The sequence below is a fragment of the Staurois parvus genome, unplaced genomic scaffold (assembly GCF_062004578.1).
Source record: "Staurois parvus isolate SC_StPar_1 unplaced genomic scaffold, SC_StPar_1.0 ptg001435l, whole genome shotgun sequence".
Lineage (NCBI taxonomy): Eukaryota > Metazoa > Chordata > Amphibia > Anura > Ranidae > Staurois > Staurois parvus.
This window is the reverse complement of record NW_028319231.1, coordinates 94,886-166,974: the sequence shown is the minus strand read 5'-3', so window position 1 is coordinate 166,974 and position 72,089 is coordinate 94,886. Positions and strand designations below refer to the sequence as shown.

The 72,089-nt window shown below is 45.3% G+C and overlaps 2 protein-coding genes across 2 annotated transcripts; both read left to right on the top strand.

The window, feature by feature from the left end:
• Window positions 1-3,261: 3,261 nt before the first annotated feature.
• LOC149435977 (interferon-induced very large GTPase 1-like) lies at window positions 3,262-12,956 on the top strand. The gene is given in 3 exon segments (XM_089662182.1): window positions 3,262-3,558; window positions 8,178-9,766; window positions 9,769-12,956. Coding segments are annotated over 3 exon segments (5,031 nt in total). The 5' UTR covers window positions 3,262-3,277; the 3' UTR covers window positions 12,930-12,956.
• A 24,769-nt stretch (window positions 12,957-37,725) lies between these two features.
• Window positions 37,726-48,303, top strand: LOC149435976 (interferon-induced very large GTPase 1-like). Its single transcript, XM_089662181.1, is given in 2 exon segments — window positions 37,726-38,028; window positions 43,546-48,303. Coding segments are annotated over 2 exon segments (5,037 nt in total). The 5' UTR covers window positions 37,726-37,736; the 3' UTR covers window positions 48,291-48,303.
• The last annotated feature ends 23,786 nt before the right edge of the window (window positions 48,304-72,089 follow it).

Here is a 72,089-nt window from a genome sequence, read left to right as displayed (position 1 = left end):
ATAAAATTCCTAAGAGGCGTTTTTTTCACCTTTATCTGGTGAGTGCATTTGATATTGGTTTTCACGGGTGGAAGGTGGAAGTTCCTCTATATTAGAAGAAGAATTTGAAAATATTTTTTCTTTTTTTCTTTTTCTTTTTTGCACTAATATTTTTTGAACTTTGGTTTATTTTGATGGACTTTACCACTGATTAATTTTTCACTTATGTTTGCACTTTGTAATATTGATTTCATGTAAAGGTCTATGTTTGCGCTGTTTTTTCCTTTTTTTCAATGATATGAAGAGAGCTGGGACCACAGTTTCACAGGTCACTGTCGGTAGAACACTACGCCGTCATGGTTTCCAATCATGCATTGGACGGAAGGTTCCCCTGCTCAAGCCATCACATGTCCAGGCCAGTCTGAAGTTTGCCAATGACCATCTGGATGATCCAGAGGAGGCATGGGAGAAAGTCATGTGGTCAGATGAGACCAAAGTAGAACTTTTTGGTCTAATCTTCACTCGTCATGTTTGGAGGAAAAAGAAGGATGAGTTGCATCCCAAGAACACCATCCCTACTGTAAAGCATGGGGGTGGTAACATCATGCTTTGGGGGTGCTTTTCTGTGAAGGGGACACGACGACTGCACTGTATTAAGGAGAGGATGAATGGGGCCCTTTATTGTGAGATTTTGAGCAACAACCTCCTTCCCTCAGTCAGAGCATTGAAGATGGGTCGTGGCTGGGTCTTCCAACATGACAACGACCCGAAGCACACAGCCAGGATAACCAAGGAGTGGCTCCGTAAGAAGCATATCAAGGTTCTGGAGTGGCCTAGCCAGTCTCCAGACCTAACTCCAATAGAACATCTTTGGAGGGAGCTGAAACTCCGTGTAGCTCAGCGACAGCCCCGAGGAGATCTGTGTGGAGGAGTCGGCCAAAATCCCTGTTGCAGTGCAAACCTGGTCAGGAACTACAGGAAACGTTTGACCTCTGTAATTGCAAACAAAGGCTTCTGTACCAAATATTAACACGGATCTTCTCAGGTGTTCAAATACTTCTGTTCAGCAGTGCAAGACAAATACATTCTTTACAAATCATACAATGTGATTTCCTGATTTTTTTTTTAAATTCTGTCTCTCAGAGTGGGAATGCACCTACAATGTGAATGTCAGACCCCTCCATGATTTCTAAGTGGGAGAACTTGTAAAATCACAGGGTGTTCAAATACTTCTGTTCCTCACTGTAAGTGGAACTTTACTCTCCCAGTCTACACTGATTAGAAGTTATACATTTCTTATCTGAAAACAGAGCTATCAGATAGAAACCGAGAAGCTCGTTATGGTTCAATAAAGTTAAAGTTCATATAGTGTACTTTGTCAGTCTACATAAACCGAGCAAAGAAGGAAGACAACACCCTCATTTCACTCACCGAGTGGAACACTGTGGTCTTAGAGTGCAGTCCAACTGAATCTCAAAGCTACTTTAGCCGGGTAAGAGCCACTATCTATTAATTATAAACAAAAACATGTTTGTTGTATATTGCTTTATTCATATTCACATTGTATTATCTGTAATACTGTTGTTGCTCCATTGAGAGACCGCTGTTCTGAAATTTCATTTAGCACCATAAAACGGAATTGCAATGCTGACTTGCCAAAACGTAGTTCTGTAGTCCAAATCTTTAGTGATTGGAAGGTGATCATGTAAAACCTTTGAGTACCTTTGAACAGGCTGTCAAACAGAAGTGAACCTCTACTGAATTTTTACCATACATCTTTGTGTATATAGACAGTGGAATTATTAGGATCTCTTAATCAATCCAATAATTACATAAACATGTTTAAAAAAATATGTAATGTATTAAATCGAATTCCTAAAACATGCTTGCTCCTACTATAAAAGAATAGGACCTATTATTGTCTCCACAATATCGCTACAGATACTTCCTTCTTTTTGTAGTTTCTTGGGCTTGGTCCGGTTTTGTGGTTTCTTTGTTAAAGGGGCTGGAGTGACTTTATGCATTCCGTGATTCTTGTCCACTCCTTCATGAGGATGCAGAAGAGAATTATCTACAATTATGTACAATATTATCATTATTATACACGATTTATATGGCGCCAACAGTTTGCGCAGCGCTTTACAAAATGAAGACAGACATGACAGTTCCAATACAATTTGGTACAAGAGGAAACAGAGGGCCCGGCTCTTAGAGCTTACAATCTAGGAGATATGCAACAGTATTAATAACATAAGCATGGCTTCACTCATATTTATGTCTCTTATTAAATTGCCACTTACAGGTGTATTATCCTGTGCTTGGTCCAAATATCAAGTCTAAAAATATCTCCATAGGGCAACACAGTGAAAGAGGTCCCTATTTTTGGGTGGGATAGCCACAGAGGATACAGGCTAAGGATCCCTCGTCCCAATCATATGGTGCAGGTAAGCTGTGAAAGATATACAGTATTTGGAAATAATGGTCTTTGTGACAAATAACCCTGCCTGTCCTTCAGATAATTGAGTCCCCTACACCAGTATCCCAGTATTATGCAATTGGACATATTTAGTAGGATGTATTAACTCAGGACTAGCATCTCTAATCCTTTTTTCTCTAGCCCACCTTCTAACTGTAACCCAGTTTACCTACCTCTGACCCCTCTCCCTTATATCTCCACCCTCCCCTATTCTGGCCTCTGCCAGCATCTGATAAGTGAGCTCTAAATTCTTCTCCAAATTGTTATGCTTTGCAATGTTGCCAGCTGATTCTTGAGTCTTCATGCACACGGGACGTTTTTACAGCGGCTGTTTTTGGCTTTTGACATTTTTTTCTACAGCCAGTAAACCCCCCAGCATGTTATCCTATGTGTCCATACACACATAGACTGGAAGCACTTTTTTTGGCAGGCCGCATTTTTTTGGCTGGAAAAAAACTCAGGACTAGTGAATTTCTGGAGGAATGTTTTAGCTGTAAAATCGCTCAAACACTGAAAAATGTGGAAAATCCTGGAAAACTGGCGATTTTGGATATTTTTTTGATTGGCTACAGATGATCAGCAGGTCTCATTTATAAACCATTGGCCAGGACCTGCTGACAAAAATCCTACTGTGGCCATCCTACTGTGGCCATGAAGTACATGTCTGTGATCCAGCCTGCCCATGCCACATGCCTGCAGTAAATGCACCGTGGGCAGCCAGGAACTGGTCAAAAATAAAACTCACCCCAAATCATCATTGTTTCACTTTAATGTCAATAGTAACATAATGTACTTTTTTTCAGGAGATAAAATCCAGACATCATGACCTGCCCCATGAAGGCATCAGCGATGATTAAGCATCTAAAAGGAAAACTAACACAAGTGTTTGCGGAGAATGTGGACGGCTTATATGATGAAGTGGGATCTCTCTGCATCCTAACCCATCAGGAGTATATAGATCTGTACACGATTCCGGAACATGGAGAGAGAACGGAGAGACTGATAGACCTCATTCTACAGAAGGGAGAGCCGGCCTGTGAGAAGTTCCGAGATCATCTCGAGAACATGATTTCCAGGTTTCCAGACTTGCGTGGTGTGTCTACAGTTTTGAGTGAGTTATCTTCTTTCATTTCAATAATTCAGAACCGTCATAATGTTTGAACATTTCCTGTCTTTCCCGTATTCAATACAATCAGTGAACATTCTTTACTCCCTTATGGTTAAACCCCAGTAACTCAAAGGACCGGATTTAGTAAAAGCAAATGTAAAATTGTAATCTAGACTTGTGTTGCTGGTTAATTTTAACACCTTTGCTCACCCAGCAAGCAGGATCCCTTAACTTATCTGTCAAAGCCGAAACTTCAGGACATATGTAGCACTACCCCCGTAGGAGCCGCTCAAGAATATTTAATGTGTGTCCCTCTATAGTCCTGCGTTACCAGCTCTTCAGCACTCCCACACCGCAAACATTCACAGTCAGGAATCCAGTCACGAAATGTTGGTCTTGATGATTTTATTGGGAATATCAACGTGGATGGGGTATAGGGGTGTAAAGGATGCCTCATGGACTGAATCTCGAAAACAACTTTCCTGAACTATATACAACTTTCTCTTTAAAGCCTCAACAAACTTGGTTGGAGTGCTAGCCAACAACCCCAAATGAGAAAGTCACTGATGTCCTGAGCAGGGGACCCAGATCCTGTGTCCTTCAAAAAGAAGACAGTCACTGGCAAGGGGGCAAATCTGGTTTCCCACCAGAGTGTTCCTTCCCCAATCCACCCAGGGGTTTCAAGTTTATTCTCTCAGGGTGCTCTCCTGCACAGCATGTGAAAGGCTGCAGTTACCAGGCTTGTAAGCTGGATGCCTCCCTCCTGCTCCACAGGTGATCCTCCTTGAAGGAACCAGCTTGCAGGCAGGCTCCGACTCAGTGAGCCCCATGGCTGCCTCCCAGCACTCTCCTCCTGACCATCACCTCTCACACCTCCTCCTTCCTCCTACTCCTCCTGACTAAGCAAGCTCCCTGCCCTTTTAAGGAGTCTGTCCCCTTCCAGCCTCCTGTTCAGGATTGGCCAAAGTCCCTAAAGAGCTATTCCTTCTGAGCTTCCTAACAGCTCCTGACAAACCATTATTGGGATCTGACCCCCCAGTGTAACTAGGAAGGTGTTACACATACATTACATTAACTGTGTGCATGGACCACCCCTTAGACCCCTTTAAAGCCCCCATTGTCCCACAATGTGCTACAGCCAGCTACAGTCCAAGATATCATGATCACATCATGGTGAAGCAAAAAGACAGAACACTTTATTGTCACCAACCAAAAGTGATGTTTGGAGGCCACAAAGGGCCTCTTCCTCAAGCAGCAGCCAGATACAGAGCCCCCATCACCCCCAGTGCTCCTATCACAGCTCCATCAAGCTCTGGGGATTCCCTGTTTCCACCGCATTCCTGCTCTCTCTGCACTGCTACAGCCCAGAATTTCCTTGTTCCTCTTCTGATAGTTCAGTCCTAGTTTTCTCCTGCACTTGCTTGTTCCAGCTCTGTTCAGGTATTGCTTTCTTTCCAGCCTGGTTCCAGCCCTCTCTACTCTGCTACACCCTGGGATTTCCTTGTGACTCTTCTTACAGTTCAGTCCTTATTTTTCCTGGTTTTCAAACCACACTAATGATCCTGGGAGTGGCCTGGAGGGTATTTAAGTCTTTAAAAAGGCTCTTCTCACCAGCTACCTGAGACTTCTAATACTGCAGCCTGCTATTGCCTGATTGTTGCTGATGTGGACTGCCCAACTACTCTCACTGCCTGCCTCAGCCTCACCATTGTCCTTAACCCCCCTGGAAAACAGTGAACTCCGGCTTTATCCCCCCCCCCCCCCGCTATAACCAGCTCCTGGTCTGTCTTGCTCACCCCACTATGATCTTCTCCTATTGCCTGCTCCTTGACCATGGTCACTTTCTGGCCTGCCTCCCATACACTATAAGATCTTCCCTGCACCCCCCCCATGCTCAGATCTTGCTCTGCCACTAACCACTTCCCTCTGCTCATTCCAATCATGATCCCCCTAATCTGCGACACTGTCCTCCCTGGTGATAATAACCTTCTCGTGTGCTTCCTTACCTGCCAACCACAACCAGTTCCCAATCTACATTTCTTTCTTCTCCCCAATCACAAAGGTCCAGGTTCAGCCTTCAAACCTCAAAGTTTCTACTCTGTCGCTCATATTCCCGGTACACAATCAGTTTAGACTGTGTCCTATGTGTCCTCCTCTCCAAGTCACAATTAAAGTGATATTACAAGCAGATTATTATTATTATTTTAAATAAACATGACTATACTTCCCTCCTCTGTGTACTGGTTTTGCACAGAGCAACCCCTTTCCTTCTCTTCTCAGGTCACCCACAGCTTGCTATGGGGGCACCTGAGCAGGCTCGCTCCTGAGCTGCTGCTCTGTGTGACCATTCACACACAGAGCATGACTCGACCCATTCTCTCCTGATTGGCTCACTGGCTGTGATTGCTGTCTCAGCCAACGAGGAGGGAGAGATCCAGGAGGGACAAGGCTTTTGTGCACATCGCTGGATCCAGATGGGGCTCAGGTAAGTGTAGGGGGGCTAAAGAGATCTGAATGGAGTTGGGTTTTGAGGGATTGTGTTCTGTATACCCTCCCTTAGGGCCCGTTCACACTAGAATGCAGTGCAGGAGAGCTGCGTTCCTATTGCAATCTGCTGTGGGGGTCAGTTCAAAGTTGACAACACCCCAAATGCAGGTTGCAAATGTCCGCACCGGCCCACACAGGATCACATGGTACAAAAGTACCAAGTACCAAGTACGTTTCAAAAAGGAGTGCATGCATTACTTTTGGTGTGGTGCGATTTCACCCCTTTCAAAATGAATGGGGCTGAAATCTCACTGCACAGAACTGCATGTGAATTGGACAGGAACCTCACAGCATTCCTGTGCGATTTCACATGCAGTTTCTAGTGTGGATGGGCCCTTAAACCTTGACATCATAATCATGAATTGGAATACATTTTGTAAAGAGCTATGAGAGCTGGGGCTTACCCAATGCTTCAGTGCAGAAATCCTAAAAATGTATTTTAGAATATTGGTGTGTATAGAAATCACAGAACCCCATAGGGAAATATTGACATTACATCAATCCAGGGGCATACCTACAAGGATCACAGGGGTAACAATAGTGATTTGGCCCCATGATCTAAGGGGCCCATGCAGCTCCCCTGTATACCTGGATAGGAGGGGAGGTGGGGGTGACATGTAGAGGAAACGATCCCCTCCATTTTTCTCCTGCAACCATTGAAAGCCTGCTTCTCCTTCTCTCCCTCTCACAGGCATTCAGTGTCTGCAAGAAGAAAGTGAAGGGGATTGATTCCTTTATATGCCACCCCCGCCTCTCCTCCTATCCAAGTCCTGCTGCCCCCTGGGCCCTTGGGTACTCCCTGGCTCCTCCTCACTGCCAGAATCCTACTTTCCCTCTCCCACCAGCTGCTGTGGGGGATGAGTCAGGATGGACAGTAGGGAAGAGGCCAGTAAATATGTAGTTTACCAGCCCCTTCCTTTTCTGAATGGACAGTCAGTGACTGGTACCGATCAAACTGTGTTTACTATGCTTCAGTTTGTGAATGAACTGGAAGCTCTGTACAAGGCTATTCCTGTTCATTCATTCTGTGCAGTTGAAGATACAGAGATGGAGGTGGAGAGCTGTGTCCTCAATCTCCTTTCTCTGTCTCAAAGGTGGAACATCAGAGGTCTGTTTAGACCCCTGATATTTCAACAAAGTCCAACAGGGTTCCTAAAAAATTTTTAAAAATTTAAAAAAACTGTAAAAAAAGAATAAATAAAATATAATGGTAAAAAATAATAAAAAACAAATAACTACCAACCCCAGTGGCAGAACTACCAGGGCGTAAAGGTCACACTGGGCCCTGACATTCCACCACCATGGGGAGCCCCAAGACAGCATGAAGAAGGCCTGCTGCAGAACATATGAAAGGGTCCCATGATGGGAGTAAAGGGCCCCAGAATCAGTGGAAAGGGCAATTGTCCCAAAGGGAGGAGCCCCAGCCAGGGGTCAGGAGGACCCTTCTTGGTTTCTTGCACCGGGGCCCTGAGGGTTCTAGTTACTCCTCTGACAAGATCTATAATGTACCCCAATTGAAACTACTTAAACACTGAGGGTCTGAGGTAGGCAGACTATAATGCATTCATAGATCCCCAATTAGAAGCTTTACCATGCGTGACTTGAGTAGTCTGAACACAAGCTGTAGACATTCAGTCTGAAGGTGTCACTCCATGGACTTCAGGTGGAGGCAGGACTACTTTGTGGTTCAACTTTCACTTTGAAACATGGTGCTCTATGGAGTCTGTGCTGTGTATGCTGGTGGGGGAGTTTCCATTTTTGTACTCAGCCAGAACTAAGTTGGCTTGAGTAAGTAGATAAATACACAGAAAAGCACTTTTGAAACCCAAAACTAGCAATCAAGTATTTTTACTGACATAGGAAAACTAAGGAATATAACAATCATACCTTTTTGAGCACTCCACTGTCAGACATAAATTAGGCCCTCTCTACCCTTGCGTAGGCTGATCACAGGCTACTATAGTTGTAGTAATGTTCTTACCGTATCCGTATTTTCCAATTGATTAATTGATTACAATGTTGCAAGTAGACTGGTAATATAGAAACATATAATAAAATAACAATTTATTTTCTTACAGAACTTCATATAAGAAAAACTACCTTTCATCAGTTTGCAGAAAAAATGAACATGGAACCACACCTGACTACAAAATTGACTCTGAGGGATATCTTGAGTATTGGCTTAGATAATGTGCATGACAAACCTCCTAAAACTATAGAGGATCTTCCCTGGAATTACTTAAGGAAACTCATGGTCTTAAACAGGGCTGCAAGAGACGTTCTTCTTGAGAAAGAACAGTCTACTGGTGTTGACATATATGATAATGGTGATGATGATGATTACAACCTATTTAATGCTTCTTTGATTACAGGTGATGATTCCTCAGCCTCTGTTCACCCCCTGGATGTCCTGTGTCTTCTCCTGCATTGCTCAGACAGTTTTCTGCAACAAGAAATTGTAACCAAATTGTCCATGTGCCAGTTTGCTGCCCCTCTGCTGCTCCCTTCTGGTAAAGGGTCACACTGCACCCTCATGCTTTGGGCAATGAGAGACATAGTGAAGAAGTGGAGACCTCAGTCATTAGCAGACATTAAAGGGTTCAGAGAAGAAAATGTGGTGAATACTTCCATGCCAATCTTCTCATTTGTCAGACTTGGAAAAAACAAATTATCCAAATCAAAAATCCTGAACCAAGTTCTTAATCCACGTCAGCTACATAACTTCTTCATACATGACAATATGGAAGGAGGAAACATTAAGAGGGAAATATCTGATGGACTGGTAGAAGTTTCCTGGTATTTTCCCTGTGGTAAGTCGGATGTTTTCCCAGAACCCATCACAGTGACCAACCTACGAGGAGACCTGGAGGCCAACTGGGACCAGTTCATGTTTCTGACAAGAATTTCATCAGCTGTGTTTACATTCATTGAGGATATTTCTGAGAGAGAATTCAGATTACTATCATCCTGCCCTACCACTGACACCCAGTATTACTTCATTGTTACTCCCAGTCCTGGCAAAACTGTGAGTACACAGACACTGAAGACCCTTCAAGACTTAATGCCAGTTCTAAAGATGAAAAAATCAAATGTGATAATACATGCAGGCACAGCAAATGAGGCGGCATTTGTAAAAAAACTACAAAGTACTATTATTAATTTCTTAAACAGTAAGCCAAAAGAAAATAAAATGAGAGACCTTGAGAAAGAAACTCATGGATTGGACATCCAAGTGGATGAGAGAGTTCCTGAATGTCAGAAGGCCAGGGAACTTGCCAGGAGAATTACAGGAGAAATAACAAATGTGTCTGAGTATAAGAACATCACTATGAAGTTACAGGGAGATCTCTGGAGACAGTTATCTAATGTGGAAAAGGAACTTTGCAGAATGACAAAGCAAGGTGGTAAAGACACTCAACAATATCAAGATGAACTGATGAAGAAACGTATTTCACTGCATGAGGAACAATATAAGCATGATCTGCCCCATGGTTTGATGCTCTTTATTGATGCAATCACTCATTTGTCTGAGATTGAGAAACAATATTTTCTGAAATGGATGAAATTTGAACTTGATTCAATTGCTAGAAATCATCTTTCTAATCTACAAGCTGAATACAAAGAAAAATGTAATGATATCTTAATCAATAAGGAAGACAGATAGACCAGAAAATCTCTGACAGTTCTTTAGGAATTGAACATTTCCTACGTGAGATGGGACAGTTTTATGAAGCTGAATGTTCCATGGCTAAAGAAAACAAAATACATAAAAGCCAAAGACAATTTGCTGGACTGCCAGGAATTGCTGCCTATCTCTTGATGAATGGTTTCCCATTGGAGCTAATAGATGGAGATGCCTCCAACATTCCCCTACGGTGGATAACTGATGTTCTAAATGAGCTGGACACCAAAACAGGGGGGAAATGCAGAATGAGAGTAATCACTGTGCTGGGAGTGCAGAGTACAGGAAAATCCACTCTTCTCAACACCATGTTTGGTCTTCAGTTCCCTGTGGCCAGTGGAAGATGCACACGAGGAGCCTTCATGACTCTTCTTAGTGTGAAAGAGGACTGCCAGGAGGGGCTGGACTGTGACTTCATCCTGGTGATTGACACTGAGGGGCTGAAAGCTCCAGAGTTGGCTTCCTTGGAGGGCAGTTATGAACATGACAATGAACTGGCCACACTAGTGGTTGGGTTGAGTGAGATCACCATAGTCAACATGGCCATGGAAAACACAACAGAAATGAAGGATATCTTACAGATTGTGGTCCATGCTTTTCTTAGAATGAAAGAAATAGGAAAGAGACCCAACTGCCAGTTTGCACATCAGAATGTGAGTGATGTGTCTGCTCATGACAAGAACATGAGAGACAGGAAGAAACTTCTGGAACATCTGAATGAAATGACAAAAGTAGCTGCAGAGATGGAAAATAAAAGTGTAATCAAAACTTTCAGTGATGTGATGAATTACAATCTGGAGAAAGACAACTGGTACATTCCTGGACTCTGGCTTGGGGTCCCACCAATGGCTCCAGTAAATTCTGGGTACAGTGAACATGTGTCTGAATTAAAAAAGTATTTATTGGAATTAATGACAAGCAAAGAATCCCAGCACAGGCCTTTACAAATTGCTGAATTTACAGAATGGATAGAAAGTTTATGGAACGCTGTAAAACATGAGAAATTTATCTTCAGTTTCAGGAACAGTCTGGTGGCAGAAGCCTATAATAAACTATCTATACGATACTCACAGTGGGAATGGGAGTTCAGAAAATTCGTCCATGATTGGCTGATCCGTACAGAAACAAACATTAAGAATCAGACTGCAGAGAGTCTAAGTGATGAACTTTGCTACATATTTAAGAATGAGCTGAACAACGTGTTGGTTAGTAGAGAAAGTGAAATGTTGAAATTGATAGAAAACTATTTTGAGCAAAAAAATGAAAATGTTCATCTAATAGAACGATACAAACAAGATTTTATTCTGAGCACAACATTCCTGAAGGAGGAATTGAACAGGAATTCTCTTGTGAAGTTGGATGAGGTGGTTTCAATTCAGAAAGGAAAATTTGAGATTCAGAATATGAAAAATAATTCCCAGAAATTAATTGAAGACAAAATCACAGATCTCCTCAGGAGGTGCCGGGAGAAGAAAGAAAAGCTGAACAATGAGGCTTTAAAGAGAGAATTTGAGGAGATGTGGAAGAGGACACTGACAGACCTGCAGATTGAGAAATTAAAAACACACATTGTCAGCAGATCTATGTTACATCAGCTAATGAATGACATGAGGAATAAAGGATCGGCTATAAATGAACACTTACTGGGTGTGAAGGATCCAGCTATCGCACAACCTGATTTCAAGATGGATGATAAATATATTGAGAGTGGATGGTTCAAGAAATTGAAAGATTCATTTTTGCATAATTTAGGTGTTAGACCTAGAAAGCAGCATTTTGACAAAATAAATGATTTTGCTCATTCTCTTATAGATAACTGTGACCAATATATCACAGGGAAGGTGAGGACTGGAGAGGACTATTGTGAGAACTACTGCCTGCAATTACTTCATATGATTACAACAGAGATTTCCAAAGAGTCCAAAAATCTTCATTTGTCCCCAAGGTTTGAACTGGATATCAAGCTTCACATTCTTGGGAAAGCTTCCAAAGAGTTTCAGGAGATGCATGAGAAATTCCTTCAAGAGAACGATCCAAAACTGTGTTTGGAGAAACTAAAGCCTGGATATTTAGAAACATTTATCAGTCTATTTCAAGAGAAAGATATTTGTCAGACTAAAGCCAAAGAATTCTGTGATCAATGCTTAAAACCAGCAATGAGGGATCATGTTTTCCACCATCTTGGGCAAAAAATAATGGATAGCATAGTAGAAAGTTCAGACAATAAGAAATTCAGCAGTAGAACATTTTTTCAAGATTTTTTACTGAAGGAGCTGCTAGAAGAAATGTCCTTTCAGGAATATGTGAAGTATATACGGTCATATGAGAAATATACAAGAGCCTGGATACTGAATTACACTGAAACATATGCAACACCCCAAATCCTAAAACCATTACAAGAAGATCTGCTCTCTTCACTGGACACAAAGATAAGATCAGCTCTTACTGAAGACAACTCTCTTAAAAGTTTATCAGTCTCAGATTTTTTGAAAAGTGTATGTGAGATACTAAAGGAAGAATTAGTAATCCCACAGACTGCAATGCAAGTGATCACTTTCCAGAACACGGCTGATGTTGGCCAATTTTCATCTGACATTCAGCTCTTCCTCCAAGATACAGAAACAGAAGTCTTATCCGAGCTGCAATCTATGGATATAAAGTCTGTACTCTCCAGGGTGGAGGTGAAGCCTCAGGATGAATTGTTCAGGAAGGTTGTTGGCTGTGGGAAGCAATGTCCATTCTGTAAAGTCCCCTGTGAGGCCGGAGGTGATGAACACAAGGAGCACTTTGCTACCATCCACAGACCTAAAGGCCTAGGAGCATACATATGGGTTTATACTGATATCTTAGTCACTGATATATGTAGTACAGGTGTTGTATCTAATGGATCATTTAGAAATTCAGACACAGAACACAAACCACACCCATACAAAGAGTATCGTACCATTTATCCAGACTGGTCCATCCAACCAGATCCCAGCATCGAGTCATCCGATTACTGGAAATATATTTTTGTTACATTTAATGAGAAATTTGCTGAAGAATACGAGGCAAAACCAGCAAATCTACCAGACGGCTGGAAATCCATCACAAAAGAAAACGCTCTGCAAAGCTTAAAGAAAATGTTCAACAGCTAAACAGAGAAGACAAATCACCACAACGTGTAATTCATCATCCACGTCATTGTCTGCAAATCGTTTACACTTATGAAAAATAAAAACCTTTCCATGGATTTTCTCTAATTGGAAAAACATTTCAAATATTTCCCTCACCACCACGGCCACAGTAACCAGGGTGTGACAGAATGTCTGAGAATCCTCATCCCCCCATGCTATAATGGGATCATTGCTTCTCCCAGAAGATTCCAGAACATTCCAAGTCATATTACAGGTGGTGGTTGTATCCATGGACTATGACATTCCTAACACTGCACTGGAAATGTTATAGATGATATCTCTCTAGGAATGATCATCTGATTCTATGTTTTATTGTACTACACATTATAATATAATAAGACAGAACCTCCATTTAGCTCTCATGTTGATGGATTTCAGCATTTGCTCTAAAACAGACCATCTCAGTGTCTACAGAACAGAAGTCGGGAAGATTATTACAAGAAGGTTTGTTAGAATATCTGTAATGTATGTGGAAGCCCCGGAGAGGATTGTTTCCCCAACAACACTGGAGTTTCACATATAGAGGGGAATTTATCAAAACTGGTGCAGACAGAATCTGGAGCAGCTGAGAATGGCAACCAATCAGCTTCTAGCTTTTATTTTCAAAGCTTAACCGGACAAGCTGAAGATGGAAGCTGATTGGTTGCCATGCTTGGCTGCTCCAGATTCTGTCTGCTCCAGTTTTGATACATTCCCTTTATAGTGTTTCGGTATATAGTATGTGTATGGGGGTTGGTTTACTAAAGGCAAATAGACTGTGCACTCTGCCAGAGCAGTTACTCCAGAGCTTAGTAAATGAGATTGTGACCGGAGTCACTTTGGGTGGGGGGCCCATAGAACAAAGCTCACTTTGGAGAGGTGGGGAGACCCCTGTCTCAGCTCCCCATATCCCTCTTATGTGTAAGTCACCCTGTGCCTGTTAGGGGTACAGGGTGATCTCTCCTAATATTGGGGTGGGGGGTTGCTGATTTGTTATGTGGTTGCATCCCATTGTTCTATTGTCTGTCTGGTTTGGGAGCAAACTATTATGGGATGTATGTGTTTGTGTATTAGCTTAGTGGGGGGGTGTCTCCAGCAGCCCTCCCTCCTGATGGGACTGTCTGCTGCTGTGAAGTTTGAATACCTGTGTGTCTCTTGTTACTAAATGTAGATTGCCCCGCCCTGTGCCATTATGCAGGGAGGGGGATTGTCCCCTGAGTGTATATATCTTGTGTTCAAATAAATTAGTCTACCTCCTGGTTCACTTCAAGACTGGTGTCGTCTGGATCTTGGGGTAACAATAACCAGAGTCACTGGTCTCATGTTCCAGAGCCTGGGAAGCAGCTTCTTGATGGAGATACCCAGTCGTGGGTGTTTGGGGTCCGTTATAGAGGTAAAGCTTTGCTTTGTGAAGAATACCCAATCACCTGCAAGGGAAATTTAAAAAAAAGCATTTTGCTTGCACGTGATTGGATGATGGAAGTCAGCGGATATTCCGCTCATTTACTAAGCTCTGGAGCAACTGCACTTTGCAAAGTGCGCTGTCTATTTGACTTTAATAAATCAACCCCCATGTGGTACTATATGGTTACATTCAAAGACCTGAACAGCCCTTCCATTACAACCGTCAGAAATGATTTTGTTCACACTGAGGGATGTATTTCTATAAATGTGATCATAGCAATCCACCCAGTGAAAGTGCATGTACATGTGTTCTGTGTGAATATAAACACATGCCATTAGGCTACTACCTGTGCTGGATTTGCTTGTTTTTTTTATACCTCAAAAGGGAAAATACCAAAAGCAAATATTTTTTATTGATCTGGAAAATACTGGATTTGGCCACTAGAAGGTGCTAAATATTATTGGAATTCCCTATCGTATTTATCACCATCTAGTGGCCAGACGCGGTATTTTCGATTTTAAATAAATGAAAAGCATTCATCCAGCACAGGACACAGCCTAATGACATTTGTTTATTTGCCCCATTCACCCAGAACAAATGTGCGTTCACTGTCACTGGGCGAGTTGCTATGAGCAGTTTTTTTAAATAAATATACTTATATGATTTTCAAATAAATATGCTTTTTCATGTGTATATTCCATGTATAACCGCAATGCACAATCATGGTAATCTCAGTCATGTATTCTTCCTATTTCTGCTTCATGTATGATTTGGAAATATATATCCTTTCTCATTCTCTTTGTTTTGCTGTACCCAAGATAACTGAATTGTGTTGTTTTTGTAATGATTATTTGGGTGTCAGAAGTGATGTTCAGAGGGTGAGGGTTGGGGGTCGGTAGGTGTAAGTAGCTGGTTAGATTAGATTGTCTGTTTAAAGCTGACCTGTCATCAGATATACTCTTTATTTTAACTAAATAATTGTGAATGTTTAGCACTTCCAGGTCTTCATTACCTCTCACAGAGATCACAGTGCTCCCTGACTATACCTTCATCTGCTTGTCTCTCCAGAAGGACATCACCATCTTTGTTCAGGCATCATCCAGGCTCACTATCTATGCTCAGAGCTGACATGTTGGCTCAGAGATGACACAATCATGCAAATCCTGGTGCCTGTGCAGTTCTTGGCAACATTCACATATGCCTGACACAGATCAGCCTCTGCCACAGCCTCTCACCTTCTGACTTGTTACACTGGTCTGATCACTGGGGGAGGGGAGACTGAGGAAATGTTTCCTCCTGCCTGCAGTAGACTGATGACATCATCTAAGTCTAGGCAAAGTTGCAAGTTGGAGCTCAGGGATGGATTTCAATGATAACAAATGATGGTGTTTACTGTGACGGTCACTAACCCATCCATGCCGTCTTATAGAGTTACTGAGAGGTCTACATCAAGGATTGGGTTTAGGAAGCAGATTACAGTCTCGGGGATTGATGCGATAACCAGTTTTTGTCAATGAATTGTAAATTTCACTGGTGCTAAGAACACCTAACAGAGGTAATGAGAACATAAATAAACACTTTTATACTCATCTTGTGGTCTTGTGTTATCTTTTAACCCCTCGCAGGCTGGCCCCTGTACATGTTTGACCAGTCCACTCCCCTATCATGGAAGTACCAGTATGTCCTCGGAGGACTGAGCTCCTGCACACTGGCAGCCCTGTTACCGTACTATGATTGGACACAGTGGATCACAGGAAAAAGGTACAGAGCCAATGAGAGTTGTTTTGTACCATGTGATCACTGTGACCAATCACAGCATCACAGAACGCAAAAACAGACTGCAGCTACCAGCAGTGTGTCACTTATTGGCCGGTGATCAGGAAGCCCTTATACAATGATCAGAAAGAAAGTCTCCTGACCACCAGCCAGCACCAGTGCAATCCAGTAAGAATATCAACAGTATAAAAATCCACCCCCTAATGTCATCCACCCCCTAATGTCATCCACCCCCTAATGTCATCCACCCCCTAATGTCATCCACCCCCTAATGTCATCCACCCCTCTACAGTAGACATCAGCTCCATCCTCTGATCTGACCTGTATATTAACCCCTTACCTCCCTTATGCTGCACATACTCTTTCACCTCTATCCCGCACTGTATGTGACCTGCACGTTAACCCCTTCACCTCCTCCTCCATCTGTACATGTCTGTACAGAAAATACCTGCTGATCCTGGCAGAAATACACTCAGCTCCTAATGTCCTGTTGTGAGCTGACAATGAATCTCCTGGACAGCATCGTATGACGCCCCGTGAGGACGTCGGATGACAAAACTAGTAGGGCGGGGCTTCTTTTGGATGTGACATCAGGACGTTCCTCGCAGAATGTCGGCTGTGATATCGCGGTGAGCGAGGCTCGTCCCTGTTTTCTTGAGGCTGTCATTGCTGGTGTCGGCTGGACACCCTGTTTGTGAGAGCATTTCTGACGTTTTAATAAAACATGTTGGTTTTAAACGTTCTGCACCATGATTTCCTTTTTTGATTCCCCGAATATGATCTATGCTATGGAGACGTGATGACTACCTGCTGTTAAGGCTCTTCCATATTGTGCTGATTGGCTGCTTGCAGTATATTGAAACGTATATATATATACTTGTGAGCTACTATGATGAGAATCTAAGATATTCCAATTGATTGTGACAAACAAAAATGTAATCCACCTGCGGTTCGCTGGCACTCACACCAACTCATTAAACAGTGTTCTGTGACTAAAACATAAATGTCCTCATAGTGCCGCCCTCCTATATAAATTATCTGTAATAGTGTTATGATATCCAAATCAGACAAAACAAATAAATGACAATTAAACAATAAAATATGACATATAAAATATAATATATGATGCAGGAATTGATCATCTATTGCCTATAACATCATATAAAATGAATAGACCATAACTGTGCTTGTGATCATAAGTGAAATCTAATGGTGAGCAAAAATCAATAAATATTTACACATAAAAAAGTCCTCTTCCAATGTGAACTGCAATGGTGAAATACTACTCCCACAATCCAAGGGCAGTGTGGTCCTAATATGCGCTCACCTTAAGTTTTGCCTAAAAAAAATGGGCAAAACTGGCTTTTTGTCCTTACAGGACTGATGAGATAATCCTCCTATATGGGGTTTTCCGAATGGCAAATAAATGGTTGTAATTGAATCTTAATCCACCTGGGGTCTCTGCAGTGAATGTGACTGATGCTTGTCAGGAATGGATGGATGGATAGATATCTCCCTTTTTCCCCTCCAGGGGTCTCCTTCCTCCTGTATCAATCTCTCTCCCGTGTATCACGGATGGATAACATAAGGGAAAAAGAAACCGTGGTGCCTTATCCTTTTTAAAGATGTATTTTATTACTGCTGGATATACCACTCACATTGATTACGTTTGCAGCAAGTAGAAAAAATGTCAGCATGGCCTGCAGTCTCTGCTATACTCGCCCTGCTTATCCGAGACAACGTCGTGACGTCAGAGCCCCTCCCCTACGCGTTGCGTCACCGGGTAACGTGACTTCATCAGGGGGAAACGATTGGACATCACAACTCTCATATCAGTATATATATATATGACGGCCGCCATTTTATTGAAGTCCGCATGCGCGCGGCCATATTCTTGGGGTCTGATGTGTGTTATGCTTCACCCAGACTCTAACAGATAGAGCTGTTAATGGTAAGTGTTTTAACCCTCTGTTGTCAGACATTGGTAAGCGGATAAGCCGTGCATCACATCACTTGGGTCATGCTTAATCATAGTATACATCTTGTACAGTATAAATATCAAACCTAACATCAAACTATGACATCATGTTTAACCATACACACCTAAAACCTTTATTATACAAATGTAATTACTGATTAACATTGAATTATTATCTATATTCCTGATCATATTATATCCCCAAAACTTTTAATATATAATAATAAAAACAGATAAAATCATAATAAATAAATCATGAGACTGCATAAATCTAAATAAAGTTAATTCTAAAATATGTGGGTATCTAATGTTCCTATAATCTGCCACCTAAATAAATAGTATGTGGATTCCCTCAGCTCTCCTGGCGGCGGATCCTATTATCTACTACCTCTTAATGGAAAAATATTTTTATTTATATTTAAAACCCAGATTATATATAATCTGGGTTTTAAATATAAATAAAAATATACTCGGTGGTGGATTTTTTTGCACGGTGTTTGATTTATACAAGATTTCAGAACTGTTTAATTACTTTGTTATGGGGGATGGACTTTTATAAAAAAAAAAATTCTATCACGGACATCATTTATTTTAACTAATAATTTCTGTATTTACTTATATTTAGGGCACTCTTTGATTTATTCACATTTTTACCTTTTTTTTGGTTAGGAGTGCAGCTTTTGTTCTATTTAGTTTGTGGCGCTTTTTTTCTCTATTTCTCATATTATATAAGATGTCACTTCTGCCATCATTGCTTACTACGTGGGAAATCTGTGAATGATCACAGAGGTCACATGGTACAGGGCTATTCACAACAGCCTTGTACCATGTGACAAGCTGTGACCAATCACAGCTCACACAGTATTTCTCAATGGCTGCAAGAATGCAGCCAGAGAGAAGGAGAAATGGTTGCTTTTACAGCCTTTATGGGTGTAAAAGCAACCAGTGTAAAAAAAGAAAATCCCCCCACAGGTAGTACAGTGTCATCATGGTGACACTGTACTGCTAGGGTGACAGTATGTAAAAAAAAAATAATAATAATAATATAAAAAAATGTAAAATTATTTTTTTTAAATGTTTAAAAATTATAATTTTTGGTTATAAACTAATTTGGGTTTTTTTTTTACAAAAAATATAACGGAATAAATTTTGGACAAGATTTATGATGAAAGAATATTTATTTGCAAAATTTTTTAAGAAAAACACTTTTTTCAAAATTTTGGGACTTTTTAATTTACATAACACAAAAAATAAAAATCCCAGTGGTGAATAAATACCACCAAAATAGAGCTTTATCTGTCTCAAAACACTGCTAAAAAATTAATATGGGTACAGTGTTGCATGACCGCGCAATTGTCATTTAAAGTGTGATAGCGCTGAAAGTTGAAAATTGCCCTGGACAGGAAGGGGTTGAAAGTGTTCGAACTGGAAGGGGGGTAAAGTGTCCCGACTGGAAGTGGGGGAAAGTGTCCGGACTGGAAGGGGGGGAAAGTGTCCCGACTGGAAGTGGGGGAAAGTGTCCCGACTGGAAGTGGGGGAAAGTGTCCGGACTGGAAGGGGGGGAAAGTGTCCGGACTGGAAGGGGGGGAAAGTGTCCGGACTGGAAGGGGAGGAAAGTGTCCGGACTGGAAGGGGTGGAAAGTGTCCAGACTGGAAGGGGGTGAAAGTGTCCGGACTGGAAGGGGGGGGAAGTGTCCGGACTGGAAGGGGTTAAAATCGTATATGAAAACAAAATAGCCATGTGAAAATATTGTATATGGGAGAGGCAAAAACATTTCAGTTGTACGCACTGATCTTTCTGGTAACAATCATCCATGAACGGTTTTTTTTCTATGGACGGTCATTAATTGAAAGTTCTTACACAAACGTTTGGGCTGCTATCTTGTGTGTACTCTGAACCGTGGCTGCCAGTTATAAACATGGAACTGATGGCAGGTATCATTTACTGGAAACCCAACCCTTCCCAGAAAGGAGAATCACTTTCACTTTCACGTGTCTCCTGTAATTTCTCTAGCTGTCTCCAGGCTGGATTTACACTTTGGGGATGCAGGCATTTTGCTGTAGCACACTATTTTTTTCTCTTTTTTTTAAGGTAAATGAACTCTTCCCGTGAACATTTTGTATATTTACCTGTAGATGGGTTAACCGACCAAACCTGCAACATAGGAGCACTCCCTTAGGAGTCACTGAAATTTGGGGTCCCCCTGTAGTCCTGCACAGTCAGGCAAAACGTATTTTCTCAGACTTGCATTCTGGAGACAGTAAACAGTCCTTGAGCTTTGTTTTTTGGGTTATTAAGGATATTGAACTTGGATGGGGTAAGGGGTGTATGAGATGCCCAAAGAGAATGCGACTGAGGACAAATTCTTAGCAAATGTACAAATCTCGTTACAGCAAACTCTTCTGGGAGATCTCCAGCCTCTCCTGGTACCCCACCCCAGACCCCAGATGAATCCTCTTCTCATCCAGCTGTCTGAAGGAAATTCCTGGGCAAGGTGATCAAACGCTGCCACTTTAAATGTAACAGTCCCGGGTGTAGAGCTAGTCAGGTTTCACACCAGAATGCCCTCTCCCTTTGTCTGGCCCAGGGGATGCAGGACTACTCACTCAGTCCCTTCCTGTGAGCTGGTTGGGTTGGTTGCTGCCCTCAGGCCTTCTGCTGGGCTGGCTTCTTCCCTGGCTCCACAGGTGGTCCTCTCTCTGGGGACTGGTGGGGTTGAGTGTTTGTCCTTCCAGGTCCCAACCTGTAGGTAAGCCCCTTCCCACTGGGTCCCCTCCCAGGCTCCTGCATCTCTGCCTTTCACTCCATCTTCCACCTGAACTCGACTGCTGCTGAGCAGGCGTTCTCACACTTATCCTGGCCCCATGCCAAGCCTCCTGCTTGGTGATTGGCCAGGGTCCTCTAAGCATGCAGGCCAGCCCCTCCTCACCCTTGCCCACTGATTCTAGAATCTTCTCCAAGTTTCCAGAGTAGGGAGAGGTTTGAGGGAACTGACCTGCAGAGCCCTCAGCCCTGACCTAAATTTGAGCCCTCTAACTTAAACACAAGCTGCTACTCAGTCTAACTAAGAAAAAAAACTAGCTGGCTCCCCCTAGATAATTAGAGGGGCTCTGCATACACTATAGCCGTATACTTTCAGATAAACCAGTCTACCTTTCAGTGCTCATTGTTTCCTCAGCTTTCTAATCATACTTCATAGATCACCTGACGTGTTTATATTCTAGTTTTCCTACCTGTTTTTATGATCTAATTACATCACAGCTATATAATTAGATTGTACAAACCTTTTAGAGACTGAGTGTCCAAACCCACCTATTTATCGCAAAGTGCCAACACTGCAATTAAACCTGAATACTGAGGTTGTAGTTTAGAAAAAACAACCCAAACATTAACATATTTTGTCTGAAAAGAAAAACACAATAACAAACCTTCCACTACCCACCAGCACAAGGGGGCAAAGTTCCACTGACCATCAGCACAAGGGGGCAAAGTTCCACTGACCACCAGCACAAGGGGCAAAGTTCCACTGAGCACCAGCACAAGGGGCAAAGTTCCACTGCCCACCAGCACAAGGGGCAAAGTTCCACTGACCATCAGCACAAGGGGGCAAAGTTCCACTGACCACCAGCACAAGGGGCAAAGTTCCACTGAGCACTAGCACAAGGGGCAAAGTTCAACTGCCCACCAGCACAAGGGGCAAAGTTCCACTGACCACCAGCACAAGGGGCAAAGTTCCACTGCCCACCAGCACAAGGGGCAAAGTTCCACTGACCACCAGCACAAGAGGGCAAAGTTCCACTGCCCACCAGCACAAGGGGGCAAAGTTCCACTCACCACCAGCACAAAGGGGCAAAGTGACAACAAGCACAAGGGGGCAAATTTCCACTAACCATCAGCACAAGAGGGTAAAGTTCCACTAACCATCAGCACAAGGGGGCAAAGTTCCACTGACCACCAGCACAAGGGGGCAAAGCTTCACTGCCCACCAGCACAAGCTAAAATCTTTTGTTAGTAAAAAGGATTGTATTAAAACTCATAGCCAGTCCAATATATATATATATCCTTGGCAGCGCACTGACCGGCCATGTGAAAGCTCAGATGAGACGCGGCTAATGAGTTGCAGCTTGTGACGTCAGTGCCTGGTGCCACTACTCCTCTCTGAGCATGCACTTGACCCCTATAGTATGTACACTGTTATCCGATGCTTGGCTGCTGGGGCAACTTTGCTCGGGTGCCGACAGAGAGGGCTCTGCCTGCCACTGCCCACCAGCACAAGGGGGCAAAGTGACCACGAGCAGCAGCACAAAGGAGCAAAGTTCCACTCCGCATCACAAGGGGGCAAAGTTCCACTCACCACCAGCACAAGGGGGCAAAGTTCCACTGCCCACCAGCACAAGGGGGGAAAGTTCCACTGCCCACCAGCACAAGGGGGCAAAGTTCCACTCACCAGCAGCACAAGGGGGCAAAGTTCCACTCACCACCAGCAAAAGTGGGCAAAGTGACAACAAGCACAAGGGGGCAAATTTCCACTAACCATCAGCACAAGAGGGCAAAGTTCCACTAACCATCAGCACAAGGGGGCAAAGTTCCACTGACTACCAGCACAAGGGGGCAAAGTTCCACTGACCAAAAGCACAAGGGGCAAAGTTCCACTGACCATCAGCACAAGGGGGCAAAGTTCCACTGACCATCAGCACAAGGGGGCAAAGTTCCACTGACCACCAGCACAAGGGGGTAAAGTTTCACTGACCAAAAGCACAAGCTAAAATCTTTTGTTAGTAAAAACAATTGTATTAAAACGCATAGCCAGTCCAATATATATATATCCTTGGAAGTGCACTGACCGGCCATGTGAAAGCTCAGATGAAGCGCGACTAATTAGTTGCAGCTCGTGACGTCAGCGCCTGGCGCCGCTACTCCTCTCCAAGCATGCACATGACCCCTATAGTATGTACACTGTTATCCGATGCTTGGCTGCTGGGGCGACTTTGCTCGGGTGCCGACAGAGAGGGCTCTTCGTGCCATAGGTTCGCCACTAGAGATGAGCGAATCGAACATGACGAAGTGGAATTCGTTCCGAAGATTTGGAAAAATTCGATTCGCGACGAATCCGAAGATTAGCAAACTTCGGATGCACGAATCAAATTTTCCCAAAAATGGCGGCGACATGTGTGGCGACGGAGCGGGGATCTCTGGGAAGGCGCGCAGACAAGGCGCGCTGACCCATAATGCATTCATTCATGACATGTGATCGCATTAGCCAATCAGCAGCCAGCCAGCCAGCACTGTGTAATGGTGGAGCTATAAATCGCGGCCATCTTAGAATTGTCCATTAGCCTCCGGTCATTCAAGAGAGACAGACCTGTGTGTATTAGGGAAAGAGTTAGGGCCACAGAGACTTTAGGGCCACAGAATCGTTACTCAGGGACACAGAATCGTTACTCAGGGACACAGAATCGTTACTCAGGGACACAGAATCGTTACTCAGGGACACAGAATTGTTACGCAGGGACACAGAATTGTTACTCAGGGACACAGAATCGTTACTCAGGGTCGTTACTCAGGGACACAGAATCGTTACTCAGGGACACAGAATCGTTACTCAGGGACACAGAATCGTTACTCAGGGACACAGAATTGTTACTCAGGGACACAGAATCGTTACTCAGGGACACAGAATCGTTACTCATGGATACAGAATTGTTACTCAGGGACACAGAATCGTTACTCAGGGACACAGAATCGTTACTCAGGGACACAGAATCGTTACTCAGGGACACAGAATCGTTACTCAGGGACACAGAATTGTTACTCAGGGACACAGAATTGTTACTCAGGGACACAGAATCGTTACACAGGGACACAGAATCGTTACTCAGGGACACAGAATCGTTACTCAGGGACACAGAATTGTTACTCAGGGACACAGAATTGTTACTCAAAGACACAGAATCGTTACTCAGGGACACAGAATCGTTACTCAGGGAAACACAGAATTGTTACTCAGGGACACAGAATTGTTACTCAGGGACACAGAATCGTTACTCAGGGTCGTTACTCAGGGACACAGAATCGTTACTCAGGGACACAGAATCGTTACTCAGGGACACAGAATTGTTACTCAGGGACACAGAATCGTTACTCAGGGACACAGAATTGTTACTCAGGGACACAGAATCGTTACTCAGGGACACAGAATCGGTACTCATGGACACAGAATTGTTACTCAGGGACACAGAATCGTTACTCAGGGACACAGAATTGTTACTCAGGGACACAGAATCGTTACTCAGGGAAACACAGAATTGTTACTCAGGGACACAGAATTGTTACTCAGGGAAACACAGAATTGTTACTCAGGGACACAGAATTGTTACTCAGGGACACAGAATCGTTACTCAGGGACACAGAATCGTTACTCAGGGACACAGAATTGTTACTCAGGGACACACAGAATTGTTACTCAGGGACACAGAATCGTTACTCAGGGACACAGAATCGTTACTCAGGGACACATAATCGTTACTCAGGGACACAGAATCGTTACTCAGGGACACAGAATCGTTACTCAGGGACACAGAATCGTTACTCAGGGACACAGAATCGTTACTCAGGGACACAGAATCGTTACTCAGGGACACATAATTGTTACTCAGGGACACAGAATTGTTACTCAGGGACACAGAATCGTTACTCAGGGACACAGAATCGTTACTTAGGGCCACAGCTATCAAAGAATCGAAAATTTAAAGTGACATACACCCTTTTTTTTGGTGGCTGTCGTGCACAGTTGGTGCTGCAGTTTGCCGATTGTGCAAAATAAACTGACTTTCTGCTTCACAACCACTATTGTACGTTCAAAGAGTTAGATCCATTTACACGCCGGCTGGCGGTAATATTTTTTGGGTGATTAGTGCATTCCAGTGACATAAACGTACAGTTTCCAGCCAACGGCAAGCTGCAATTGACCGATTGTGCTAAATAAACTGACTTTCTGCTTCACAACCACTATTGTACGTTCAAAGAGTTAAATCCATATACACGCCGGGTGGCGGTAATATTTTTTGGGTGATTAGTGCATTCCAGTGACATAAACGTACAGTTTCCAGCCAACGGCAAGCTGCAATTGACCGATTGTGCTAAATAAACTGACTTTCTGCTTCACAACCACTATTGTACGTTCAAAGAGTTAGATCCATTTACACGCCGGCTGGCGGTAATATTTTTTGGGTGATTAGTGCATTCCAGTGACATAAACGTACAGTTTCCAGCCAACGGCAAGCTGCAATTGACCGATTGTGTACAATAAACTGACTTTCTGCTTCACAACCACTATTGTACGTTCAAAGAGTTAAATCCATTTACACGCCGGCTGGCGGTAATATTTTTTGGGTGAGTAGTGCATTCCAGTGACCTAAACGTACAGTTTCCAGCCAACGGCAAGCTGCAATTGACCGATTGTGCTAAATAAACTGACTTTCTGCTTCACAACCACTATTGTACGTTCAAAGAGTTAAATCCTGTTTTATGTTTGGGGTGCTTATTGAATTAAAGAGTATGTCAGACAACACGCAGAGGAGTGGCAGAGGAGGCAATGTTTCAGGAGCGAGCAGACGTGGCAGCAGAGGAAGGGGTCGAGGCAGCACTAGTCGCAGCCAGAGGCCAGTGCTCCCGGTGTCATCCAGCGGTCGTGTCTCCACTGACAACCCTGCCGTCATTGATTGGTTGACTCGGTCGTCTTCCTCTTCCCAGGTCACCTCTGACACCTACAGCCAACGGTCGGTGGGTACGTCAGACACAACCGTTGGTTGGCATGGCCCGGGAGCAAGCCCACTGAAATCACGTGTCCTCGACCTGCCCCTGTCCTTTGGTGTTCCCTCAGCAAGCGAAGTATCGCATGCTGTGGGCTCAGCCCCACTGTACAGTGAGGAAGAGCTAACAGAGGGCGGTCAGGAACGGGGGGAGACATCCGCCTCTTCAGCAGCCAGGCGAAGAAGTACTGGCGAGGAGAGTGGCTCGGTAGCCGGTCTAGAGACAGGTCTGTCTCCTGACCCACACGCAGCCGAGTGGGCTAGTAGTGAGGCGGAGACCCTACTTGATGATGAGGAGGTTGATCTCACTTGGCAGCCTCGTCGTCATCAGGCTATTGCTTCCGCATCATCAGGAGAAGAGGGTGCCAGCTTGCCAGCGAGCAAAACAGTCGGTGGGTTGCCCAGGAGGCAGCAGGGTCGCAGCAGTGTCAGTGGAGCCAAACGGCCACGGAGTAGAGCACCAGCTCCACTGCAGCCTACCACCAAGGCCAGTAGTGGTGCCGGTGTGCACGGAGGAAGTAGCAGTCAGCCAGTGAGGAGTAGCGGGGGCAAAGTTTCCTACTCGGCGGTGTGGCAATTTTTCATCAAGCCGCCCGAGGAAGTAAACGTAGCCGTATGTCGACTATGTGGCCAGAAAGTCAAGCGTGGCCAGGGGGCCAATCTTGGGACTACAGCGTTGCGTCAGCATATGCAGCGTCGCCATTCGGTGGCCTGGGAAAACCGTGATAAAGATACGGCGGTTCTGCCTGCCCCAGCCCCCGCTCCATCACCAGCTCCGTTACTTGCTCCGTCACCCGACGTCAATCGCCCTCTATCAGCCAGTCAAGGCTCCAACACCTCTGCTGAGGGGAGTTGTCGCTCGTTGGCATCTTCCGCTCGTTCAGATGCTCCTTCTCCTGCTACTCCTCTTCAAGGATTCCGTCAGCAGTCTTTCTTGGAATCCGTTTCCAAGAGACAACAGTTTGCGAGCACACACCCGACGGTGCAGAAGCTGAACGTCCTCCTGTCCAAGTTGCTGGTGCTGCAGTCCCTCCCTTTCCAACTGGTGGACTCAGCACCTTTCCGAGAAATGATGGCTTGTGCCGCGCCGCGGTGGAGAGTGCCAAGCCGGCATTTCTTCGCCAAAAAGGCAGTGCCAGCCCTGCATTCACATGTAGAAGAGATGGTGGGCCAGTCTTTGAGCATGTCGGTCTCTGCCAAAGTGCACGGCAGCGCCGACGTGTGGAGCTGTAACTACGTTCAGGGACAGTACATGTCATTTACGGCCCACTGGGTGAACGTGGTGCCGGCAAAGCCACACCAGCAACTTGGACAGGTCACGCCGCTTTTGCCTCCACGTTTGCACGTCCTTGGTCCAGCAAAGATGTCCGCCTCTACCACCTCTTCTTCCGCCGTGTCCTCAGCCGCCACCCCCGTGCCAAGTCCCATTACCCGACCGGCATATCACATGTGCAGGGCGCAACGGTGTCACGCTGTGCTGCACCTGGTATGCCTTGGCGAACGTAGTCACACAGGGGAGGAACTTCTGAGTGTAATGAACAGAGAAATCGACAGATGGCTGTCTCTGCGCAAACTGAAAATCGGAACCATGTTGACCGACAACGGAAAGAACATGGTGTCTGCTCTGCGTCAAGGAAGGTTGTGCCATGCGCCATGCATGGCTCACGTGTTCAATCTGGTTGTCAAGCGGTTCCTAAAATCCACCATCCCACTGCAAGACATCCTTAAAATGTCACATAAACTTTGCATGCATTTCAGCCATTCCTACACCGCAAAGCACACCCTCCTTGAGCTGCAGCGGCAGAACGGAATTCCACAGCATCGCCTGATCTGCGACGTTGCAACAAGGTGGAATTCAACCCTACACATGTTAGACCGCCTTTACGAGCAGCGAAAGGCCATCACCGATTTCCTGATGTTACAAGCGGATAAAGGTACTCCCCTGTGTAACTTAGATGTCAGCCATTGGCAGCTCATGCGTGACACCTGCCGCTTGCTCAGGCCCTTTGAGGAGGCCACGCTATTCGTGAGTCGGCAGGACTATGGGATGAACGACGTCATTCCTCTGTTGCATGTCCTGGAACAAATGCTGTTAACAATGGCTGGTCAGGGTGCGGTAGACGTGGCGCACAGATCTCAATGCCACATGACCCCTGTGGGGGCAGGACAGGAAGAAGAGGAGGAGGTAGAGGAGGACATTGGTGCTCAGGAATTATTGAGTGAAATGGGTGGTTTTTCCACTCAGCGGACAGGAGTGGAGGAGCAGGAGCATCTGGTAGAGGAGGAGGAGGAGGAGACAGAGGACCCAGACGCACCGTGGCAGTATGCTGTGGAGATGGAGGCAGGGAGTCCCTCGCATTCCTTGGCACAAATGGCCCATAGCATGCTCGGTTGCTTGCGTAGCGACAGCCGAATAATAACCATCAGACAGAGGGATGACTTTTGGCTGTCCACCTTGTTGGACCCTCGCTACCGTTCCAAAATGGTGGCCTTTTTCACACCTGCTGAGAGGGAGGCCAAAATTACGTACTATAAAAACCACCTATGTAGTCAGTTGGTCTCTGCCTTTCTGCGCCAACGTCCATCCTCAGACACTGTGGGCCCTGTGCGCTCGCGTTCCGCTGCCATGGCAGCAGGGGAGGGGTGGGGTGGTAGGAGCAGTGGCAGCTCCACCAGCAGCGGCTGCCTCAGTCTGCAGTCGATGATGAGTAGCTTTCTTCACCAGCGCAGTGAGGAAACTACTAACCAGCCGCAGCAGCAGCAGCATCAGGTGGACCTGGAGCAGGACCTCAAACAACAGGCTTGGGCCTACTTGGACAGCACCCTGCCAACCGAGGTAGACAATCCCCTTGACTACTGGGCAACGAAACTTGACCTTTGGCCCCAACTAGCTGAATTTGCCCTTGAAAGGCTGTCATGCCCAGCCAGTAGCGTGGCATCTGAGCGCGTGTTTAGTGCGGCAGGAGGTATTGTAACTCCGCGGAGGACACGACTGTCCACCCAAAGTGTGGAGAGACTCACGTTTGTGAAAATGAATCAGGCGTGGATTAGTCTGGATTTCAAACCACCAGTTCCTGATACAACTGACTAAATCCGCCATGAATCATGCCCCTGCCATGTGCCACTTTCAGGTCTCCCCACACTGCTGCTGTGTTCCATTTTTTTTTAACAAACATGTTATTAGGGACAAATAGGCCGCTGTCTTTACAACTTTTTAATTCCATGCAGTATATAGCCCTATCGGCCACTTTCTGGCATCCAGTTGCTGTAGCCCCCATCACCACACTGTGCCACGGGCCCCTGTACCGCCTTCTCATACTGCTGCCAGATCCATCCTCTGCCATGTGCGTCTTTGTTGTCTGCTCACGCTGCTGGGTTCCAGTTTTAAACCTAGGCCTGTGTATGGCTTCCGAATACTGCTGCCTCCACCGCCACCCTGCGCCATGTGCCTCTGTCGTCTGCTCACGCTGCTGACGGCTTCCGCTTTTTAACCTAGGCCTGTGTATGGCTTCCGAATACTGCTGCCTCCACCGCCACCCTGCGCCATGTGCCACTTTCAGGTCTCCTTACACTGTTGGTGGGTTCCATTTTGTGATAGGGTGCTGTATGGCCTTCCATTGCTGCTGCCTCCACCGCCACCCTGCGCCATGTGCCTCTGTCATCTGCTCACGCTGCTGACGGCTTCTGCTTTTTAACCGAGGCCTGTGTTTGGCTTCCGAATACTGCTGCATCCACCGCCACCCTGCGCCATGTGCCTCTGTCGTCTGCTCACGCTGCTGACGGCTTCCGCTTTTTAACCTAGGCCTGTGTATGGCTTCCGAATACTGCTGCCTCCACCGCCACCCTGTGCCATGTGCCTCTGTCGTCTGCTCACGCTGCTGACGGCTTCCGCTTTTTAAACTAGTCCTGTGTATGTCTTCCGAATACTGCTGCCTCCACCGCCACCCTGCGCCATGTGCCACTTTCAGGTCTCCTTACACTGTTGGTGGGTTCCATTTTGTGATAGGGTGCTGTATGGCCTTCCATTGCTGCTGCCTCCACCGCCACCCTGCGCCATGTGCCTCTGTCGTCTGCTCACGCTGCTGACGGCTTCCGCTTTTTAACCGAGGCCTGTGTTTGGCTTCCGAATACTGCTGCATCCACCGCCACCCTGCGCCATGTGTCCCTGTCGTCTGCTCACGCTGCTGACGGCTTCCGCTTTTTAAACTAGTCCTGTGTATGTCTTCTGAATACTGCTGCCTCCACCGCCACCCTGCGCCATGTGCCACTTTCAGGTCTCCTTACACTGTTGGTGGGTTCCATTTTGTGATAGGGTGCTGTATGGCCTTCCATTGCTGCTGCCTCCACCGCCACCCTGCGCCATGTGCCTCTGTCGTCTGCTCACGCTGCTGACGGCATCCGCTTTTTAACCGAGGCCTGTGTTTGGCTTCCGAATACTGCTGCATCCACCGCCACCCTGCGCCATGTGTCTCTGTCGTCTGCTCACGCTGCTGACGGCTTCCGCTTTTTAACCTAGGCCTGTGTATGGCCTTCAATTGAAGCTGCTTCTGCTCCGCCACTCTGCCATTGGACTCTTGATAGTCGTCTCCCCACGCTGCTGCTGGGGGGACTTTTTAACATAGGCTTCTGTATGGCCTTCAATTTTAGCTGCTTACGCTCCGCCACTCTGCCATGGGCCCCTGTACCGCCTCCTCATGCTGCTGCCAGGCCCGTAATCTGCCATGGGCCCCCGTACCGACTCCTCATGCTGCTGCCAGGCCCGTAATCTGTCATGGGCCCCTGTACCGCCTCCTCATGCTGCTGCCAGGTCCAGAGTGTGTCATGGGTCCCTGTACGGCCTCCCATTGCTGCTGTCTCCATCGCCACACTCTGCCATGTGCCACTTTCAGGTCTCCTCAGACTGCTGGTGGGTTCCATTTTGTCATAGGGTGCTGTATGGCCTCCCACTGCTGCTGCCTCCACCGCCACACTGTGGCTCCACACTCTGGTTTTGGCCCCGTGACTGCCCAAATGAGTGAAGTGTGCGGTGATTCTAAGATCGACGGCACTCATCTGCATGTCATACTGACTGACAGTATTATTTCTCTTCCCCAGCAGACTCCAAGGGCATTTAAATTAAAGGTACAGTGTTCTGCACTAATATAAAGGCTCTCTGAAGCCTAGAAACACCCTTTTTATAAGTTAAATTCGCAGCGAATATATTCGCCTCGAATCAAATTTATTCCGCGAATTCGGCGAATCAGCCGAATCGAATTTTTGAATAATTCGCTCATCTCTATTCGCCACCACTGGTGCAAGCTAAGCTAATTATTTGGAAGGAGCAATGATATACAAAATTAGAGTTCATACACTAATAGGGATTCCCCTTTTTTGGAATAGCTACGTACAGACCAGGGGCAGACTGACAACTCATGGGGCCCCCGGGCAGTAAGAGATAATGGGAGACCCCTGTGCCCCCACCTACACTCAAGCCACACCCACACAACACCCTACCTACATATTGCAGCTCAGCTGCATAGAAGGGGCATTTAAATATTTACTGCAGCAAAGACTGCATGAATGTTCCCGGCTTCTTTCCGTAGACGCCACTGGGCACTTTCAGGTTTAAAGATGGCTGTCATGTGGGGGACGTGAAAGAGAGAGGAGAGTGAGAGGGTGAAAAAGAGGAGGAGTGTGAGAGAGAGGGAGGAGGAGGAGGAGTGAGAGAGGAAGGGATGAGAGAGGGGGGTATTTTAAAATGTACAGAGTGGAGTGTATGAAAGTGGGTAATATGTACAGGGAGAGGAGTGCGGAGTCTATGGCGGTGGGTAGTATGTACAGGGAGAGGAGTGCGGAGTGTATGGTGGTGGGCAGTATGTACAGGGAGAGGAGTGCGGAGTGTATGGCGGTGGGCAGTATGTACATGGAGAGGAGTGTGGAGGGTATGGTGGTGGGTAGTATGTACAGGGAGAGGAGTGCGGAGTGTATGGTGGTGGGTAGTATGTACAGGGAGAGGAGTGCGGAGTGTATGGCTGTGGGTATTATGTGTAGGATGGTGTCAGTAGGATGGTGTCAGTAGTTCATTTTTATTAGTATTATTGCCCCCCCAACAAACAGACCCTCAAATAATGTCAGAACCCCCATGACATTGGATACTTTATCTTCAGTGGCCCCTAATATAGTTGACTCTCTTAGTGGTCTCAACAACAGTGTCCATTTTCCATCTTCCCCAGGGGCCATGTGTGACAATGCCAATACTTCTCTCCCATGCCCCCAAATAATTCCATTGGAGCCTTTTTAGAGGTTGCTCCTCTATCTGTCCTAAAAGCAGAAAGGAAATTAAGAGAAGAGGGGAGAAAACACAGACATTGTATAAAATAATGATGCGCTATGGTTACATTTGCTCTAATTGTGTCCAATTAACTACGATTTATTGAATTTGTGGTAATACCTCTCGTCTTACTAAGAGATTGACTTTAATCCATGAAATATGTACAGTCTATGGATTCCCCATCTCTTCTATAGGATTTTGGAAAAGTACTAACGTATCTGTATATGTGATAGCACATAAAGTGGAACTTTACTCTCCCAGTCTACACTGATTCGAAGTCATACATTTCTTATCTGAAAACAGAGCTATCAGATAGAAACCGAGAAGCTCGTTATGGTTCAATAAAGTTAAAGTTCATATAGTGTACTTTGTCAGTATACATAAAACGAGCAAAGAAGGAAGACAACACCCTCATTTCACTCACCGAGTGGAACACTGTGGTCTTAGAGTGCAGTCCAACTGAATCTCAAAGCTACTTTAGCCGGGTAAGAGCCACTATCTATTAATTATAAAAAAAAAACAAGTTTGTTGTATATTGCTTTATTCGTATTCACATTGTATTATCTGTAATACTGTTGTTGCTCCATTGAGAGACCGCTGTTCTGAAATTTCATTTGGCGCCATAAAACGGAATTGCAATGCTGACTTGCCAAAACGTAGTTCTGTAGTGCAAATCATTAGTGATTGGAAGGTGATCATGTAAAACCTTTGAGTACCTTTGAACAGGCTGTCAAACAGAAGTGAACCTCTACTGAATTTTTACCATACAACTTTGTGTATATAGACAGTGGAATTATTATGATCTCTTAATCAATCCAATGATTACATAAACATGTTTCAAAAAATATATAATGTATTAAATCGAATTCCTAAAATATTTCTGCTCCTACTATAAAAAAACAGGACCTATGCACAGTATATTATACCCCAAAGTTGGCAATTATTGTCTCAAGTTCCACAATATCGCTACAGATACTTCCTTCTTTTTGTAGTTTCTTGGGCTTGGTCCGGTTTTGTGGTTTCTTTGTGAAAGGGGCTGGAGTTCCTTTATGCATTCCGTGATTCTTGTCCACTCCTTCATGAGGATGCAGAAGAGAATTATCTACAATTATGTACAATATTATCATTATTATACAGGATTTATATGGCGCCAACAGTTTGCGCAGCGCTTTACAAAATGAAGACAGACATGACAGTTCCAATACAATTTGGTACAAGAGAAAACAGAGGGCCCGGCTCTTAGAGCTTACAATCTAGGAGATATGCAAGAGTATTAATAACATATAAGCATGGCTTCACTCATATTTATGTCTCTTATTGAATTGCCACTTACAGGTGTATCCTGTGCTTGGTCCAAATATCAAGTCTAAAAACATCTCCATAGGGCAACACAGTGAAAGAGGTCCCTATTTTTGGGTGGGATAGCCACAGAGGATACAGGCTAAGGATCCCTCGTCCCAATCATATGGTGCAGGTAAGCTGTGAAAGATATATATACAGTATTTGGAAATAATGGTCCTTGTGACATATAACCCTGCCTGCCCTTCAAATAATTGAGTCCCCTACACCAGTATCCCAGTATCATGCAATTGTACATATTTAGTAGGATGTATTAACTCTCTGATCCTTTTTTCTTTAGCCCGCCTTCTAATTGTAACCCAGTTTACCTACCTCTGACCCCTCCCCCTTATATCTCCACCCTCCCCTATTCTGGCCTCTGCCAGCATCTGTTAAGTGAGATCTAAACTCTTCTCCAAGTTGTTATGCTTTGCAATGTTGCCAGCTGATTCTTGAGTCCTCATGCACATGGGACGTTTTTACAGCGGCTGTTTTTGGCTTTTGGCGTTTTTTTCTACAACCTGTAAACCCCCCGGCATGTTCTCCTATGTGTCCATCCCCAGCATGTTATCCTATGTGTCCATACACACATAGACTGGAATCAACATTTTTTGGCAGGGTACGTTTTTTGACTGGAAAAAAAACTCAGGACTAGTGGATTTCTAGAGGAGTTTTTTAGGTGTAAAATCGCTAAAACGCTGAAAAACGTGGAAAATTGTGGCAAACCGGCATTTTTGGACATTTTTTTAGCAAAAAAACAAAGCTAAATGCTAATGCAAAAAACACGGTTTTAACATGACTTTACACAGCTAACATTACCAGCATTATTAAAATGTCCCCCCAGTGTACATGGAAACTTTGATCCAGGATCTGGGCTCCCAAACAAACAACTTGCTCAGATTGTCTACAACACTATTCTCCTTGAACGGTTGTTCATGTACTGCATAGTGTACATTGAGCAGGATCTACACTAAGGCCCCATGTACACGGGACACTTCTGAATGATGGAAACTAACTGCTGGAAAACGTAAGTTAAAAAAACGTCTGTTTAGCCACGTTTGCATGACACGTTTATAAGTGTTTTTTAAAGATAAGCACAAGAGACCTTCCAAATGCCCAGAATGCATTGAAAAGTGGTAAATTATTAACTATTTCAGACTGTTTCAGAGAAATACAGAGAGTAGAAGCAGAGACAGTAGTATGTGTTGAGATCAGCTTAGGTGTGAGTTGCTCATTAACATTTCTTTTGTTTCCAAGGGTGGGAAAGGTGTCTGGTGGAGTCATTAAGGTCACCTGGCAGGGGGTCTTTATGAGGAATTTGAGGTATGAATGCTCATTAACATATCTTTTTTTTCCAAGGGTGGGAGAGGTCTAAGGTGTGAATGGTCATTAACATATCTTTTTTTTCCAAGGGTGGGAGAGGTTAAGGTGTGAATGGTCATTAACATATCTTTTGTTTCCAAGGGTGGGAGAGGTTAAGGTGTGAATGGTCATTAACATATCTTTTTTTTCCAAGGGTGGGAGAGGTTAAGGTGTGAATGGTCATTAACATATCGTTTGTTTCCAATGGTGGGAGAGGTTTGAGGTGTGAATTAGTTATTAACATATCTTTTGTTTCCAAGGGTGGAAGAGGTCTGAGGTGTGAGTTGCTCATTAACAATTCTTTTGTTTCCAAGGATGGGAAAGGTGTCTGGTGGAGTCATTAAGGTCACCTGGCAGGGGGTCTTTATGAGGAATTTGAGGTATGAATGCTCATTAACATATCTTTTTTTTCCAAGGGTGGGAGAGGTTAAGGTGTGAATGGTCATTAACATATCTTTTGTTTCCAAGGGTGGGAGAGGTCTGAGGTGTGAATTAGTTATTAACAATTCTTTTGTTTCCAAGGGTGAGAAAGGTGTCTGGTGGAGTCATTAAGGTCACCTGGCAGGGGGTCTTCATGAGGAATTTGAGGTGTGAATGGTCATTAACATATCTTTTGTTTCCAAGGGTGGGAGAGGTCTGAAGTGTGAATGGCCCTTAAGATATCATTGTTTCCAAGGGTGGGAGAGGTCTGAGGTATGAATTGGTCATTACAATGTGTGACAAGCTTGGTAGGAACATCCTGTGTTCAGTGTTTTGTCCATTTGACTACCTTGAAAACAATTTGCATGCATTTTTCATGGTGAAAAAAAAACTCTGGACAGCATCAGGAACTGGAAGAGTTAAAATAAGTTTTCAGACACAAATACTTATAAACGCCATTTGCCGCATTTACAAGCGTTTTGCATTTTGAAACACTGATAAAATCGTCTGCTGAATGCAAGATTTCTGCATTCAAAAAAATGACTGTTAACTCAAATGCCTGGAAATGATGATGTGTACACGGACACATAGGAAAACATTAGGGGGAGTTCAGGGGCTGCTGAAAAAAAACGCTGAACAGCTCCAAAACGTGAGTTTATCAGCTGCAGTGTACATGAGCCCTTAAAGTGGTATTAAAGGTTCGGCTTAACAAAAAAAAAAATGCACATAACACAGTCCCCTTTACATTATACAGCCCCAGCACATTACGTAGTCCCTTGCAGCCATTTCCCCCTCCTTCACATTACACAACCTCTGCAACTCTGCCCCTTCCTATCTTACTCAGGCATGCAGGGCGGGAGACACAGCTGCGCTGATAGAGGGTGGGAGCTGCTGGAGTTAATTTGTTTCATATTAACAAGCTGGTTACCTTGGAAGGTTACCTCTGGAAGCTCCCACCCTCTATTCAGTGCTGCTGTGTCTCCCGCTGTGTGTGTTCGTGACAATGGTGGCAGTAATTCAGCGACCGGCCCTGGGTGTCACCCCCCTGGTGGGTGTCACCTGGATACATTCCGCACCTCCCTGCACCCCTATAGAGATGCCATTGCATGGGGGGCAAATAATCAATTCTGGTCATATTCAAGGCTAATAGGCATGAGGTTGTCAAAAAAAAGAGCATGGGAAAAACACAATGCAGAGGAAAGGGCAGGCAGCAGCAAATGGAGGAGACATGTGTATGGTCAGGGGAAGAGCAGGCAGCAGCAAAATTAAAGTGCTGAATCCTACAGCCATAGGCTGCCCACCCTTCCACAAATCTTCCTTTTGGTTGCACCTATCAGGACGGCAATTTGGAGGGGCTCCGGGGAGCTGTTTTATTCCACTCATTGTGAATTACACAGGAGGTGGTGAAGTGGCTGACAGAGCGTTTGTGTTCTTAAACTTCTAGGACTGCTTGCCCAGGAAAAAGTAGGTGTGGCCAAATGTAACAGTGGGAGGGGTTTAGGGGCATGATTGAACAAATCCCTGGCTTCTTTGTACCTATAAATTATTGCTTTATTGTTGTGCTGCAGGCAAACGTCTCACAAACACATATACAGTATATTCAACATATTGCACCCCTTTTGGAGTCGCTAGAAGATTTGGGTCCCTCTATAGTCCTGCAAAGCCAGGCAACATGCATCTTCACATCCACTTGCATTCAGGAGTCAGGAATCAGTCCTTGAGCTTGTTTTGATGTTTTATTGGGAATGTTGGAGCTTGGATAGGGTTGGGGTGTATGTGATGCCCAGAGAAACAGAGGACAACTATGTACAAGTTTTCCACAAAATATTAGTATACAAAATAGATCTCCTCCCCATCGGAGCTCCTCGGAAATCACAGGGCACCAGCGGGTAATCACCGCGATTGACAGCCGCGGCTGCGAATGGCGGAGCAGGTAGGGTGTGCACCCCCTACAGGCAGGTGCAAAATCATGTATATATATATGTGATTTTGTGCACCCGTGCCACCCTGTAGCAATATTTCTGCTATAGGGCGATCCGGAAGTGGGTACAGAGCCCTGTGTTTGTAAACACAGGACTCTGCAGTGATTGGCTACAGATGATCAGCAGGTCTCATTTATAAATCATTGGCCAGGACCTGCAGACAAAATCCCACTGTGGCCAGTGACATCGTATGTTAGCGGGGGGCACATGCATGGGCGCCCCTAACCTGGAACAGGCTGGATGAAGTACATGTCTGTGATCCATCCTGCCCATGTCACATGCCTGCAGTAAATGTACCATTGGCAGCCAGGAACTGGTCAAAAATAAAACCCCAAATCATCATTGTTTCACTTTAATGTCAATAGTAACATGATGTACTTTTTTCAGGTGATAAAATCCAGACATCATGACCTGCCCCATGAAGGCATCAGCGATGATTAAGTATCTAAAAGGAAAACTAACACAAGTGTTTGCGGAGAATGTGGACGGCTTATATGATGAAGTGGGATCTCTCTGCATCCTAACCCATCAGGAGTATATAGATCTGTACAGGACTCCGGAACATGTAGAGAGAACGAAGAGACTGATAGACCTCATTCTACAGAAGGGAGAGCCGGCCTGTGAGAAGTTCCGGGATCATCTCGAGAACATGATTTCCAGGTTTCCAGACTTGCGTGGCGTGTCTACATTTTTGGAGGGTGAGTTATCTTCTTTCATTTCAATAATTCAGAACCGTCATAATGTTTGAACATTTCCCGTCTTTCCCGTATTGTCTTGGAAATTCGCTTTAACGAATTTCTCCTTACCGTGAGTACCCGCAGTTGGATGCACAGAAATCCCCCATAAAGCTGTGCGAATCTTGCTTACCACGACTGCAGCTAAACTACACAATTCCTGCCCATCCAACTACTTTTAGCTTCTGTTGAAATGTGGGGGTGGAGCTCCGTTACCCTAGAATGATCAAACGACACTCTCAGGATGATGGTTGCAATTCACATAAGGGCCGCTTTTAGACTCAGCTCTCTGTTTTATTACAAATACACACATGCCCCCCACATGAATAAAGTCAATCCCCTCCCACCGAACAATGCAATGGGGAGTGCCTATACACAGGATGTACATTCCAATTGGAGCATAGCCTTTCCTATTATCTATCACTGGTCCTCCCCCATGAGTCTTCTGAGGTCAGCAGACTTCCTCCCCTTCCCCCCCATGAGCCATCTGAGGTCATATTTCCTGTCCTACTAGCTTCCATTGGTATGTCCATTCTTTGCACAAGCACTCCCTAAAAATATCAGTCTGTACCTGGATGGGCCCGATACGATCTTTATTAAAACACATCCATCCGGATACAGTTCAGATTGGTAATGGGTTGTAAGATATGCATAAGCCTACACGCGGAGTTCGTACCGCTTGGCGCCTTGCGTTATGAAGCCCACGTGGTACTATGCTGCTGATATGTGGATACAGGCCCACGGTCTACTGCCAGCGACATTCGCATCGAATGCCGTGGTGGCATACACGCCGGTCTATAAGCGCAGATCTGTCATCTCATCCATTACCGAGCTGAGTACTGTAATACATACATTGTACATGCGCATGGCCCAATTGCAGCCTTCAGAGCTTTAATTAAGCCACACGAGAGACATATGAATAACACGAATATATGACACATTTAAAGTTCGACCAACAATACAAAATTTCCATGACAGTATTCAATACAATCAGTGAACATTCTTTACTCCCTTATGGCCAAAGCCCAGTAACTCAAAGGATCGGATTTAGTAAAAGCAAATGTAAAATTGTAATCTAGACTTGTGTTGCTGCCTAATTTTAGCACCTTTGTTTACCCAGCAAGCTGGATCCCCTAACTTATCTGTCAAAGCCTAAACTTCAGGACATATGTAGCACTACCCCCGTAGGAGCTGCTCAAGAATATTTAATGTGGGTCCCTCTATAGTCCTGCGTTACCAGCTCTTCAGCACTCCCACACATCATACATTCACAGTCAGGAATCCAGTCACAAAATGTTGGTCTTGATGATTTTATTGGGAATATCAATGTGGATGGGGTATAGGGGTGTAAAGGATGCCTCATGGACTGAATCTCGAAAACAACTTTCCTGAACTATATACAACTTTCTCTTTAAAGCCTCAACAAACTTGGTTGGAGTGCTATCCAGCACCCCAAAATGACAAAGTCACTAATGTACTGAGCAGGGGACCCAGATCCTGTGTCCTTCAAAAAGAAGACAGTCACTAGCAAGGGGGCAAATCTGGTTTCCCACCAGAGTGTTCCTTCCCAATCCACCCAGGGGTTTCAGGTTTACTCTCTCAGGGTGTTCTCCTGCACAGCATGTGAAAGGCTGCACTTTCCAGGCTTGTGAGCTGGATGGCTCCCTCCTGCTCCACAGGTGATCCTCCTTCAAGGAACCAGCTTGCAGGCAGGCTCCATCTCATCGAGCCCCATGGCTACCTCCCAGCACTCTCCTCCTGTCTTCCACCCGACCATCACCTCTCACACCTCCTCCTTCCTCCTACTCCTCCTGACTAAGCAAGCTCCTTGCCCTTTTAAAGAGTCTGTCCCCTTCCAGCCTCCTGTTCAGGATTGGCCAAAGTCCCTAAAGAGCTATTCCTTCTGAGCTTCCTAACAGCTCCTGACTAACCATTATTGGGATCTGACCCCCCAGTGCAACTAGGAAGGTGTTACACATACATTACATTAACTGTGTGCATGGACCACCCCTTAGACCCCTTTATCGCCCCCATTGTCCCACAATGTGCTACAGCCAGCTACAGTCCAAGATATCATGATCACATCATGGTGAAGCAAAAAGACAGAACACTTTATTGTCACCAACCAAAAGTGATGTTTGGAGGCCAGAAAGGGCCTCTTCCGCAAGCAGCAGCCAGATACAGAGCCCCCATCACCCCCAGTGCTCCTATCACAGCTCCATCCAGCTCTGTTCAGGTATTCCCTGTTTCCACCACGTTCCTGCTCTCTCTGCACTGCTACAGCCCAGAATTTCCTTGTTCCTCTTCTGATAGTTCAGTCCTAGTTTTCTCCTGCACTTGCTTGTTCCAGCTCTGTTCAGGTATTGCTTTCTTTCCAGCCTGGTTCCAGCCCTCTCTACTCTGCTACACCCTGGGATTTCCTTGTGACTCTTCTTACAGTTCAGTCCTTATTTTTCCTGGTTTTCAAACCACACTAATGATCCCGGGAGTGGCCTGGAGGGTATTTAAGCCTTTAAAAAGGCTCTTCTTACCAGCTACTGAGACTTCTAATACTGCAGCCTGCTATTGCCTGATTGTTGTTGGTATGGACTGCCCAACTACTCTCACTGCCTGCCTCAGCCTCACCATTGTCGTTAATCCCCCTGGAAAACAGTGAACTCTGGCTTTACTCCCCCCCCCCCCCCCCGCTATAACCAGCTCCTGGTCTGTCTTGCTCACCCCAATATGATCTCCTATTGCCTGCTCCTTGACCATGGTCACTTTCTGGCCTGTCTCCCATACACTATAAGATCTTCCCTGCACCCCCAACCATGCTCAGATCTTGCTCTGCCACTAACCACTTCCCTCTGCTCATTCCAATCATGATCCCCCCTAATCTGCTACACTGTCCTCCCTGGTGATAATAACCTTCTCGTGTGCTTCCTTACCTGCCAACCACAACCAGTTCCCAATCTACATTTCTTTCTTCTCCCCAATCACAAAGGTCCAGGTTCAGCCTTCAAACCTCAAAGTTTCTACTCTGTCGGTCATATTCCCGGTACACAATCAGTTTAGACTATGTGTCCTATGTGTCCTCCTCTCCAAGTCACAATTAAAGTGATATTACAAGCAGATTATTATTATTATTATTTTAAATAAACATGACTATACTCCCCTCCTCAAGCAACCCCTTTCCTTCTCTTCTCGGGTCACCCACAGCTTGCTATGGGGGCACCTGAGCAGGCTCGCTCCTGAGCTGCTGCTCTGTGTGACCATTCACACACTGAGCATGACTCGGCCCATTCTCTCCTGATTGGCTCACTGGCTGTGATTACTGTCTCAGCCATTAAGGAGGGAGAGATCCAGGAGGGACAAGGCTTTTGTGCACATCGCTGGATCCAGATGGGGCTCAGGTAAGTGTAGGGGGGCTAAAGAGATCTGAATGGAGTTGAATTTTGATGGATTGTGTTCTGTATAACCTCCCTTAGGACCTGTTCACACTAGAATGCAGTGCAGGAGAGCTGCGTTCCTATTGCAATCTGCTGCGGGAGTCAGTTCAACAACACCCCAAATGCAGGTTGCAAATGTCCGCACCGGCCCACACAGGATCACATGGTACAAAAGTTCCATGCAATGTGGTTGCAGTATATTTCAAAAAGGAGTGCATACATTACTTTTGGTGTGGTGCAGTTTCACCCCTTTCAAAATTAATGGGGCTGAAATCTCACTGCACAGAACTGAATGTGAATTAGACACGAACCTCACAGCATTCCATGTGCGATTTCACATGCAGTTTCTAGTGTGGATGGGCCCTTAAACCTTGACATCATAATCATGAATTGGAATACATTTTGTAAAGAGCTATGAGATCTGGGGCTTACCCAATGCTTCAGTGCCGAAATCCTAAAAATGTATTGCAGAATATTGGTGCGTGTAGAAATCACAGAACCCAATAGGAAAATATTGACATTACATCAATCCAGGGGCATACCTACAAGGATCACAGGGGTAACAATAGTGATTTGGCCCCATGCTCTAGGGAGCCCATGCAGCTCCCCTGTATACCTGGATAGGAGGGGAGGCGGGGGTGACATGTAGAGGAAACAATCCCCTCCATTTTTCTCCTGCAACCATTGAAAGCTTGCTTCTCCTTCTCTCCCTCTGAGGCATTCAGTGGCTGCAGGAGGAAAGTGGAGGGGATTGATTCCTATATATGCCACCCCTGCCTCTCCTCCTATCCAAGTCCTGCTGCCCCCTGGGCCCTTGGGTACTCCCTGGCTCCTCTTCACTGACGGAATCCCCCTTTCCCTCTCCCACCAGCTACTGTGGGGGATGAGTCAGGATGGACAGTGGGGAAGAGGCCAGTAAATATGTATTTTACCAGCCCCTTCCTTTTCTGAATGGACAGTCAGTGACTGGTACCGATCAAACTGTGTTTACTATGCTTCAGTTTGTGAATGAACGGGAAGCTCTGTACAAGGCTATTCCTGTCCATTCATGTCCTCAATCTCCTTTCTCTGTCTCAAAGGTGGAACATCAGAGGTCTGTTTAGATCCCTGATATTTCAACAAAGTCCAACAGGGTTCCTAAAAAAATTGAAAAAATTGAAAAAAACTGTAAAAAAAAAAAAAATAATGGTAAAAAATAATAATAAACTAATAACTACCGACCCCAGTGGCAGAACTACCAGGGCGTAAAGGTCACACTGGGCTCTGACATTCCACTACCATGGGGAGCCCCAAGACAGCATGAAGAAGGCCTACTGCAAAACATATAAAAGGGTCCCATGATGGGAGTAAAGGGCCCCAGGATCAGTGGAAAGGGCCCTTCTCCCAAAGGGAGGAGCCCCAGCCAGGGGTCAGGAGGACCCTTCATGGTTTCTTGCACCAGGGCCCTGAGGGTTCTAGTTACTCCTCTGACAAGATCTATAATGTACCCCAATTGAAACTACTTAAACACTGAGGGTCTGAGGTAGGCAGACTATAATGCATTCATAGATCCCCGATTAGAAGCTTTCCCATGTGTGACTTGAGTAGTCTGAACACAAGCTGTAGCCATTCAGTCTCAATGTGTCACTCCATGGACTTCAGGTGGAGGCAGGACTACTTTGTGGTTCAACTTTCACTTTGAAACATGGTGGTCTGCGGAGTCTGTGTTGTGTATCCTGGTGGGGGAGTTTCCTTTTTTGTGCTCAGCCAGAAGTTGGCTTGAGTAAGTAGATAAATACACAGAATAGCAGCACTTTTGAAACCCAAAGCCAGCAATCAAGTATATTTTACTGCCATGGGAAAACTAAGGAATATAACACTCATACCTTTTTGAGCACTCCACCTTCAGATATAAATGAGGTCCTCTCTAGTCTTGCGTAGGCTAATAGGCTACTGTGGTTGTAGTAGTGTTCTTACCGTATCCGTATTTTCCAATTGATTAATTGATTACAATGTTGCAAGTAGACTGGTAATACAGAAACATATAATAAAATAACAATGTATTTTCTTACAGAACTTCATACAAGAAAAACTACCTTTCATCAGTTTGCAGAAAAAATGAACATGGAACCACACCTGAATACAAAATTGACTCTGAGGGATATCTTGAGTCTTGGCTTAGATAATGTGCATGACAAACCTCCTAAAACTATAGAGGATCTTCCCGGGAATTACTTAAGGAAACTCATGGCCTTACACAGGGCTGCAAGAGACATTCTTCTTGAGAAAGTTCAGTCTACTGGTGTTGACATACATGATAATGGTGATGATGACAACCTATTTAATTCTTCTTTGATTACAGGTGATGATTCCTCAGCCTCCGTTCACCCCCTGGATGTCCTGTGTCTTCTCCTGCATTGCTCAGACAGTTTTCTGCAACAAGAGATTGTAACCAAATTGTCCATGTGCCAGTTTGCTGCCCCTCTGCTGCTCCCTTCTGGTGACGGGTCACACTGCACCCTCATGCTTTGGGCAATGAGAGACATAGTGAAGAAGTGGAGACCTCAGTCATTAGCGGACAGTAAAGGGTTCAAAGAAGAAAATGTGGTGAATACTTCCATGCCAATCTTCTCTTTTGTCAGACTTGGAAAAAACAAATTATCAAAATCAAAAATCCTGAATCAAGTTCTTAATCCACCTCAGCTACATAATAACTTCTTCATACATGACAATATGGAAGGAGGAAACATTAAGAGGGAAATATCTGATGGACTGGTAGAAGTTTCCTGGTATTTTCCCTGTGGTAAGTCTGATGTTTTCCCAGAACCCATCGCAGTGACCAACCTACGAGGAGACCTGCAGACCAACTGGGACCAGTTCATGTTTCTGACAAGAATTTCATCAGCTGTGTTTACATTCATTGAGGATATTTCTGAGAGAGAATTCAGATTGCTATCAACCTGCCCTACCACTGACACCCAGTATTACTTCATTGTTACTCCTGGTCCTGGCAAAACTGTGAGTCCACAGACACTGAAGACCCTTCAAGACTTAATGCCAGTTCTAAATATGAAAAAATCAAATGTGATAATACATGCAGGCACAGCAAATAAGGCGGCATTTGTAAAAAAACTACAAAGTACTATTATTAATTTCTTAAACGGTAAACCAAAAGAAAATAAAATGAGAGACCTTGAGAAGGAAACTCATGGATTGGACATCCAAGTGGATGAGAGAGTTCCTGAATGTCAGAAGGCCAGGGAACTTGCCAGGAAAATTACAGAAGAAATAACAAACATGTCTGAGTATAAGAACATCACTATGAAGTTACAGGGAGATCTCTGGAGACAGTTATCTAATGTGGAAAAGGAACTTTGCAGAATGACAAGGCAAGATGGTAAAGACACTCAACATTATCAAGATGAACTGATGAAGAAACGTATTTCACTGCATGAGGAACAACATAAGCATGATCTGCCCCATGGTTTAATGCTCTTTATTGATGCAATCACTGATTTGTCTGAGATTGAGAAACAATATTTTCTGAAATGGATGAAATTTGAACTTGATTCAATTGCTAGAAATCATCTTTCTAATCTTCAAGCTGAATACAAAGAAAAATGTAACAATCTCTTAATCAATAAGGAAGAACTCAGACAGATAGACCAGAAAATCTCTGACAGTTCTTTAGGAATTGAACATTTCCTACGTGAGATGGGACAGTTTTATGAAGCTGAATGTTCCATGGCTAAAGAAAACAAAATACAAAAAAGCCAAAGACTATTTGCTGGACTACCAGGAATTGTTGCCAATCTCTTGTTGAATGGTTTCCCATTGGAGCTAATAGATGGAGATGCCTCCAACATTCCCCTACAGTGGATATCTGATGTTCTAAATGAGCTGGACACCAAAACAGGGGGGAAATGCAGACTGAGAGTAATCACTGTGCTGGGAGTGCAGAGTACAGGAAAATCCACTCTTCTCAACACCATGTTTGGTCTGCAGTTCCCTGTGGCCAGTGGAAGATGCACACGAGGAGCCTTCATGACTCTTCTTAGTGTGAAAGAGAACTTCCAGGAGGAGCTGGGCTGTGACTTCATCCTGGTGATTGACACTGAGGGGCTGAAAGCTCCAGAGTTGGCCTCTTTGGAGGGCAGTTATGAACATGACAATGAACTGGCCACACTAGTGGTTGGGTTGAGTGACATCACTATAGTCAATATGTCAATGGAAAATACAACAGAAATGAAGGATATCTTACAGATTGTGGTCCATGCTTTTCTTAGAATGAAAGAAATAGGTAAGAGACCCAACTGCCAGTTTGTACATCAGAATGTGAGTGATGTGTCTGCTCATGACAAGAACATGAGAGACAGGAAGAAACTTCTGGAACATCTGAATGAAATGACAAAAGTAGCTGCAGAGATGGAAAATAAAAGTGTAATCAAAACTTTCAGTGATGTGATGGATTACAATCTGGAGAAAGACAATTGGTACATTCCTGGACTCTGGCTTGGGGTCCCACCAATGGCTCCAGTAAATTCTGGGTACAGTGAACATGTGGCTGAATTAAAAAAGTATTTTTTTAAATTAATGACAAGCAAAGAATCCCTGCACAGGCCTTTACAAATTGCTGAATTTATAGAATGGATAGAAAGTTTATGGCTGGCTGTAAAACATGAGAAATTCATCTTCAGTTTCAGGAACAGCCTGGTGGCAGAAGCCTATAATAAACTATCTATACGATACTCACAGTGGGAATGGGAGTTCAGAAAAGCCGTCCATGATTGGCTGATCCGTACAGAGACAAACGTTAAGAATCAGACTGCAGAGAGTCTAAGTAATGAACTTTGCTACATATTTAAGAATGAGCTCAACAATGTGTTGATTAATAGAGAAAGTGAAATGTTGAAATTGCTGGAAAACTATTTTGAGCAAAAAAATGAAAATGTTCATCTAATAGAACGATACAAACAAGATTTTATTCTGAGCACAGCATTCCTGAAGGGGGAATTGAACAAGAATTCTCTTGTGAAGTTGGATGAGGCGATTTCAATTCAGAAAGGGAAATTTGAGATTCAGAATATGAAAAATAATTCCCAGAAATTGATTGAAGACAAAATCACAGATCTCCTCAGGAGGTGCCGGGAGAAGAAAGAAAAGCTGAACCATGAGGCTTTAAAGAGAGAATTTGAGGAGATGTGGAAGAGGACACTGACAGACCTACAGATTGAGAAATTAAAAACACACATTGTCAGCAGATCTATGTTACATCAGCTAATGAATGACATGAGTAATAAAGGATCGGCTGTAAATGAACACTTACTGGGTGTGAAGGATCCAGATATCGCTCAACCTGATTTCAAGATGGATGAGAAATATATTGAGAGTGGATGGCTCAAGAAACTGACAGATTCATTTTGGGATACTTTTGGTGTTAGACCTAGAAAGCAGCATTTTGACAAAATAAATGATTTTGCTCATTCTCTTATAGATAACTGTGACCAATATATCAGAGGGAAGGTGAGGACTGGAGAGGACTATTGTGAGAACTACTGCCTGCAATTACTTCATATGATTACAACAGAGATTTCTAAACAGTCCAAAAATCTTCATTTGTCCCCATGGTTTGAACTGGATATCAAGCTTCACATTCTTGGGAAAGCTTCCAGAGAGTTTCAGGAGATGCATGAGAAATTCATTAAAGAGAACGATCCAAAACTGTGTTTGGAGAAACTAAAGCCTGGATATTTAGAAACATTTATCAGTCTATTTCAAGAGAAAGATATTTGTCAGACTAAAGCCAAAGAATTCTGTGATCGATGCTTAAAACCTGCAATGATGGATCATGTTTTCCACCGTCTTGGGCAAAAAATAATGGATAGCATAGTAGAAAGTTCAGACAACAAGAAATTCAGCAGTAGACCATTTTTTCAAAATTTTTTACTGAAGGAGCTGCTAGAAGAAATGTCCTTTCAGAAATATGTGAAGTATATACGGTCATATGAGAAATATACAAGAGCCTGGATACTGAATTACACTGAAACATATGCAACACCCCAAATCCTAAAACCATTACAAGAAGATCTGCTCTCTTCACTGGACTAAAAGATAAGATCGGCTCTTACTGAAGACAACACTCTTAAAAGTTTATCAGTCTCAGAATTTTTGAAAACTGTATGTGAGATACTAAAGGAAGAATTAGTAATCCCACAGACTGCAATGCAAGTGATCACTTTCCAGAACAAGGCTAATGTTGGCCAATTTTCATCTGACATTCAGCTCTTCCTCCAAGATACAGAAACAGAAGTCTTATCAGAGCTGCAATCTATGGATATAAAGTCTGTACTCTCCAGGGTGGAGGTGAAGCCTCAGGATGAATTGTTCAGGAAGGTTGTTGGCTGTGGGAAGCACTGTCCATTCTGTAAAGTCCCCTGTGAGGCCGGAGGTGAGGAACACAAGGAGCACTTTGCTACCATCCACAGACCTGAAGGCCTGGGAAGATACAGATGGTTTGATACTGAAATCTTAGTCACTGATATATGTAGTACATCTGTTGTGTCTAATGGATCATTTCAAAATTCAGCCACAGAATCCAAACCACACCCATACAAAGAGTATCGTAACATTTATCCAGACTGGTCCATCCAACCAGATTCCGGCATCGAGTCATCAGATTATTGGAAATATATTTTTGTTACATTTAATGAGAGATTTGCTGAAACATACCATTCCAAACCAGCAAATCTGCCAGATGGCTGGAAATCCATCACAAAAGAAAATGCTCTGCAAAGCTTAAAGAAAATGTTCAACAGCTAAACAGAGAAGACAAATCACCACAACGTGTAATTCATCATCCAAGTCATTGTCTGCAAATCGTTTACACTTATGAAAAAAAAAAAACCTTTCCATGGATTCTCTCTAATTGGAAAAACATTTCAAATATTTCCCTCACAACCATGGCCACAGTGACCAGGGTGTGACAGAATGTCTGAGAATCCTCATCCCCCCCCATGATATAATGGGATCATTGCTTCTCCCAGAAGATTCCAGAACATTCCAAGTCATATTACAGGTGGTGGTTGTATCCATGGACTATGACATTCCTAACACTGCACTGGAAATGTTATAGAATGTCTCTAGGAATGATCATCTGATTCTATGTTTTATTGTACTACACCAGGGGCGGACTGACCATTTGGAAACTTGGGGTCAGTAGGGGGCCCCATGAGATGCCCCTGGTACCTTTTTCATAAGCTTTTCTAAGTTTGGGCAAGAACACAGGGGCCTCATGATCCCCTATTGCCCGGGGGCCCCATGAGTTGTCAGTCCGCCCCTGTACTACACATTATAATATAATAAGACAGAACCCCCATTTAGCTCTCATGTTGATGGATTTCAGCATTTGTTCTAAAACAGACCATCTCAGTGTCTACAGAACAGAAGTCGGGAAGATTATTACAAGAAGGTTTGTTAGAATATCTGTAATGTATGTGGAAGCCCCGGAGAGGATTGTTTCCCCAACAACACTGGAGTCTCACATATAAAGGGGAATTTATCAAAACTGGAGCAGACAGAATCTGGAGCAGCTGAGAATGGCAACCAATCAGCTTCTAGCTTTTATTTTCAAAGCTTAACCGGACAAGCTGAAGATGGAAGCTGATTGGTTGCCATGCTCGGCTGCTCCAGATTCTGTCTGCTCCAGTTTTGATACATTCCCTTTATAGTGTTTCGGTATATAGTATGTGTATGGGGGTTGGTTTACTAAAGGCAAATAGACTGTGCACTCTGCCAGTGCAGTTACTCCAGAGCTTAGTAAATGAGGGAGTCACTTTGGGTGGGGGGCCCATGGAACACAGCTGACTTTGGAGAGGTGGGGAGACCCCTGTCTCAGCTCCCCATATCCCTCTTATGTGTAAGTCACCCTGTGCTTGTTAGGGGTACAGGGTGATCTCTCCTAATATTGGGGTGGGGGGTTGCTGATTTGTTATGTGGTTGCATCCCTTTGTTCTATTGTCTGTCTGGTTTGGGAGCAAACTATTATGGGATGTATGTGTTTGTGTATTAGCTTAGTGGGGGGTGTCTCCAGCAGCCCTCCCTCCTGATTGGACTGTCTGCTGGTGTGAAGTTTGAATACCTGTGTGATTCTTGTTGCTAAATGTAGATTGGCCCACCCTGTGCCATTATGCAGGGAGGGGGGATTGTCCCCTGAGTGTATATATCTTGTGTACAAATAAATTAGTCTACCTCCTGGTTCACTTCAAGACTGGTGTCGTCTGGATCTTGGGGGTAACAATAGTCACTGGTCTCGTGTTCCAGAGCCTGAGAAGCAGCTTCTTGATGGAGATACCCAGTTGTGGGTGTTTGGGGTCCATTACAGAGGTAAAGCTTTGTTTTGTGAAGAATACCCAATCACCTGTAAGGGAAATGAAAAAATCAGCATTTTGCTTGCACATGATTGGATGATGGAAGTCATGATGGATCTTCCGCTCATTTACTAAGCTCTGGAGCAACTGCACTTTGCAAAGTGCACCGTCTATTTGACTTTAGTAAATCAACGCCCATGTGGTACTGTATGGTTACATTCAAAGACCTGAACAGCCCTTCCATTACAACCGTCAGAAATGATTTTGTTCACACTGAGGGATGTATTTCTATAAATGTGCTCATAGCAATCCACCCAGTGAAAGTGCATGTACATGTGTTCTGTGTGAAAATAAACACATGTCATTAGGCTACTACCTGTGCTGGATTATTATCAGTATTTTTTTCACTCAAAAGGGAAAATACCAAAAGCAAATGTTTTTCATTGATCTGGAAAATACTGGATTTGGCCACTAGAAGGTGCTAAATATTATTGGAATTCCCTGTCATATTTATCACCATCTAGTGGCCAGACGCGGTATTTTTGATTTTAAATAAATGAAAAGCTTTCATCCAGCACAGGACACAGCCTAATGACATTTGTTTATTTGCCCCATTCACCCAGAACAAATGTGCGTTCACTGTCACTGGGTGAATTGCTATGAGCATTTTTTATATAAATATACTTATATGATTTTCAAATAAATATGCTTTTTCATGTGTATATTCCATGTATAACCGCAATGCACAATCATGGTAATCTCAGTCATGTATTCTTCCTATTTCTGCTTCATGTATGATTTGGAAATATATATCCTTTCTCATTCTCTTTGTGTTGCTGTACCCAAGATAACTGAATTGTGTTGTTTTTGTAATGATTATTTGGGTGTCAGAAGTGACGTTCAGAGGGTGAGGGTTGGGGGTGGGTAGGTGTAAGTAGCTGGTTAGATTAGATTGTCTGTTTAAAGCTGACCTGTCATCAGATATACTCTTTATTTTAATTAATTGTGAATGTTTAGCACTTCCAGGTCTTCATTACCTCTCACAGAGATCACAGTGCTCCCTGACTATACCTTCATCTGCTTGTCTCTCCAGAAGGACATCACCAACTTTGTTCAGGCATCATCCAGGGTCACTATCTACACTCAGGACTGACATGTTGGCTCAGAGATGACACAATCATGCAAATCCTGGTGCCGGTGCAGTTCTTGGCAACATTCACATATGCCTGACACAAATCAGCCTCTGCCGCAGCCTCTCACCTTCTGACTAGCTACAAAGTTACACTGTTGTGGTCTGATCACTGGGGGAGGGGAGACTGAGGAAATGCTTCCTCCTGCCTGCAGTAGACTGATGACATCATCTAAGTCTAGGCAAAGTTGCAAACTGGAGCTCAGGGATGGATTTCATAACAAATGATGGTGTTTACTGTGACAGTCACTAACCCATTCATGCAGTCTTAGTTACTGACTGATCTACATTAACCGCATCCCGCAATGCACTGCGGAAAGGCGGCAGCTACAGGCAAAGCGGTGTACGGGTACGTCGCTCTGGCTGTACCAACACAAGGGCGCAGCGGAATGAAGATCCCGGTGAATGGGACCCGGTGATCATGTGAACGCTATGCAATCACATGATCACAATGTTAGCAAAGCTGCTATGAATCAATCTAACAGCTCTGCTTCTCTTCTTAGTGAGCTGTGATTGGCCCACAGCTGTCACATGATACTTGGGACTAATCACAGCACCCTGTACCTTGTGACCAGCTCCAGCCAATCACAGATCACTATCTTGAGCTGTCAAAAACCTAACTCATTTATGACAGTTCATGACAGCAAGCTTTGCATTGCAAGAGAAATGATCTTTATTTCTTCTGCAAAGTGTAAAAAAAATCCCTGAATCCCTGATCACCCCCCACAGTACTACAATGTTACTATGGTAACATTGTACTATTCTGATAAAAGTATTAAAAAATAAAAATTAAAAACTAAATGAAATAAAATACCATACTGAGAATTAAAAAATTAGGGTTTTTTAACTACTTGCATTTTGCGGGCGAGCAGTGGCTCATGAGTAGAGATGAGCGAATCGAAGTATCCGAAGTGGAATTCGAGTCGAATATCGGAAAAATTTCGATTCGTGCCGAATCCGAAAAATAGCCTAATTCGGACGCGCGAATCGAAATTTTTCAGAAAATGGCGGCTGACATGTGCGGCGACGGAGCGGGGATGTCTGGGAAGGCGCGCAGACAAGGCGCGCTGACCCATAATGCATTCCTCAACTACATGTGATCGCATCAGCCTATCAGCAGCCAGCCAGCCAGCACTGTGTAATGGTCGAGCTATAAATAGCGGCCATTTTGGAATTCTTCATTTGCCTGCAGTCATTCAACAGAGGCAGACCGCTCTGTACTAGGGACAGGGACAGAGTTAGGGCCACAGAAACGATAATTGGGGACAGAGAAAAGTTACTTAGGGACAGAGAACCATTACTCAGGGACACAGACTTGTTAATGAGGGCCACAGAATCGTTATTTAGGGACAAAGAAACGCTAGTTAGGGCCACAGAATTCATAATCAGGGACAGACAGAATTGTTACTCAGTGCCAGAGAATTGTTACTTAGGGCCACAGAAACTTTAATTAGGGCCACAGAATTTTTACTCAGGGACAGACAGAATTGTTACTGAGTGCCAGAGAATTGTTACTCAGGGACAGACAGAATTGTTACTGAGTGCCAGAGAATTGTTACTCAGGGCCACAGAAACTTTACTTAGGGCCACAGAATTTTTACTCAGGGACAGACAGAATTGTTACTGAGTGCCAGAGAATTGTTACTCAGGGACAGACAGAATTGTTACTGAGTGCCAGAGAATTGTTACTTAGGGCCACAGAAACTTTACTTAGGGCCACAGAATTGTTACTCGCACAGACACAGAATTGTTACTCGCACAGACACAGAATTGTTACTGAAGGCCACAGAACTGTTACTTAGGGCCACAGAATTGTTACTCGCACAGACACAGAATTGTTACTCGCACAGACACAGAACTGTTACTGAGGGCCACAGAACTGTTACTTAGGGACAAAGAAACGCTAGTTAGGGCCACAGAATTCATACTCAGGGACAGACAGAATTGTTACGGAGTGCCAGAGAATTGTTACTCAGGGACAGACAGAATTGTTACGGAGTGCCAGAGAATTGTTACTCAGGGACAGACAGAATTGTTACTGAGTGCCAGAGAATTGTTACTTAGGGCCACAGAAACTTTAATTAGGGCCACAGAATTTTTACTCAGGGACAGACAGAATTGTTACTGAGTGCCAGAGAATTGTTACTCAGGGACAGACAGAATTGTTACCGAGTGCCAGAGAATTGTTACTCAGGGACAGACAGAATTGTTACTGAGTGCCAGAGAATTGTTACTTAGGGCCACAGAAACTTTAATTAGGGCCACAGAATTTTTACTCAGGGACAGACAGAATTGTTACTGAGTGCCAGAGAATTGTTACTCAGGGACAGACAGAATTGTTACCGAGTGCCAGAGAATTGTTACTCAGGGACAGACAGAATTGTTACTGAGTGCCAGAGAATTGTTACTTAGGGCCACAGAAACTTTAATTAGGGCCACAGAATTTTTACTCAGGGACAGACAGAATTGTTACTGAGTGCCAGAGAATTGTTACTCAGGGACAGACAGAATTGTTACTGAGTGCCAGAGAATTGTTACTTAGGGCCACAGAAACTTTAATTAGGGCCACAGAATTTTTACTCAGGGACAGACAGAATCGTTACTGAGTGCCAGAGAATTGTTACTCAGGGACAGACAGAATTGTTACCGAGTGCCAGAGAATTGTTACTCAGGGACAGACAGAATTGTTACTGAGTGCCAGAGAATTGTTACTTAGGGCCACAGAAACTTTAATTAGGGCCACAGAATTTTTACTCAGGGACAGACAGAATTGTTACTGAGTGCCAGAGAATTGTTACTCAGGGACAGACAGAATTGTTACGGAGTGCCAGAGAATTGTTACTCAGGGCCACAGAAACTTTACTTAGGGCCACAGAATTTTTACTCAGGGACAGACAGAATTGTTACTGAGTGCCAGAGAATTGTTACTCAGGGACAGACAGAATTGTTACTGAGTGCCAGAGAATTGTTACTCAGGGACAGACAGAATTGTTACTGAGTGCCAGATAATTGTTACTCAGGGCCCCAGAAACTTTACTTAGGGCCACAGAATTTTTACTCAGGGACAGACAGAATTGTTACTGAGTGCCAGAGAATTGTTACTCAGGGACAGACAGAATTGTTACTGAGTGCCAGAGAATTGTTACTTAGGGCCACAGAAACTTTAATTAGGGCCACAGAATTTTTACTCAGGGACAGACAGAATTGTTACTGAGTGCCAGAGAATTGTTACTCAGGGACAGACAGAATTGTTACGGAGTGCCAGAGAATTGTTACTCAGGGACAGACAGAATTGTTACTGAGTGCCAGAGAATTGTTACTTAGGGCCACAGAAACTTTAATTAGGGCCACAGAATTTTTACTCAGGGACAGACAGAATTGTTACTGAGTGCCAGAGAATTGTTACTCAGGGACAGACAGAATTGTTACCGAGTGCCAGAGAATTGTTACTCAGGGACAGACAGAATTGTTACTGAGTGCCAGAGAATTGTTACTTAGGGCCACAGAAACTTTAATTAGGGCCACAGAATTTTTACTCAGGGACAGACAGAATTGTTACTGAGTGCCAGAGAATTGTTACTCAGGGACAGACAGAATTGTTACCGAGTGCCAGAGAATTGTTACTCAGGGCCACAGAAACTTTACTTAGGGCCACAGAATTTTTACTCAGGGACAGACAGAATTGTTACTGAGTGCCAGAGAATTGTTACTCAGGGACAGACAGAATTGTTACGGAGTGCCAGAGAATTGTTACTCAGGGACAGACAGAATTGTTACTGAGTGCCAGAGAATTGTTACTTAGGGCCACAGAAACTTTAATTAGGGCCACAGAATTTTTACTCAGGGACAGACAGAATTGTTACTGAGTGCCAGAGAATTGTTACTCAGGGACAGACAGAATTGTTACCGAGTGCCAGAGAATTGTTACTCAGGGACAGACAGAATTGTTACTGAGTGCCAGAGAATTGTTACTTAGGGCCACAGAAACTTTAATTAGGGCCACAGAATTTTTACTCAGGGACAGACAGAATTGTTACTGAGTGCCAGAGAATTGTTACTCAGGGACAGACAGAATTGTTACCGAGTGCCAGAGAATTGTTACTCAGGGACAGACAGAATTGTTACGGAGTGCCAGAGAATTGTTACTCAAGGCCACAGAAACTTTACTTAGGGCCAGAGAATTTTTACTCAGGGACAGACAGAATTGTTACTGAGTGCCAGAGAATTGTTACTCAGGGACAGACAGAATTGTTACGGAGTGCCAGATAATTGTTACTCAGGGCCCCAGAAACTTTACTTAGGGCCACAGAATTTTTACTCAGGGACAGACAGAATTGTTACTGAGTGCCAGAGAATTGTTACTCAGGGACAGACAGAATTGTTACTGAGTGCCAGAGAATTGTTACTTAGGGCCACAGAAACTTTACTTAGGGCCACAGAATTGTTACTCGCACAGACACAGAATTGTTACTCGCACAGACACAGAATTGTTACTGAGGGCCACAGAACTGTTACTTGGGGCCACAGAAACGTTAATCAGGGACACAGAATTGTTACTGAGGGCCACAGAACTGTTACTTAGGGCCACAGAATTGTTACTCGCACAGACACAGAATTGTTACTCAGGGACACAGAATTGTTACTCAGGGACACATAATCGTTTAATTAAAGAGTATGTCAGACAACATGCAGAGGAGTGGCAGAGGAGGCAATGTTTTAGGAGCGAGCAGACGTGGCAGCAGAGGAAGGGGTCGAGGCAGCACTATTCGCAGCCAGAGGCCAGTGCTCCCGGTGTCATCCAGCGGTTGTGTCTCCACCGACAACCCTGCCGTCGTCGATTGGTTGGCTCGGTCGTCTTCCTCTTCCCAGGTCACCTCTGACACCTACAGCCAACGGTCGGTGGGTACGTCAGACACAACCGTTAGTTGGCATGGCCCGGGACCAAGCCCACTGAAATCACGTGTCCTCTACCTGCCCCTGTCCTTTGGTGTTCCCTCACCAAGCGAAGTATCGCATGCTGTGGGCTCAGCCCCACTGTACAGTGAGGAAGAGCTAACAGAGGGCGGTCAGGAACGGGGGGAGACATCCGCCTTTTCAGCAGCCAGGCGAAGAAGTAGTGGCGAGGAGAGTGGCTCGGTAGCCGGTCTAGAGACAGGTCTGTCTCCTGACCCACACGCAGCCGAGGGGGCTAGTAGTGAGGCGGAGACCCTACTTGATGATGAGGAGGTTGATCGCACTTGGCAGCCTCGTCGTCATCAGGCAATTTCTTCCGCATCATCAGGAGAAGAGGGTGGCAGCTTGGCAGCAAGCAAAACAGTCGGTGGGTTGCCCAGGAGACAGCAGCAGGGTCGCAGCAGTGTCAGTGGAGCCAAACGTCCACGGAGTAGAGCACCAGCTCCACTGCAGCCTACCACCACGGCCAGTAGTGGTGCCGGTGTGCACGGAGGAAGCAGCAGTCAGCCAGTGAGGAGTATCGGGGGCAAAGTTTCCTACTCGGCGGTGTGGCAATTTTTCGTCAAGCCGCCCGAGGAAGTAAACGTAGCCATATGTCGACTATGTGGCCAGAAAGTCAAGCGTGGCCAGGGGGCCCATGTTGGGACTACAGCGTTGCGGCAGCATATGCAGCGTCGCCATTTGGTGGCCTGGGAAAACCGTGATAAAGATACGGCGGTTCTGCCCGCCCCAGCCCCCGCTCCATCACCCGCTCCGTTACTTGCTCCGTCACCCGACGTCAATCGCCCTCCATCAGCCAGTCAAGGCTCCAACACCTCTGCTGAGGGGAGTTGTCGCTCGTTGGCATCTTCCGCTCGTTCAGATGCTCCTTCTCCTGCTACTCCTCTTCACGGATTCCGTCAGCAGTCTTTCTTGGAATCCGTTTCCAAGAGACAACAGTTTGCGAGCACGCACCCGACGGTGCAAAAGCTGAACGTCCTCCTGTCCAAGTTGCTGGTGCTGCAGTCCCTCCCTTTCCAAGTGGTGGACTCAGCACCTTTCAGAGAAATGATGGCTTGTGCCGCGCCGCGGTGGAGAGTGCCAAGCCGTCATTTCTTCGCCAAAAAGGCAGTGCCAGCCCTGCATTCACATGTAGAAGACATGGTGGGCCAGTCTTTGAGCATGTCGGTCTCTGCCAAAGTGCACGGCAGCGCCGACGTGTGGAGCTGTAACTACGGTCAGGGACAGTACATGTCATTTACGGCCCACTGGGTGAACGTGGTGCCGTCACAGCCGCACCAGCAACTTGGACAGGTCACGCCGCTTTTGCCTCCACGTTTGCACGTCCTTGGTCCGGCAAAGATGTCCGCCTCTACCACCTCTTCTTCCGCCGTGTCCTCAGCCGCCACCCCCGTGCCAAGTCCCATTACCCGACCGGCATATCACATGTGCAGGGCGCAACGGTGTCACGCTGTTCTGCACCTGGTATGCCTTGGCGAACGTAGTCACACAGGGGAGGAACTTCTGAGTGTAATGAACAGAGAAATCGACAGATGGCTGTCTCCGCGCAAACTGAAAATCGGAACCATGTTGACCGACAACGGAAAGAACATGGTGTCTGCTCTGCGTCAAGGAAGGTTGTGCCATGCGCCATGCATGGCTCACGTGTTCAATCTGGTTGTCAAGCGGTTCTTAAAATCCACCATCCCACTGCAAGACATCCTTAAAATGTCACGTAAACTTTGCATGCATTTCAGCCATTCCTACACCGCAAAGCACACCCTCCTTGAGCTGCAGCGGCAGAACGGAATTCCACAGCATCGCCTGATCTGCGACGTTGCAACAAGGTGGAATTCAACCCTACACATGTTAGACCGCCTTTACGAACAGCGAAAGGCCATCACCGATTTCCTGATGTTACAAGCGGATAAAGGTACTCCCCTGTGTAACTTCGATGTCAGCCATTGGCAGCTCATGCGTGACACCTGCCGCTTGCTCAGGCCCTTTGAGGAGGCCACGCTATTCGTGAGTCGGCAGGACAATGGGATGAACGACGTCATTCCTCTGTTGCACGTCCTTGAACAAATGCTGTTAACAATGGCTGGTCAGGGTGCGGTAGACGTGGCGCACAGATCTCAACGCCACATGACCCCTGTGGGGGCAGGACAGGAAGAAGAGGAGGAGGTAGAGGAGGACATTTGTGCTCAGGAATTATTGAGTGAAATGGGTGGTTTTTCCACTCAGCGGACAGGAGTGGAGGAGCAGGAGCATCTGGTAGAGGAGGAGGAGGAGGAGACAGAGGACCCAGACGCACCGTGGCAGTATGCTGTGGAGATGGAGGCAGGGAGTCCCTCGCATTCCTTGGCACAAATGGCCCATAGCATGCTCGCTTGCTTGCGTAGCGACAGCCGAATAATAACCATCAGACAGAGGGATGACTTTTGGCTGTCCACCTTGTTGGACCCTCGCTACCGTTCCAAAATGGTGGCCTTTTTCACACCTGCTGAGAGGGAGGCCAAAATAACGTACTATAAAAACCACCTATGTAGTCAGTTGGTCTCTGCCTTTGTGCGCCAACGTCCATCCTCAGACACTGTGGGCCCTGTGCGCTCGCGTTCCGCTGCCATGGCAGCAGGGGAGGGGTGGGGTGGTAGGAGCAGTGGCAGCTCCACCAGCAGCAGCTGCCTCAGTCTGCAGTCGATGATGAGTAGCTTTCTTCACCAGCGCAGTGAGGAAACTACTAACCAGCCGCAGCAGCAGCAGCAGCATCAGGTGGACCTGGAGCAGGACCTCAAACAACAGGCTTGGGCCTACTTGGACAGCACCCTGCCAACCGAGGTAGACAATCCCCTTGACTACTGGGCAACAAAACTTGACCTTTGGCCCCAACTAGCTGAATTTGCCCTTGAAAGGCTGTCATGCCCAGCCAGTAGCGTGGCATCGGAGCGCGTGTTTAGTGCGGCAGGAGGTATTGTAACTCCGCGGAGGACACGACTGTCCACCCAAAGTGTGGAGAGACTCACGTTTGTGAAAATGAATCAGGCGTGGATTAGTCTGGATTTCAAACCACCAGTTCCTGACACAACTGACTAAATCCGCCATGAATCATGCCTCAAACATGTGCCACTTTGAGGTCTCCTCACACACTGCTGGTGTGTAGAATTTTTTGACATAGGGTGCTGGCAGATTTTGGGCCTCCTATAGCTGCTGCCAGGCCCCTAATCTGCCATAGGCCCCTATATACCGCTTCCTCATGCTGCTGCCAGGTCCAGAGTCTCTCATGCCATGTGCCACTTTCAGGTCTCCTCACACTGCTGGTGTGTAGAATTTTTTTGACATAGGGTGCTGGCAGATTAAGGGCCTCCCATAGCTGCTGCCAGGCCCCTAATCTGCCATGGGCCCCTATATACCGCCTCCTCATGCTGCTGCCAGGTCCAGAGTCTGTCATGGGTCCCTGTACGGCCTCCCATTGCTGCTGTCTCCATCGCCACACTCTGCCATGTGCCACTTTCAGGTCTCCTCACACACTGCTGGTGTGTAGAATTTTTTGACATAGGGTGCTGGCAGATTAAGGGCCTCCCATAGCTGCTGCCAGGCCCCTAATCTGCCATGGGCCCCTATATACCGCCTCCTCATGCTGCTGCCAGGTCCAGAGTCTGTCATGGGTCCCTGTACGGCCTCCCATTGCTGCTGTCTCCATCGCCACACTCTGCCATGTGCCACTTTCAGGTCTCCTCACACTGCTGGTGTGTTGAATTTTTTGACATAGGGTGCTGGCAGATTATGGGCCTCCTATAGCTGCTGCCAGGCCCCTAATCTGCCATAGGCCCCTATATACCGCTTCCTCATGCTGCTGCCAGGTCCAGAGTCTCTCATGCCATGTGCCACTTTCAGGTCTCCTCACACTGCTGGTGTGTAGAATTTTTTTGACATAGGGTGCTGGCAGATTAAGGGCCTCCCATAGCTGCTGCCAGGCCCCTAATCTGCCATGGGCCCCTATATACCGCCTCCTCATGCTGCTGCCAGGTCCAGAGTCTGTCATGGGTCCCTGTACGGCCTCCCATTGCTGCTGTCTCCATCGCCACACTCTGCCATGTGCCACTTTCAGGTCTCCTCACACACTGCTGGTGTGTAGAATTTTTTGACATAGGGTGCTGGCAGATTAAGGGCCTCCCATAGCTGCTGCCAGGCCCCTAATCTGCCATGGGCCCCTATATACCGCCTCCTCATGCTGCTGCCAGGTCCAGAGTCTGTCATGGGTCCCTGTACGGCCTCCCATTGCTGCTGTCTCCATCGCCACACTCTGCCATGTGCCACTTTCAGGTCTCCTCACACACTGCTGGTGTGTAGAATTTTTTGACATAGGGTGCTGGCAGATTAAGGGCCTCCCATAGCTGCTGCCAGGCCCCTAATCTGCCATGGGCCCCTATATACCGCCTCCTCATGCTGCTGCCAGGTCCAGAGTCTGTCATGGGTCCCTGTACGGTCTCCCATTGCTGCTGTCTCCATCGCCACACTCTGCCATGTGCCACTTTCAGGTCTCCTCACACACTGCTGGTGTGTAGAATTTTTTGACATAGGGTGCTGGCAGATTAAGGGCCTCCCATAGCTGCTGCCAGGCCCCTAATCTGCCATGGGCCCCTATATACCGCCTCCTCATGCTGCTGCCAGGTCCAGAGTCTGTCATGGGTCCCTGTACGGCCTCCCATTGCTGCTGTCTCCATCGCCACACTCTGCCATGTGCCACTTTCAGGTCTCCTCACACACTGCTGGTGTGTAGAATTTTTTGACATAGGGTGCTGGCAGATTATGGGCCTCCCATTGCTGCTGCCAGGCCCCTAATCTGCCATAGGCCCCTATATACCGCTTCCTCATGCTGCTGCCAGGTCCAGAGTCTCTCATGCCATGTGCCACTTTCAGGTCTCCTCACACTGCTGGTGTGTAGAATTTTTTTGACATAGGGTGCTGGCAGATTACGGGCCTCCCATAGCTGCTGCCAGGCCCCTAATCTGCCATGGGCCCCTATATACCGCCTCCTCATGCTGCTGCCAGGTCCAGAGTCTGTCATGGGTCCCTGTACGGCCTCCCATTGCTGCTGTCTCCATCGCCACACTCTGCCATGTGCCACTTTCAGGTCTCCTCACACACTGCTGGTGTGTAGAATTTTTTGACATAGGGTGCTGGCAGATTAAGGGCCTCCCATAGCTGCTGCCAGGCCCCTAATCTGCCATGGGCCCCTATATACCGCCTCCTCATGCTGCTGCCAGGTCCAGAGTCTGTCATGGGTCCCTGTACGGCCTCCCATTGCTGCTGTCTCCATCGCCACACTCTGCCATGTGCCACTTTCAGGTCTCCTCACACTGCTGGTGTGTTGAATTTTTTGACATAGGGTGCTGGCAGATTATGGGCCTCCCATTGCTGCTGCCAGGCCCCTAATCTGCCATAGGCCCCTATATACCGCTTCCTCATGCTGCTGCCAGGTCCAGAGTCTCTCATGCCATGTGCCACTTTCAGGTCTCCTCACACTGCTGGTGTGTAGAATTTTTTGACATAGGGTGCTGGCAGATTACGGGCCTCCCATAGCTGCTGCCAGGCCCCTAATCTGCCATAGGCCCCTATATACCGCCTCCTCATGCTGCTGCCAGGTCCAGAGTCTGTCATGGGTCCCTGTACGGCCTCCCATTGCTGCTGTCTCCATCGCCACACTCTGCCATGTGCCACTTTCAGGTCTCCTCACACTGCTGGTGTGTAGAATTTTTTGACATAGGGTGCTGGCAGATTATGGGCCTCCTATAGCTGCTGCCAGGCCCCTAATCTGCCATAGGCCCCTATATACCGCTTCCTCATGCTGCTGCCAGGTCCAGAGTCTCTCATGCCATGTGCCACTTTCAGGTCTCCTCACACTGCTGGTGTGTAGAATTTTTTTGACATAGGGTGCTGGCAGATTATGGGCCTCCTATAGCTGCTGCCAGGCCCCTAATCTGCCATAGGCCCCTATATACCGCCTCCTCATGCTGCTGCCAGGTCCAGAGTCTGTCATGGGTCCCTGTACGGCCTCCCATTGCTGCTGTCTCCATCGCCACACTCTGCCATGTGCCACTTTCAGGTCTCCTCACACACTGCTGGTGTGTAGAATTTTTTGACATAGGGTGCTGGCAGATTACGGGCCTCCCATAGCTGCTGCCAGGCCCCTAATCTGCCATGGGCCCCTATACCGACTCCTCATGCTGTGACGTTGCAACAAGGTGGAATTCAACCCTACATATGTTAGACCGCCTTTACGAACAGCAAAAGGCCATCACAGATTTCCTGATGTTAAAAGCGGATAAAGGTATTCCCTGTGTAACTTAGATGTCAGCCATTGGCAGCTCATGCGTGACACCTGCGCTTGCTCAGGCCCTTTGAGGAGGCCACGCTATTCGTGAGTCGGCAGGACTATGGGATGAACGACGTCATTCCTCTGTTGCACGTCCTGGAACAAATGCTGTTAACAATGGCTGGTCAGGGTGCGGTAGACGTGGCGCACAGATCTCAACGCCACATGACCCCTGTGGGGGCAGGACAGGAAGAAGAGGAGGAGGTAGAGGAGGACATTGGTGCTCAGGAATTATTGAGTGAAATGGGTGGTTTTTCCACTCAGCGGACAGGAGTGGAGGAGCAGGAGCATCTGGTAGAGGAGGAGGAGGAGGAGGAGACAGAGGACCCAGACGCACCGTGGCAGTATGCTGTGGAGATGGAGGCAGGGAGTCCCTCGCATTCCTTGGCACAAATGGCCCATAGCATGCTCGCTTGCTTGCGTAGCGACAGCCGAATAATAACCATCAGACAGAGGGATGACTTTTGGCTGTCCACCTTGTTGGACCCTCGCTACCGTTCAAAAATGGTGGCCTTTTTCACACCTGCTGAGAGGGAGGCCAAAATAACGTACTATAAAAACCACCTATGTAGTCAGCTGGTCTCTGCCTGTCTGCGCCAACGTCCATCCTCAGACACTGTGGGCCCTGTGCGCTCGCGTTCCGCTGCCATGGCAGCAGGGGAGGGGTGGGGTGGTAGGAGCAGTGGCAGCTCCACCAGCAGCGGCTGCCTCAGTCTGCAGTCGATGATGAGTAGCTTTCTTCACCAGCGCAGTGAGGAAACTACTAACCAGCCGCAGCAGCAGCAGCAGCAGCAGCAGCATCAGGTGGACCTGGAGCAGGACCTCAAACAACAGGCTTAGGCCTACTTGGACAGCACCCTGCCAACCGAGGTAGACAATCCCCTTGACTACTGGGCAACGAAACTTGACCTTTGGCCCCAACTAGCTGAATTTGCCCTTGAAAGGCTGTCATGCCCGGCCAGTAGCGTGGCATCGGAGCGCGTGTTTAGTGCGGCAGGAGGTATTGCAACTCCGCGGAGGACACGACTGTCCACCCAAAGTGTGGAGAGACTGACGTTTGTGAAAATGAATCAGGCGTGGATTAGTCTGGATTTCAAACCACCAGTTCCTGACACAACTGACTAAATCCGCCATGAATCATACCCCAAACATGTGCCACTTTCAGGTCTCCTCACACTGCTGGTGTGTTCCATTTTTTGTCATAGGGTGCTGGCAGATTATGGGCCTCCCATAGCTGCTGCCAGGCCCCTAATCTGCCATGGGCCCCTATACCGCCTCCTCATGCTGCTGCCAAGTCCAGAGTCTCTCATGGGTCCCTGTACGGCCTCCCATTGCTGCTGTCTCCATCGCCACACTCTGCCATGTGCCACTTTCAGGTCTCCTCACACTGCTGGTGTATTCCATTTTTTGTCATAGGGTGCTGGCAGATTACGGGCCTCCCATAGCTGCTGCCAGGCCCCTAATCTGCCATGGGCCCCTATACCGCCTCCTCATGCTGCTGCCAGGTCCAGAGTGTGTCATGGGTCCCTGTACGGCCTCCCATTGCTGCTGTCTCCATCGCCACACTCTGCCATGTGCCACTTTCAGGTCTCCTCACACTGCTGGTGGGTTCCATTTTTTGTCATAGGGTGCTGGCAGATTACGGGCCTCCCATAGCTGCTGCCAGGCCCCTAATCTGCCATGGGCCCCCGTACCGACTCCTCATGCTGCTGCCAGGCCCGTAATCTGTCATGGGCCCCTGTTGTCGCTTGTTGGCATATTCCGCTCGTTCAGATGCTCCTTCTCCTGCTACTCCTCTTCACGGATTCCGTCAGCAGTCTTTCTTGGAATCCGTTTCCAAGAGACAACAGTTTGCGAGCACGCACCAGACGGTGCAGAAACTGAACGTCCTCCTGTCCAAGTTGCTGCTGCCAGGCTCGTAATCTGTCATGCGCCCCTGTACCGCCTCCTCATGCTGCTGCCAGGTCCAGAGTGTGTCATGGGCCCCCGTACCGACTCCAAATGCTGCTGCCAGGCCCGTAATCTGTCATGGGCCCCTGTACCGCCTCCCCATGCTGCTGCCAGGTCCAGATTGTGTCATGGGTCCCTGTACGGCCTCCCATTGCTGCTGCCAGGCCTGTAATCTGCCATGGGCCCCCCTACCGACTCCTCATGCTGCTGCCAGGCCCGTAATCTGCCATGGGCCCCTGTACCGCCTCCTCATGCTGCTGCCAGGTCCAGAGTGTGTCATGGGTCCCTGTACGGCCTCCCATTGCTGCTGTCTCTATCGCCACACTCTGCCATGTGCCACTTTCAGGTCTCCTCACACTGCTGGTGGTTTCCATTTTTGTCATAGGGTGCTGCATGGCCTCCCATTGCTGCTGCCTCCACCGCCACACTGTGGCTCCACACTCTGGTTTTGGCCCCGTGACTGGCCAAATGAGTGAAGTGTGCGGTGATTCTAAGATCGACGGCACTCATCTGCATGTCATACTGCCTGACAGTATTATTTCTCTTCCCCAGCAGACTCCAAGGGCATTTAAATTAAAGGTACAGTGTTCAGCACTAATATTAAGTCTCTCTGAAGCCTAGAAACACCCTTTTTTAAGTTAAATTCACAGCGAATATATTCGACTCGAATCGAAATTTTTCTACGAATTCGCCGAATCAGTCGAATCAAATTTTTGAATACTTCGCTCATCTCTACTCATGAGCAATACATCATTTAAGTTGTCATTTTCCGAAAATTTGTGGCAAAAAATAAAATGTTTCCTGGACTCAACATGTCGCTCATCAAATTCCTTGCGGTGTCTATGTTCCAAAAAGGGGTAATTAGGGGGGGTTGTGGGCACCTGAAGAAATGTGATGGGCAGTCAGAAAGTAAAAGCTGTGTAAATTCTAATATATATACCGTAGGCTTGGCCCCCAAGTTCCAGTGAAGGGAACTCTTAAGGCAACATTTGGACAATTTCATGCTCCCAACTTTGTGGGAAGAGTTTGGGGATGGCCCCTTCCTGTTCCAACATGACTGCGCTCCAGTGTACAAGGCAAGGTTGTGACGGGAGTGACTTTTGGGGGTGGGGGGACCCCTGTATCATCTCCCCATGTTCCCATTATGTGTGAGGCACCCTGTGCTTGTTAGGGGAACAGGGTAATCTGTCCTAGTATTGTGTGGACCTGTATAGGTGGGGTGTGGGGGTTGTTCATTGTTCAATGACACTTGCTGCATCCCATTGTTCTATTGTGTCTTGCTTGCCAGCAAACTATTATGGGATGTATGTGTTCCTATATTGTCTACTGCCAAATGGTGTATCCCTTTGTTCTATTGTGTGTCTTGGTTTGGTGGGGGGTGTTTCAGGCAGCCCTTCCCCCTGATGGGACGACTTGCTGATGTGTTTCCTTTTCCTGGTTGTATTTCCCCGCCCTGTGTATATATCTTGTGTTTGTGTTGAAATAAAGCAGTTTACTTCCTGTCTTAAGAAGCCGGGTGCTGTTTCGTCCTGTATGGTCAGCGGTGGTGTCCGTGGATATGTGTTCGGACAGGGAATCGGGAGTCTAACGGAAATACCCTAGCGCAGTCGGGGTCCGGTTCCATTACAAAGGTCCATAAAGACATGGAGGAGCCAGTTTGGGGTGGAAGAACTTGACTGGCCTGCACAGAATCCTGACCTCAACCCCATAGAACACCTTTGGGATGAATTAGAGCGGAGACTGCGAGCCAGGCCTCCTCCCCCGACATCAGTGCCTGACCTGACAAATGTGCTTCTGGAAGAATGGTCCAACCTTCCCATAGACACCCTCCTAAACCTTGTGGACGGCCTTCCCAGAAGAGGTGAAGCTGTTATAGCTGCAAAGGGCGGGGCCAACTCCATATTGAACCCTACGGACTAAGACTGGGGGGCCATTAAAGGTCATGTATGTGGAAAGGGCGGGGCCAACTCAATATTGAACCCTACGGACTAAGACTGGGTGGGGCATTAAAGGTCATGTGCGTGGAAAGGCCGGCCGACCAATACTTTCGGCAATATAGTGTATATATGTATAAAATCATTTGCAGATGCTATAACCTTCACACAGTAAATAATATACACTGATTTGGGTTATTTTTACCAAAGAAATGTAGCAGAATACATTTTGGCCTAAATTTCTGAAAAAAAAAAAGATTATTATTCAGATTATTTGTTTGCAAAATGTTATACCATAAACTAAGAGACTTTTTTTTTTTTCAAAATTTTCAGTATTTTTTTTTATTTATACAGCAAAAAATAAATAACCCAGTGGTGATCCAATACCACCAAAAGAAAACTATATTTGTGGGAAAAAAACATTGTAAATTTAATTTGGGTGTTGCACGACCATGTAATTGCCAGCTAAAGTAGCGCAGTGACGAATAGCAAAAGAATGTCCTCATCGTGAAGGGGTGTAAAACCTTCTGGAAGTCAAGGTATTGTACACTTTCAAATGTTTGTTGTTTTGGTATCAGTGTAGTTATATTCCCTGCGTTGTTTGTTTGCCCTACCTTGTATTGATGGGCTCGCAGGTCGTTGGCTGCAGTTTCCAGTGTCATGGCCAATCGATTCCCTCTTGTTTATGGTTTGCTACAGTTGTCAAAAGCGGTTCACCAAAGGGGCAAGACAACTTCCTGTTTTGGGTCGCAGCCTCCGATCCATTCATTGCCATCTACTATGTGTCACATCACAAATGTTAGACTGGTAATGAGATAAAAAAAATACATCTGCCAGCGGCATCAGCGAGCTCTCCCAGTTTGTTAACCACTTGCCGTCCGGCCCGTGTATATAAATGGCTGGACGGGGGCAGTCCAGGGACGGGTTGCCATTCATAAACGGCGCCCGCCATTATGGACTGTGTGTGCTTCCTGGGAGCATGCAGCACCGCGATCCAGTACCCACTGTGTCCGGAGGACACAGTGGAACACCGATCGTCGTACGGGACCTCTGAGTGAGGTCCCGATCATGTGATCACTGATTGGCCAATCAGTGATCACATGCAGAGTAGTAAGCAGGATGTCACTTCTGACATCATTGCTTACTACGTGTGAAATCTGTGAATGATTACCAAGATCACATGGTACAAGGTCATTCACAACAGCCTTGTACCATGTGATAAGCTGTGACCAATCACAGCTCACACAGTAGTTCTCAATGGCTGCAAGAATGCAGCCAGAGAGAAGGAGAAATGATTGCTTTTATAGCCTTTATGGGTGTAAAAGCAATCAGTGTAAGAAAAAAAAAAAATCTTCATCACCCCCCACAAGTAGTACAGTGACACTGTACTGTTAGGGTGACAGTATGTAGGAAAAAAAAAACATAAATAATACTACAAAAAAAAAATTACAAAAAATAATAAAAAGAAAGCGCCAATCAACAATAATAATTCTATAAAAGCTGCAAACCTCTAACCCAAAATATTGGTGAAAAGTAAAAAACAACAAAATCAGAATGCGCTTACATCATATCAAAATTTCATATATCGTGAAAAAAATGTTCAAACGCTATAAATTTATATTGTAAAAAAAAGTCCCCAGTGAACCTCTTCATAAATTATTCATATACAAAAGTCCAACATCCCAAATTATTTCTTCTTAAAACAAATAAATCCACCGTGCTCAATCCACCACCAGATGAATGGAATAAACTCACCAGAGCTAGATGCTGATCAAATTATAAATCAGCACAAGCGTATTTGCTCTGGGAGCGATGAGAAAATCCAAAGAAGCACCCTTCTGTAATTTGAAATCCAGACACCAGGAGCAATACTCTGCAGCCACTCTACGATATGGCCAAGACCTTTTATACATCGATCATCCTCCAAATAAATGGCAGTATCACTCCGAAATAAAGGAAAGGCATGATGGTGCAGTAAGTAAAAACTATATATATTTATTAAAAATTCATATTACTCACAAAGCAAGTGTCCACCTGACACTGGTATAACAAGCGGTAGAAATGTAAGAAGCATGTAATGAACGAACTCCGTTCACCGCGGACACCTCGCCGACAGTTGTCGGGACGTCCTAACGTCATCCAATAGGCTCCGCCCTACGCGTTTCGTCACACTGACGTCCTCACGGAGCGGCATGGATTCAGACGTCAATTCCATTCATATATACCGCTCGCACTCTGCACAGCAGTACCTCTTTAACCAATTTTTTTTATTATTTTTTGTGATTTGCACTTTTTTGACAAGTGATTCAAGAATAGCAGCCATGGATATTTTTGGGTATATGGAAAAAAGACAAGTAGATTTATTGGAAGTATTTAATCCCACTGGTATGAATAATGGGATTAATTTAGAAGAAAAATTTAAAAATCTTAAACACTTATTAGAGAAACAAATTAGGATATGGTGGGATGTTAACACTTTAGAGTTATATTTAAAAGATAAGATTACACCAAGGAGACTTAGGTGGGATATTCCAGCTAATGATGGTTTGGATGACAAAGATCTGATGGAGGAATGGTTTTGGTTTTTCAATCATTGTGAAAGCAAACTTTTGGAATTGATTATAAAAAGGCGACAATTAAAACTTAAAAAATTGGAAATTAAGATAAAAGATATAAAGGAAATTATGGTACCTTTTATGGAGACCACTGAATATAAAGAAAGATCAAAAACTGTTCAGGAATATATCATGAAAGTGGACAAAGATACCAGGAGCAAAAAAGTAAAGAAATACAATAGAGATACCGATGACTACAAAAACAATAAAGTATATAAATGGCAGGACAATTTGAATATAGAAGATTGTGATTCTAAACAATCTACACCTGAAAAGACACCTGGTAGCAAACCCAAATTGCCCATGAATATGGGAGTGTCTAGCTCCCCTCATAAGAAACAAAATGTTCAGTTTCAAGAGCACACAAAAGAGCAAATATCTTTGCTTGAAAGAAATAACCCGATTCAAAGGCCCTACTATGAAGGGAGAGGAAGATTTATAAGGGGTAATTTTGGCTATAGAGGACCAGGTGGCCGTAGAGGAAATTGGTTTAGAAGAGGTGGTTTTCAAGGTAATTTTTACAACAGAGGGGGTTTTCAGGACCCCAACAGAAATTGGGGTGCAGAGATGAGATATTATGGACCCAACTACAAGGGATGGAAAGAACCGGACATGAATGGGACAAAAAAAGATTTGGTAGATATAGAGGAAAAAGAGGAGGCAAGCGAAAAGAAAAGAGACACTTTTCTTTTCCGGTGAACGGAATTCGTTCATTACATGCTTCTTACATTTCTACCGCTTGTTATACCAGTGTCAGGTGGACACTTGCTTTGTGAGTAATATGAATTTTTAATAAATATATATAGTTTTTACTTACTGCACCATCATGCCTTTCCTTTATTTCGGAGTGATACTGCCATTTATTTGGAGGATGATCGATGTATAAAAGGTCTTGGCCATATCGTAGAGTGGCTGCAGAGTATTGCTCCTGGTGTCTGGATTTCAAATTACAGAAGGGTGCTTCTTTGGATTTTCTCATCGCTCCCAGAGCAAATACGCTTGTGCTGATTTATAATTTGATCAGCATCTAGCTCTGGTGAGTTTATTCCATTCATCTGGTGGTGGATTGAGCACGGTGGATTTATTTGTTTTAAGAAGAAATAATTTGGGATGTTGGACTTTTGTATATGAATAATTTATGAAGAGGTTCACTGGGGACTTTTTTTACAATATAAATTTATAGCGTTTGAACATTTTTTTCACGATATATGAAATTTTGATATGATGTAAGCGCATTCTGATTTTGTTGTTTTTTACTTTTCACCAAAAAAAAAATTAAAATGTAAAAAAAAAATTTTAATTATAATTTTCGGTTATAAACTAATTTGGGTTATTTTTCTTTACTAAAAAGATAACCGAATACATTTTGGCCAAGATTTATGATGAAATAATATTTATTTGCAAAATTTTCTAAGAAAATCACTTTTTTTTCAAAATTTTTGGACTTTTTCATTTATATAGCAAAAAAAATAAAAATCCCAGCAGTGAATAAATACCACCAAAATAAAGCTTTATCTGTCTCAAAAAATGTTAAAAATTCATATGGGTACAGTGTTGCATGACCGCGCAATTGTCATTCAAAGTGTGATAGTGCTGAAAGCTGAAAATTGGCCTGCGGACAGGAAGGGGGGGAAAGTGTCCGGACTGGAGGGGGGTGAAAGTGTCCGGACTGGGAGGGGGTGAAAGTGTCCGGACAGGAGGGGGGGAAAGTGTCCGGACTGGAAGGGGGTGAAAGTGTCCGGACTAGAAGGGGGTGAAAGTGTCCGGACTGGGAGGGGGTGAAAGTGTCCGGACTGGAGGGGGGGAAAGTGTCCGGACTGGAAGTGGTTAATTGCTCTGTTTGTGTCTGTGTCAGATCTAACTACTGTGTAGCTCTCAACTGCAGAGCACTGGACTGACAGCCCCAGGGAGTGTGGGAAATGTAGTTTCTTCACAGGAAGTATCAGTTCTCACACTACAGACAGATGTCATCCATTAACCTGTACAGTTTGAAGGAAGAAGTGAAAAGCTGTACCTCCTGTGCTGGGCGATGGACTCCGCTATATTTACAGCCACACATAAGATGCTTTAGGGATGCTTGGGAATGCAAGCCTTGCTGCCCTCAATGGACCAGGGGAATCCAAATGAACTACATGCAAAGAAACAAACAAACAGAGGGCACACAGGCCTAGTGCATTACCTTCTATAAAATTAACATATTAGATGAAACAGTAATATACTTACACAGGCAAAAAAATCAAAGGCCTCGAAACGCGTCAGCCATTCTGAGGTCTACACTCCCCCACCATACACCTTCCAGGGAGATTGGACCATGCTGCTATTCATTTGATGTGCCTTTTGATTTTATTGCCGTTGTGAGTATATTACTTTTTCATCTAATAAATCCATTTTATAGCAGGCAATGCACTAGGCCTGTGTGCCCTCTGTTTGTTTCTTTGCATTAACCAGTACAGAGCCATTTTGCATGTTTGTACACAAAACAGAAACCTCTGACATAGGAATGTGAAGAAAGGTAGGAAAGTTTTTAATTCTTTCAAAAGCAGCAAAAGGTGGCACAATGCAAATTATATTTTGTTCGTAAAAACAGATGGTGTAAAATTATATCTTTGGAAACGCAATATAAAATATTTCTCAATTATTCTTCTAAATACAAGTAATAAAGAATTTTAGGAGTATATAAAATTCATATAAAGTCAATAAGAATAAAATAAGTAAAAAAGTAAGAAAATCTACATTTCCTCGCACAATTGGTAGACAAGCATTGCCTGCACTGGCCCATTTAGTGTCAACACAGTGCAAAGTATTGGTACTCATTATCGGCGGGTGCTCAGCTAAAAGTATTGGTACTCTTACTCACCGATTAAAAAAAGGGTATTGGTGCATCCCGACTACAAACATATAAAAAGGTTACAGAAGCAAGCAACATGAAGCCTAGATAACTCAACTAGAGATGAGCGAAGAAATGAAAAATTCGATTCGGCTGATTCGGCGAATTCCAGTATGAAATTCGATTCGATGCGAATTTCTCCGCTACGAAGATGACTTATAAAAAGGGTTTCTAGGCTTCAGAGAGCCTTTAAATTAGTGCAGAACACTGTACCTTTAATTTAAATGCCCTTGGAGATGAGGAAGGAGAAGGAGAAGGATGAGAAGAAGGAGAAGGAGAAGGATGAGAAGAAGGAGAAGGAGAAGGATGAGAAGAAGGAGAAGGATGAGAAGAAGGAGAAGGATGAGAAGAAGGAGAAGGAGAAGGAGA